We start from the raw sequence: 60,948 nt of genomic DNA on the forward strand, positions 1-60,948 counted from the left end.
GATTGTAGAACATGATGAATTGAATTGTTAAGTGTGCATGCCTCCAGCCAATATAAAGATTGCCTGGCCAAGGTTCAAAAGGCTCAATAAATTACAACAAAAAATGTTTTCCTCCTGCACAAAAACATTCACACGTAATCAGGTAAATCTGGCACGTATTCAATCATACTGCCTCTTTAAGAAATGTTCGTGAAGATGGCAGCCCAGCAGACTGGCGGCGTAAATTAGCAGACTGGCAGAATGGAAGCCTAGAATCGTGAAGTCAGCAGCCCAACAGACTGAAAGCCTAGCAGCGTGAAGTCAGCAGCCCAGGAGCCTGGCAGCGTGAAGCCAGCAACCCAGGCGACAGGCAGCCTAGCAGCGTGAAGTCAGCAGCCTAGAAGAATTGAAGCCTAGCAGCGTGAAGCCAGCAGCCCAGCAGACTAGCAGCGTGAAGTCAGCAGCATAGAACACTGGCAGCCTAGCAGCGTGAAGTCAGCAGATCAGCAGACTGGCAGCCTAGAAGCTTGAAGTTAGCAACCCAACAGCCTATCTTCGTGACGTTTGCAGCCCAGCGGCCGAGCAGCGTGAAGTGAGCAGTCCAGCAGCCTGACAGCGTGAAGTCAACAGACGAGCAGCTCGGCAGATTAGCTAGGCCGCCAGGCCGCTAACTTCACGTCACTGGGCCGCTAGGCCGCTGAAATGCTCGATCGACTTTTTGTAAAAAGTTGAAAAACGCTTCAGAGTGATAATTTGTGCATAAAAACAGTAAATACATCATTGTTTGGGAAGAACAGGCATGTTTAATGCTTTGAATTAACTGATTGATTTATCGACGTTTTTGAATAAAAAATGTTGATAATCGCTTCAATGTGTTAATTTGTGCATAAAGCAGTAATATGTCATTGTTTTAGGAGAAAATGCATGTATACATGTTTTGAAATAGGATTCAATTTTAGGCCGCTAGGCCGCCAGGCCGCTAATTTCACGCCGCTAGGCCGCTGAAGTACTTAATCGACTTTTTATGAAAAAAGTTAAAAACGCTTCAGAGTGATAATTTGTGCATAAAACAGTTCATTTATAATTGTTTTAGAATAAAACGTATAGAAAAATGTTCTGAATAGAAAACAATTTAAGGCCGCTGTGTAACTGTATGAATAAAAATCGTTGATGTATCATTGTTTTAAATAAACGCATTAACAATTGCTTGGAAACAGAGAAAAAAGTAGGCCGCCAGGCCGCCAGGCCGCTATGTTGCAAACTTCACGCCGCTAGGCCGCTAGGCCGCTAACTACACGCCGCTAGGCCGCTAGGCCGCTAGGCCGCTAGGCCGCTAACTTCACGCCTCTGGGCCGCTAGGCCGCTAGGCCGCTAACTTCACGTACATACAATATTGTACGTGTAAAGCTTGTCATTGTTTGGAAGGATATTCATTATGTATTAATATTGGAATTCCCGAAGTTTCGTATCTATTGTTAGTTTGAGCGCCTGTGTGTACACATTTTTCCATTGTATAGAGTTTAGATCAAATTAAGATTCCCAATTTTCTTCTCGAGTTCTTTTTTCAGGTTTAAGTTGTATAATAAGATGCTTGTAGACTATTTTACTAATTTTTGTATATTCCTAGATGTTATCTACAAAGTAAGTTGGTGTGTTATATGATATGCCTTCATTTTTCAACCGGATTTTCGAATCATCAGGAATACTGCTGATTAAAGCATGATATGTCAAAAAATCATGTGTGCCAAGATCGTATAGTCTCGATAAGTTGTTAAAGTCATAAAAAGATTTTTTCTGAAGTCGTACAAATGTTCGATATATTTTACACCCCTATTATGCCATTCTTTGTAAGAAAAAATGATTTATTATTAGGGAGTTTTATTTTGCTGTTGTTCCATATAATTTCTTTTGCTACGATCGCAGTATCCGTCTTATATGTAAACGATGCCTATGATTGTATAACTTCTAGTAGAAAAACATATTTTAATTGAAGATTGTGAATGCTTTTCGGGTCCAAACAACTTTTAAAAATTAGATCTTCTCCAAACTGTTTGGTCATTTGCATATATAATTTAACCTATATAGATTGTTTGTTTAACATAATTCTTTTTACCCAGCTTGCTTTAATTGCTTTGACAAAAATAGAGCATTTTTAAACCACCATTTTCATATTCTTGATTTTTTTTTATTTCAAGTCAACCTTCGAGAAACGAATTACGAGTAAATAATATTCAGTGTTATGATAACAAATTATTTATAATAATAATAATAATACTGATAATAATTAATAGTGATAATAATGATAATAATAAAACAAATAAAACAATTAAAATTAAAATTGTTCGTTTCTCCTTAGCCCAACCATTTTTTGAGGGGTTAGTTGGATATACTGTTTTCATCTTTCCGTAATGGAATACAAAAACACCACTCCCGGAGTATTAAGAAAAACTTCCAATTTTGTGAGTCGGACTCGCAAGTCCAAACAAATTGTCTATTATTTTAGGCTATGTCATGCTTATATCATGCTTATCAAGGTATTATTCACAAAAGTAAACCAAAACCACTTTCTAGTATAAGTCTTACCTGTATATATCAGACAGAAAGTCACCGACGATTTAAGAACACTCACTTTATACGTGCCTATAGCCGTACATGATTTATGAGTAATGCAAGGCCTGGGCGATCGTCGAATATATTATACCACTCGAAAAGGCTCTGAATATTCATACATTTCTAAAAATGTAAATCAGTGCTATAAGACGGGCGTTTAGATTTTTCTAATGGATGATACTTATCGATATAATGAACAATTAAAAAACTGAGTCGCAATTATCCATGAATGTTGTAATGTTGTATTTACAGGCTAGTGACCAGAAAAAAATGGTCGGATACCTGACAGCTTAAAAAGTCATTTCTACTACGTAGTTGTTGAATTATTGAAATTGCTAAAATAAAGTCGATTTTTAAATCATTTTAAAATCATGGAATATATCATGTTTTTACTTAATTCATATTCATACATTGCAGAAGCATGCAAATGAAAGATTACTATAAAGCATATCATACTATTGCATATACATTTCTATCAACACAATAGCAAGCCCCACCTACGAGTAGTTCATCATGGAACGCACAAAAATTAGATCTGGGGCAGTATTTACTATGTTTTTTATCCTTATCCTTAGATATACCTCAATGATTCCATTCAGTCGATTGGCCAGTTATTGAAACAGTCCAATCAAAACACTCAGATTATACTTAAATATTTAAGCTTGATTTAAGTTGGTTATTAAATGCAGCTCAAGGTTCGGAACGTTGAAACGGTCGACCGATTTACGGCATCTTATTGTTACTATTCAGCCGTCATATTTATCATCAAGCATTTGTTTTCTATATATTCAATATATTGAAAAAAGGCCTGCTGATTTACTGCAGTAGATGTCAATTAAAGTATTGTGCGAATTAAAATTATTTCCAACACATAAAAACATTGTTTTATAAAACAAAAATGTGTCGCAAACAACGATGACTGTACATAATTTTCAAACATATTTTGATTTTTTGAAAATGCGAACAAGTGTTGTACTTCCTGATTTCTCAGAATAACTTCGTACTAAGCAGTATTATTCAGTTTCAGTTTCAGTTCATGTTATATCAGCAAATACATGTCTTAGGCCAAACACAAACATTATAATATATACACCGATGGCCACACAAAAGAAACATTAAACATCTGATGAGTATATACAAATAAACAAAACAAGTCAACAAATAAAGTAATACATTGCATCAAATCAAAAAGCAACGACAGCGAGATCATCAGTACGTTTTGTCTAAGCATAAAATACAGATTTTGAAATTTCTTATATTCCGACTGTTACTACTAGGCATGCTGGATACAAATTTGTTAATAGACTCAAGCGCGCAGCGTTCTGTAGGCAGAGAACTCAGCTGCGTACTTATCGTCTGAAGTTGTCACTGACGAAGTCAGGTAAAATGCCCTTACAAAGCAGTGGAATGGTGTTAATTCATTCAAGTTTCATGCGAGGTAAATAATATGTGAGTCACATACAACTTATTTACACACATCACCCATATTCGTAATGTCAACTTGACATTAACTTTTGCTTTTCCGGCTCATTGGATCAAGCTCAGGGCGGTAACAGCCTCTCTGGTTCGTGTCAAACAGTTGGTTGAGATATTCTACAAGTAAAGATAGTGTGTGTTGTGGATCTTTTGTACACGAAGTGGGGATTCGAAGGAAAAGGAGTTCGGGGTATCGCCAATCAAAGACTGCAGCATTCTAGTACACCTGGTTACAAGTTGCCAGGCGTTAAGATTAAACAAAAGTCCGCTTCATCAAGATTGCAGATGGTAATGAGAAGGAACGACTTCTTAGCTCCATTGTCTGACGGCCATGACACTTTTGTTACTAAATCCAGACAGATACTGAAATGCATTAAGGAAACCATTATCATTTGTCGAAACCGGACACTAGCATTGAGAGGTCACGGAGAAGATGGTGGAAACTTCGTTAAGTTGTTTCAGTACATAAAAGAGGATAGTAGGCTTCTACGTGACCACTTGTGAAAACGGAAACCACAAATATGTACACGACCCCTGAAATTCAGAATGAGCTTATACAAATATGTGAAGAAATTATTGTTGAAGATATTTTATGAGAGTGCAAAAAAACCTGTGTTTTGGACTCATTGCAGAGGAGGCTACGGCTAACAGGAGATGCCCTCACAGATAATTTTCGGTAGAATCTGACTGTGATTGTGATACAAAACATGAGAGGACAGGGTTATGATGGCGCGGCGAATATGAGAATGAAGTACCGTGGTGTGCAGGCCCGAGTAAATCAGATAGTCCAAGATGCGGACTATACTTCCTGCAAGGCAAATAGCCTTAACCTCTGTATTGTTCACGCCTGCAAAGTACCACTAGTTCGGTATGTTATGGATACAATACAGATGATAGCATTTGCATTTAACTATTTAGCAGAAGAACCGACAGCTTTCCATGACGCAATAAATAACGTCAAACTTGCGAGAGGAGATATTGAGACACGGTGGGCATCTCGTGCAGACACTTTTTACACATTCAAGCCTGTTTCATAACTGCGTGCTTAGCACTGTAAACCTTTGCAGGGAGACCGAAACGCGAAAGCAAGGTCTTGCCTAGCATCCATCAACAAATTGACATTTTACTAACTCTAGTGACCACCGAGAACGTCTTGTCAGCCTTGATTAACTTATCTTCCCTATTTCAAACGGAGGGATGTGATTTTCTCGTCGCTGTAGAGGAATCAAGGTTGTGAAACCATGATCAACGAAGAATCAAATGATCCAGCAGTATGGGACGCCCTCTTTAAAAGTGCCATAAACATTGCACAACGCAATGCATTCAGCCATCTTTTCAAAGAGTTCCGGCCATTCATTAATAACCTGTCTACAGAACTGGATGATCGCCTTCTTAACGCTGAAACATAAAACTCGGCGCAATAGCTGCTGCCGAGGAGCCTAAACCAATTGTCGGAGGCGCTGCTCGACTCTGTCTTTGATTCATACAGCCGGGATCTCCAGCTTATGAAGATGATGTTTCACAGAGAGGTTCAAAGATGGAAAACGAGGTATAAATACTCTAGTCACGCTTGTCAACATTTAACGAAAGATCAGTCCGCATTTTACTGAAATCAATCAAAACGTGTGTACTGTTAAATATATATTGTAGCAGTGTTGCAATAAAGCTGTAAGCGTCCTTTTTATTCTTAGTATTTTTTCCTAACCTTTACCTCTATATTACGTAATAGGCTGGTCATAATAGTACTTACAGCTAAGTGTTCATAGGAAAATAATTTACACAGATAATACTTAAATATTTACAAAACCATCGTATTTTATCATTTAATCTTTACAACAAGACGCCGACTGTTTAAACCTTTTTTAAATATTGATGATGTATATAAAGTTATATTTGCCACAATACGAGGGACACTACACTTCCAGATGGGTCAATGTTGATGACGCACAATAGCCATCCGATTTGTCTGACACAAATGAAGACCGCTGAACCGGACCAATTTCCAGCCATTTACAAGGTGTTGTGCGTTCTCGTCAGCATGCCTGTTTCCATATCAACTGCTGAGCGATCCTTCAGTGTCAGTGAGGAGAGTTAAAATCTACCAACGAAGCACAATGACCACCAGTTGATTTTCGGATCTAGGTGTACTGACGTTTTATACAGAAGCAACTTGACAGTGAACATGTGTTTGATTATTTTGCAAGACCCAAACAAAAACAGGAAACTAGCGCTTGCGTTCGAGTGACTGTCAGTTTGTTCATCGATAACAATACTAATTGTATCCGTTGCGATAAGTACCGAGTCTGTAGTGATAACATATTGAATAATGATGTTATACATACGCGTGGTTTAAAATTTTATCAAAGGCGTCCACAAACAGTTGCGTGTATAGCTGTATGTTGACATTTCGCGTATTAAAGCATTGTGGTAGCTGTCATTCATCTTGATTTTTATGGTATCAATTTTATCGGATGATCAACTTCATTCATTCTTTTTTTCAATTAAACCTTTTTTAAACAAATACGCGTTGACAAATTTTGATACGTTTAAGGGCATGAATGCTCCCAGAAGTCACTACAGAAAATCTGGAAAACAAAGTTTCCGGGGGAATATTTGCGTTCACATTACAAACCTCCTTTCTGTGCCCCTGATAGTGTTAAGATCGATTCAGGTTATATTTTGTTCTCAGGTCAGTAGATAAAAGGCAAATGCACAAAAAGGTTGTACATTGAATCAACCGTATTAGTATTACACATTTTACATTTTCTGTTCTCTATAAATATAAACGTTTTTATTCGCGATTCGTGATTTCTGCATGATTTTGGAATGTCATTTTAAGCTGAAGAAAAAAAATGAACTTCTATGTCTTCGTAACCCTAACCTAATAACCTAAACCTAGCCCTAGGTGGGTTGTTTTACTCTCACATTCTGATGGTGAATATAAAGTGGCTACAGGCTGGTAAGTGGCTGCCAACCAGTCTTCCAGTTTCTATTTCTTATGAATGTCACTAGATCTAAATATTTTACAATGCAATTGGATAATATTTTTTAACAATGGTTTCAATATATTTTTTAAAATATAAACTCGTTTTTAAACTTAACGTAGTATTCTCAATTTTTAAGTAAATTAATCATGTCAAACCATTGTTGAACATACTCATCACGTATTCTTCCGTTTAAGCAAGGGGGAACAGTTCGTTTCATTGTTTAAATTTTACGAAATATTACTAAAACCTAATCTATCCAACAGACCTTTAACCGCTTTCGCCCATTTCTGTTTAACATTTACGTTTACGAGGGAATATCTAAAGGTTATGAAAAGTAATTACTTTTTGCTTACGTTTCATATTTTACCAGTTCTCGTGTACACTTTAAGTAAACAATTTTACCTCGGCCGATTTGAGGTAAAAGTGAACTCAAATCGAATCAGAAATCAATTAGAGAATTCCGCGGATCGGAAATTTGGTTCTGAAAGAGATGCTTAATTGTTTGTGTTTTACAATATTTTGATGATTTAAAATATGTAAAGACACCTAACTTGAATGTTTTCTGAAATTTTGTATCAATTACTACCATAACAATTAATCAGATTAAGATAAATTGATGTTTTTGAATTTGGAATGATAATTTTGAATCTCTCATGAGTATGTGCAATACACATATTTTAATATGCTTATACACATTAACTTTTTATATTGGTAGGCTTTATCGTCTATAAATAGCCTTTGACGTGCATGCTTGAGGATTTGCGTTCAGGGAAAGGAAATGGGAATAACGTTCACAATAGGGTATAAGGAAGTTTTCAGAATGAGCAAATACTTATGTATTTCAGTGCTTTATTCATTATAAAGGAGGTAAACAATCTAAAATTGAAATCGTAATACATAATTTTCAACGTATGCGTTCCTACTTTAAACTGTTGCATTCAAGCGCAAGGTTCGCATACAGTAGCAAATATGAACACAAAACTAGTTATACACAAACTATTTCAAATGTTTAACTATGCTATACAGCCAAAAATACTAGATTGTTCCATATAACGAAGCAACCTAGGCATTAGTAAGATCAATAATAAAAGCACAATGATAATAAGAAGACTTTCCATCGCTTCTTGCGCGTCGGTCTTGGAGAAGAATCTTCATCTGGACAAGGTGATAAAATCCGGGAAAGGCCTGGGAGCCTTCTATTTGACGCATTGGGAATCCGTTCCTTGGAATTTCATCACTAAACTACGGTCACCAGAGTACAGGACAGCGGAATTTACTCTTTGGTCGTATCTCGATTTATTGGTGGCAGGTGTCTTTGCTGCTGTCTGTCGGTCAGTGTCGTATGCAGATTTCATTCACTGTCGAAGCGTCGAGCTATACGTCGACCGTCGACGATGAGTCTAAATAAGAGAAGTGTGCCAAGCCAATATTTAAATGAAAAACAACTAAAATTTCATTTTACTCACCATTCCAAGGCGGAACCTAACAATCATTGATAAACACCCTTTGTTTTATATATTATATAAGTAGTGTATTTGTGGAGTGTTTTGTGGTTGTTCCATGCTTCTGGTTTGTGATAGTTTGTTTTTCTGTCAAATGCTATTGGCGTTGACCCTGTTTCATTAAACATGGTTTATGTTAAAAGGTCGACTACTGGACTAGTGTCTGATGTTTTACTTATAAATTTATATACGTATGAAAAGTCACATAGATACTGTACTTTTAATATGTACAACAATGACTACTATAAGGTTAAGGTAATGGCCATTTTAAAGTCAGAGTATGAAAAATACCCAACAATTTTACCCATATTATTTTCTTATTATTTACTCTATTTAGTTGTCAAGAAGTTGCGATTTGAAAAAAAGTTTTTTGCTTCAATTAAAATTATATTTCCGTTAGAGTTTTTAGATCTTTTTGAAAAGCCAATGTTTCATACAATTAAAAGATATTAAAGGTATCCACACCGTTGTTATTGCTGAATGAGTCTTATGGAGAATTGTGATGGTACCGCTTCAATATCAAGATCAAGGTCAATACAAAACGGTAAACAACAGGTTTTTTTGTTATTTTGCTTACAGAAGGGTCTGTAGAGACTGGCAATTTAAGAAATATCTATATATTTCTACATTCAGTTACTTTTAAATGAAATGTCTTTATGAAAACAACTTAGTGTTCTCGAAATGAATGCTACCAAAGGCGCTCGCCAAAAAAGTGCTTTTTCCAAGAAGATTGAAGGCAATTTTACCGCTGTGGACAAATTAATTTCATGTGACATTATGTGCATACATATTGAAAAAATACCCATTGGTACGGACTCACCCCAAGTCTATAGGCAGGATAATTTTTACCCCTGATATTTCATGTATAAGCACAACAATTGATTTTGGGGTATCCATTATAATTTTGCATGACATTCAGTAAACAAAAAAGAAGGGAAATTGTTATCAGTTCAACTTTTTCTAATCTGTAAAACCTTTTTATTAATTTTCGGAAGACTGTTTCTACAAAGGACTGAACTGTTTGAAATATCATGTCATTTTTATTTGAATTATTTGTTTTCAAGATAAGCTATTTGGTCTTTCTTGGAGACTCATATGCTATCAAAATTGAATGCTAACTTTAAACTCGTTTGATTATAAAAGCTATCGCACTCCTATTTCAGCTGATACTGTAGAAGTTATCAACTTCAAACACATTCATGATTCTTTTTTTAGAAATACATAAACGTGAATTCGTGCCCTTTATTTACTTATTTTCTGACGGTATGCCATTTCTGTTTTTGAAGGACAAATATCTTGACTTTTCTTTAATTACTGCAACATAATAGAGCTTAGTGAATAAGAGTTGTATTCAATACAAATATTGATATTTTACGTTAGTAATTTAAGCTTCATTCATGTTCTTTTCACTACAGAAAATATTTGCATTTCATTATTCATTGCTCTGAATAACAATAAGAACGCGTCCAACGAATACTCCAGGTGCAAATGTACCCATGCGGCATTAAAGGGGTTAGACACTAGATGCTCCAAAAATCGGCAAATACAGTATTTTACTCAAAACGCCTAGTACTGTCAATGCGAGCTGGTAGGAGGCCGATAATTATCATTTGACATGATAAAAATTAATAACGCAACAATCATGTTGTCTCGTCTATGCTTCGCCGTTTTAAAAATAGCGCAAAATGTTTTTCCGGTTTAAATCATATTTATTTATAAGTACGGATAAATATACCGACGCTAATTTAAATTTACTGGGATTTACATGGTAGATAATCCCCGTCAATTTCGAATCGGAAAAAATGCACAAAAACTAAGACGGATGCATCTGTCGTAAGCAATGTGATAAATCAGTAAGATCAAGTAAGATTCAATGCGTTGAATACACCGATGTCAATTTTTTGTCAGTTTTTGATAATTTTCTCTGTTCAAACTAATTTGAATGTCAAAATACAAATATGACCTAATTTAATAGCGCTATTACATATGTCTTCATTTTATTTGAAAAAGTCTTAATATTAATAAAATCACTTAACGTTTTTAATTATATTTCATCTCTTTTGTAACATAAAAATTCAAGCTAACCATACAATTTCCCTACATTAGCGCAACCCTTAAGCTTTACATTGACGTTATATTTAGGCCTGGGGAGGGCTGTTTATAATGTTGTAATAACTTGTAGTCCAACCCATTTGTTATTTTTATTCACGACATTTTGACAACATGAAGCATATCCAGAGCCGACAAAGCACAAATAGCTAATTCACCCTTCATCGAGTCTCTCCGAAAACTGACGGGAGCCATTGTCTACTGGAAGCTGAGCCAATGAGACCTTAGACACTCCGGTCATTGGTATTGACAGAACGATCAGACCCAAATATCATGAAAATACTAAGGCTGTGGGGTACAGAAAGGGGGTAGCAAATAAAGGGGCGGGCAAAATAGATTGAATCGAAAACGATCAAGTTATGCAAAATATGCAAAAGAAGAGTTTCTAGAATGGATTTAGGGGGTGGCTGACGATAGGGCGACACCCACGAAGGGACCTCTTGTCACCTTACCATCGGGTAGATGCTCATCAATCACAGTTAATATTAAGTGCGGTTCAACCCGCAGAATATGCTTGGAGTAATGCGGTTCAACCCGCAGATTATGACTGCATAAAATAATCAATCGCTGTAAATATTACTTCAACCTATATTAAAGTACTGAAATTAAAGTACAGACACTATACGGCCTGTTTAGTACCAGAGCATTCACGGCATAAGCACTGTCACAAACGTTTGACAATATCTATCCATATTCTTAAGCATGTGATTATAGGGAACACGTTAATTTATCTTCATGTATATATTTAAGTGTGTATATATATTGAATATTGTGAGCCATGCTAAATAACCTATTGGCAAGCGAATAATGGCTACGCTGAGGTGAATAGGTACGGTTCTTTGGTAAACTTCAATTAGGGTTATAATGAAATATCGTTAGAGTTAAAAACTACCTTAACTAGTAAACTACGCTCTGGCTATTATAATCTAACTCATTTATTAATGCGTCGCAAGATAAATTGCTGATGGCACAAATGATTATATAAAATTCAGTAAACAAATAAATGTTTAATGCGATAATTTCAACGAACGCATTCAAATAAGACTGCGAAATATTTCCCTCCTTTAGAAAATTGGCGTCCTCGACAATACATATTATGACTGGACAAAAAGTATTAGCAAAACCAAGTCCACAAAAGCTGTCTACAATAAATTATTCTTAAACCAATTAATATCGAATAGGATAGAAACTCTATCGCTAAACTATGACAAAAACAGTGCTATTACTTTGATATAAAGTCTTCTTGATGTTTTTGTTCTGAGTAATATCCCAAAATATGACATTATATAAATATTGCATGGCTTCCAGTTTGACAGTACAATATTTACCCGAATGTTGACAATATGTACTGTCACAATGGAAGCCATGCAATATTTATTTTATTATACCAAACACAGTTACATTTAAATACATATATAAGATTTTTACCATAACACAACTTTCAAGTTTAATCAATTCATTCTGTAATTATTGTTTGTTTACATTAGCTGTCATTTTTTTGGAAATGTCGTTTAAAAATAAGGCAAAAAAAACGGTTTTAACCAGATTCACAATACATTTTAATACATGTCAGCAATTTTCATAGTTCCACAGGCAATGATTTTTCCAATTTTTACACTGAAAACTATCAGTGTTTGCAATACAGTGTCAAATTAAGCTCTATGCCACCTGTTTTTTCTCTTTCATTCAACTTTAATAAAATAGTGATACTTGAACACAAGCACTCTTTTCTGTATTCACATCCGGATCTTGGTCAACGAGGGGCAGATAACTGTGGTCTTGAGCCTATTGAAGCAACATTTTTTCAGAAACATACTTCAAAACTCCTATAGTTCAACTTCAGGCTATATGCAGGCTATATGCAACACATACTGAAAGTTTAACAATGATATATTAAATACTAAATGAATGAGACAAGTATTAGCACCTGTGGTATTTTCATAAAAAAAGCAGAAACAGCCATTTCCCTGAAATGGTAAGCCGCCAACCTTTGAAGAGCCATTATTTCCTTATGCATTGGAATAATTTGACCAAGTAAAGTTATCCTTGTAGCTTTCAATAGTGTCTATAGAACAGACCACAAAAAATGGCCTGCCTACTCTTTTAATATTATTTTCTAAGCAAAATAAGGTTTTTCCACTTCATCGGCTTAGTGTTTTATATAAAAAAAGACAAAGAGCCAAACTGAAATGCTTCAACTTGTCAAAATTTTGCTTTTCTGGTCAACTTATATACAAAGGTAACAGAACTGTTCAGTTTAACAAAAGAACAATAGTGATTATGTGTTTATAGACAGTCTAAACACCACTATATGCCAAATTGTATGCTTCTGGGACAAATGGCGCAACAAAGGAAATGGCAAAAAAAACACCAAAACTGAAAGATTCATGACAACTGCTAGTGTTTTCATGTATGAGGTGGCTACATGATGTAGAAAATGCAGAGATAGCATTATTATGCCCATTTTTAAAAAAGAAATACTTTAAGTATCTGTTTTGAAGGCTAGATTTGGCATTTTTAATTACAGCACTTCACCATTGTCTATACGTTGCTTATTTACACCTGATTTGCTATAAATCTCACTCTTTGGAATCATTTACACATAAACAAGTACTACAGAAACATCTTCATTCTTCTAAAATATTGGATTCAGAGCTGCATCTCCTCGATTCAGATTGCAGGAATACCGCCGGGGGGGGGGGGGGGAAGCAGCAGCTAACTGGAGCTTATTGGCACATCATGATCTGCAAGCAAGACACAAAAGCAATGTTTTACACTAATAAAACTATCTGCAACTACTGTTAAAGTTTGTAAAGGCCTGTAAACACTCATTTGAGGCATACACAATCTTTTATGAATCATTAATGTGATAAATATGCAGAAAAGTTCATGAATTCAATGATTTTCAGGACAATTTTATGAAATATATAGTCTTTTGGACATTTTGCAATCAGTTATTAACAACTCAAAGGTTAATGTCACTTTATTGAGTACCCAGATGCATTTTGAAAGCATTAAAACCAGACATGCTTAGAATTTCTTCTTACTTGGAGACGGTATTCCTTTCTCGGCAATCCTTGCCGAGAACCCGGGTATGGAAAACCACACGAGACCACATTTTGACCAGCACTGGTTCTTGTCCTTGAAAATTCCTCTGTGACTACAGCAACCAGGCTGGTTATTAAAATAAGCAATAAATTAGGGTTTTTAAGACATTTATCATGTATTAAGGTTGTTTTTTTTAAATGCATGAAGGGAAAAGGCTCTAATCTTTATGAAAGCGGCTCACTTTTTTATTTCTTTTGCCTTGAGAAACGGCAAGTTTTTAAATGTATAAACTGAATAAATGAATGAATATATATGAATTAATTAATGAATTAATGAAAGGTGGCATTATTTCTTTAAAATAGGGATCTCATTGTGTTGCTGTGATTGTTGAAGTAGATGTTTTCTTGTCCATACGCTGAAAATCATATGCACACTAATGCACCAGTCAATTGTAACCACAGCCCCCTCAGGTCTGGGGGTATACCGGGGAAAGGGGCCGTGTTTTTACTTTCCAGGTGGCCCCGCAGGGCCGGGTGACCGCGGAGATTGGGCCTTATATAGAATCTCTGGGGTGCGGGGGCATTTGGCCGGGGTTTAACCATCAGTTTGTCCCCGCAGGCCGGGATTTTACCCGGGGTTGGCTGGACCAAAAGTCAAAGTCCCGGCTATTCTCCGGACCTGGGGGGGGGGGGGGCGTGGTAACAATTGACTGGTGCATGAAGAAAACATCATGCTGCATCAAATGTGTAGTAAGTTTTGATTAATGGCTTATCGAATTTGCAATTAATGTAATGTTTGCTTAAAAGAGCAAACAAAATGTGCGAATAGATGCACAATACAGACCAAAGACTAATACAAGTCAGCAGTTTCATTAGAAAATAATATTATTTATAATTATCAAAGCCGCACCAGAAATGATTGACAAACAACATGAAAGAAATTCATTAGGAATGGAACAAACAGTATCAATGGTCTTATATGACCAAACTTACTCACTTTATACTTCAGTTTGGATACAATTTTCCATTATGAGATCTTGAAGTGCTAACAAATTTTAGCATGTCGGCATGTTGGCATACACCAAGTACAGCTCGGCCGGGTGGCGGGCGGGCTGTCTGGCTGGTTCATCATCGTTTCCTCCCGGGTCTGTTTAAAATAATAAGAAAGGAAAATAAATAACCGCACACACCTACTCAAACATACAATCATTGACACCCTTATAGCCTATACAACATACTCAATCAACACATTTCTGGCATACCAGTTTAAATTGATGGAATTCAATATCTGTTTGAGAGCTGGCTTTAATTTCAAACAGTAAAAAATATATCAATATGTTTGAAACAGTGAAAGATTGTTTTTATTGTTTATAAATGTCTATAAATCACCACAAAGCATACATGTATATAATAAAAATGTTTTGAATGTTGCTATGCCTATGCTTTACTATATTAGAGCTGGCATTGTAAATGTCTTGTTAATTTTACATGAACAATATTGCTTTTTTAGTAATTCATATAGACTGTGTTTTTAAGAACAAATTGAGAAGAAAATATTTCTCTACCATATTCTATCTCAAGTCAAAACAGCTGTTAGGAAGAGTAAATTGCACACCTACAAGCATGTTAAAAACTTCTGAAAAATATTGCAAAAACCGCCACTGTTTTTGTGCTGAATTGATGACCACGCATTTTCTGATTATATGCAGGAGAAAAAAGGTTTTATTAACATTGCTTGTCGGGAGTGGAAACCCCTCCTGAACCCACCCCATTTACATAATTAATAACTTAACTGTCATTTTTTACTTTGTAGGAAAGACTTTGTCTAAAACTGTCTTGCATGCTTATACATGCCTTCAGCTGAATAATTTTGAAAAGAGGTTAACTTAAAGAAATTCTGTGCGGAAATATGTGCCAGTTTAAGCACGACATGTCAATACATTTCATCTCGCCTAAAGGTATCCTTCTGAAAACCTTTGTAAACAAAATCACCAGTAAGACACTGTAGCTCTAGTGTAATCATGTGTTAATCATGTAATTCTGCCAAAAAGAAACACTGCCTTTTATGCTGAAACCTCCCCTGGGTTCATAATCTATAATACTCACATTATAATGCTTGATGAAACCAGGTCGAACATGCCAAATTTGATGGTTGTCGGGAGGGGAAACCCCTCCAGAACCCTCCCCTATAAAACAAATTATGAATTACTCAACATTTGATTTCATTATTTGTGCTGAAGTGTTTTTTCTGTAATTTCATTCATACATCTTTATCGCTTAAAGTATTCGTGAGTCATCTGCCCCACTCTGCCATGACAATTTTTTTTATTCAATAAACATTTTTTTTATTTTTAAACTGGGTTGAAGTGTGTTTGGGTTAGGATCAGCCGCCGAGTTAGCTCTGAGTAGCTATATAGAGTTCCGGCTGCGGTGTTGTGTTTAATCACCTCACTGGGCATAATTACACTCAGGTTACCCACAATCGTGGCAGCAGTAAAAGAGCAGAAGTGCCTATATGTTGGCCTAAATGGTTAAAGGAAATGTGTCACAGATCTATAAGCACCAAAAAGTTTTTTTCTGTAACTAATCTCAGGACACCGACTAGCTAATCACGCATAAGGAATGAATTCTACCTGGTAATCTTTTTTAATGGAAAAATATGAAATATCTCCTGAACTTAAATAAATTGTAAACTATGTGATACTTCAGTAAGTGAGTTTCAATGCATTGTACACATTGATGACAAATTTATGATATTTTTCGACAATTTTCATTCTTTTCGCTATTTTATCATCTGTGAGACAGCCCCTTTAATGGGCGGACGAGTCTAGTCTGTGTGAGTTGAAACCAGCTGCCCATTTAACTCAGTTGGCAAGAGCGCCGTGCTAGTGTTCCTGCGGTTCTGCGCCCCACACCAGGCTCACTTTTCTTCTCAGGTTTACCATAAGCATGCACAATGGTTTTTAATGGAAAAGGAATGTGTTTTTTTAGATTTAGTGTCACCACTTAAGTTTTAACATTTTTATTCAATACTTTAATTTTACAATACAATAAACGAAGTACACAATCGCACAGTTAACAGTTAGTTTGGCATGTATACGAGTAGTCATGGTAGTGATGAGTCATAAATTATGACCTGAAGGTCATATCTGGATACCGATTGCATCAACTTAGCTTGTTCATTATCCGTAAAAACCAACGTTATGTCATTATGGTGTCCAAACAGCAACGTATGAACGATTGAATTTCCAATAACAAGTATAATACTTAGTACAACTCACCGTGAAAGCAACGTTAAATCCGTGTTATTGCATCATGATGAAAGTTTCAATATAATTGACACATTGAAGGAAGACGTCACGCGCACCTGCAATGTGCCTATATGCAAATCATTGTTTACATCAGCTGTCGTAAAATGCGCATAAATACATCTAACTTAATTATTTAGATATCCAGTTTAAACGGTATTTTTTAAGATGTGGTGTAAAAAAACACAAATGTTATGACAAACCTGTTCGTTTTGTATTATTATTGCAGAGTTATGAAATATAATTTCCGGTCAAAAGAAGTACTCCTTAGACGTGTATTCATACTATGTGTTCTCCACTCCATTTATGGAAGTGCCGAAGGTGGATTGTACATGTACCTCGGGTATTTCCGTATTGATTTTCATTGGTTAACGGAGGTCAAACCCCGCCCTAAACATGTACAATTTGCTTGCCGGCATGCACGCGCTTTATATGAACAATGAATGACGAGCTTTTCTGGTTCTCATTTTCACGGTTCAGTGGTGCCCAAATTTTTTAATGCCTTTTACTCCGGCAAAAAAGAAGTAGTCCTTTGTATACACGTACAAACCGTAAGAGGGCTTGTACCGACAAACGCTTCGCGTTTGTCTTCAAGCCCGTATTAACTATGGGACGATAGATAAAGACTACTATGTAGTTTACGATGTTTATTCGACGCTAGCTAACTACAGACTGCTGATAAGCCTGGCCACTGGCAGGTAGCCGATATCATATTACAACAATAACTAAAAAAGAAAAAAAAAGATATGGGGAAAAATGTAGGGTGTTTTTCATGACTTTAAAATAGCCGTTACCTTGACCTTATTGTAGTCAATTCTGTACGTATTTAAAGTACCATATCCGTGTGAATATTTGAATATTTATACTTATCTAAGTGTATAAGAAAAACTAACAAACTCAACTGACAACACACTGTATATATATATATATATATATATATATATATATATATATATATATATATATATATATATATATATATATATATATAACTAGGTGTGTTTATCAAGGATTGATAGGTTCCGCCTCGGAACGGTCAGTAAAATGTAAATTTACTGGGAGGGGTAACTAATTTGTGAGGACAGCCTCATTCTTATCACAAAAATCCCGAATAAAGTAAAAACATAAAAGGTACATTTTATCAAAGTATACATTAACTTGAGGGAACTTTGGAATAAAACAAATAATAATAAAAACTAATAGGTAAGCACCTAAGTGATATGGTATCCCAACTCTATCTGCAGAGGAAGGAGTATAACTAATGCAACCTAATGGCAACAAATTCAAAGATATAATGCAGTTATTGTTTGAAACTAAGGCTCGTGATCCGTTTTGATGGATTATATTGTGCACCTCAAAGATGGAACGAAGCCGATCAAGATGTCCACTTTGGCTCTCTTTTCTCACTGATTCTAAGAAGATCATTGTTCGAGATAATGTTCATCATCGACCACGCCGAGGCTGACAGAATCAGTTTTATTATGTATGCACTATGAAGGAAGAAAACACGATCCTGGGTTGTATTCTGGTCTTTGATAGACTCCGATGTGGATTTTCTGGTTCATTCCTATCAGCGATGTATCCGCTTTAATACTCCTCCTGATAAAGCAGGTTTAGTCCCTTTTGTCACAATTTCTCTGATGTAATTAGTTTCGATTGGTTGTATGTCACTAGAACGGCCAAAAAGAGGCTTTCAGGATATAATTGGCATTGATCTATTTTGCACACGCTATCAGACTAGGTTGCTTCGTTGTATGGAACATTATAGTATAGATCGCATTTTCAGAAAATTAAAATATGTTTTGTAGTGTCTGAAAATGATGTACAGTCATCGTTGTTTGCGACACATTGTTTTTTTTTCTAAAAAATATGCTTTTGAGTGTTTGAAATCTTACTTCTATTCGCATTATATTTTAATTTACATCTACTTCCGTCTACTTCCGTAAATCAGCAGACAACGTTTCAATATATTAAATATATACTAATAGTTATCAACACATGATGACGAATATGACGGCCGAATAGTAACAATTAGATGCCGTAAATCGGTCGACTGTTTCAACGTTGCTCACCTTAAGCTGCATTAATAACCAACTTAATCTAGCTTAAAATTATGAGTATAATCTGAGAGTTTTGATTGGACTGTTAAATAACTCTCCAATGGAATGATTGGAATCACTGAGGCATATCTAAGGATAAGGATACAAAGAATAGTGAATACTCCCCTAGATCAGAGTCAGTGGCGGATCCATGGTCTTGTGATAACACATTTGACTGGCAATCCAGGGATCGCAGGTTTGGTTCCCCGCCGCGCCACTAAACATACTTATCGTCGTCTTCCGGGGAGTCGTTAAATGCGGTCCCGTGTGACATTGTTTAACACTGGTGCACGTTAAAGAACCAGGGTAGATCTATTTGACTGTTCACTATGCTCCAAAAACCTAATGTGACTAAGAATGCTATCGAAGCATTCGCTGAATGGGCACGGCCCGAGAGCGAGTATAAATAAGCATTCAGATATCCAGCCACAGATGTAGTTTTGTGCGTTCCATGATGACTCGTATTTGAGGTTTCTTTTTATTGTGTGAATAAACATGTTTATGCAATAGAATGATATGCTTTATAATCGTCTGTCCTCTATATGCTTGTGCAATGTATAAACATGAAATAAGTAAAAATATGATCAACAGATATATTGATTAATAAGTAAAAATAGAAATAAAATATATTTTAGCATTTTGAATAATTTAATAAATACGCAATAAATATGACTTTGTATTATATCAGGTTTTCTATCATATTGTGTATCTTATCTTTTCAGTAGTCTGTAAATATGACAATACAACATTCAAGCAAAATAAAGAAACGGTTTATCAATTGCTCATTATATCGATAAGTTTCATTCACTGGACAAATTTTAACGCCTTTCTTATAACTCTGTCTTTACAGTTTCAGAGAATTATTGATCTCCAGAGCCTAATCGTGAGATATAAGATATTCGACGGACGCCCAGGCGTTGAAATTACAGTTTTGTTGGATATAGGCACGTATAAAGTGAGTGTTCATAAATCGTTGGTGACTTTCTGTCTAATACGTACAGGTAAGACTTACACGAAGGAGTGTATTTGTTTTACTTTTGTGAATAATACCTAAATAAAATTGAATACGCCTTAAATAATAGACAATTTGTTTAGCCTTGTCCGTCCGACTCACAAAAATGTACGTTTTTGGCTCTGTGGTTGTGATATTTTTATTTTTCGTATTTCATTACGGAAAGAATTAAGGGAAAATCAAAACACTATCTAACGACCAACTCTTCAAAAAGTGGATTTGGGTAAGGCCAAACGAACATTTATTATTTAAATTGTTTTATTTGTTTTTATATTATAATCATTATTTTGTTAACTATTATTATAATTATTATTATAATAATTATAATTATTATTATTATTATAATTATTATTAATATTATTATTATTATTATTATTATTATTTTTTATGAATAAAAGGATCACCTCTTAGTGATTCCAAAAAGAAAAAAGAAATATTAAATAAAAAAATAAAAATAGTAGTAGTAGTAGTAGTAGTAGTAGTAGTAGTAGTAGTAGTAGTAGTAGTAGTAGTAGTAGTAGTAGTAGTAGTAGTAGTAGTATTTTATTATTATTATTATTATTATTATTATTATTATTATTATTATTATTAACTGGTCATTCTTTGTGAAGAGTTGAAAGGAATTAATACAATCTTGCCCAAAACAGTTATTTTATTTTCTTATTTTTCAAAGGTGGGTAAGGTGTTAAAGGGGCTGTACTCAGTATGATAATATAGCGGAAAAAAAATGTCGAAAACTGACATAAACTTGGCATCGATGTGTACAATGCATTGAAACTTACTAACTAAAGTACCACATAGTTTACAATTTATTTAAGTTTAGCAGTTATTTCGTATTTTTCCATTAAAAAAGATTACTGGGTATGACTACCAGGTAGAATTCATTCCTTATGCGTGATTGGCTCGTCGGTGTTATCACGTAATATTCCCGAGGTAGCTGTATAGCTTAATTTTGTCGATACGACGCTGGACTTCAATTTTGGCGACACGGGTTCGAACCCGGTCTCCGACACATTTAATTTCAGAGCATAACACATTCTATTAGATAATTGTCCTGAGATTCGTTACTAAAAAAACTTTTTTATTTCATAAAATAAAAAAAAACATATTCTAGGACTGGACGAAAGAAAATCCGTTTTGTAAAAAAGAGAGTTTTATTTAACTCACTAAATTGTAGAATAAATCCTAGATTGTCTCTCATACCTGGACTCATTTTCCCCGAAAAAACTACTAGTAATTAATCAATTGCTTTCACGATTAATTTTACCAATTTACAGTCTAGCATGGTATATCCTTTTTAATGTGTTTACTCTGCTCACACAGATTATATCTATAATTATTTTTTGGTAAAAAAAACTAAAGAGAATTATAATTGTATAGTGCAAGAAATGTAGTTGAGTAATTACTCAATTTAAGTTTACTCAACACTCTTTTGCATATTTATCACGTTGGGCGCCACTTTCAGCGGACCCTCCTGGTACCCCTATTTATCACGTTGGGCGCCACTGTCGCCTGGCCATCCCGGTACCCCTATTTATTACGTTGGTAGCCACTATCGCCGGGACATCCCGGTACCCCTATATATCATGTAAGGCACACCTGTCGCCGGGCCATCCCGGTACCCGTATTATCGCGTTTGGTGCCACTATCGCCGGGCGATCCCACGCCGGTCCATCCCGGTTCCCCTAACTATCACGTTGGGCGCCACTGTTGCCGGTCCATTCCGGTACCCCTATCTATATTGTTTGGTGCCTTTTTCCCCGGCACATACCGGTACCCATACTCATCACGTTGGGCGCCACTATCGCCGGGCCATCCCCGTACCCCTATTTATCGTGTTGGGCGCCACAATCGCCGGGCCATCCCGGTACCCCTATTTATCACGTTAGGCGCCACAATCGCCGGGCAATCCCTGTTCCCCTATTTATCACGTTAGGCGCCACTATCGCCGGGCCATCCCGATACCCCTTTTTATGGCGTTGGGTGCCACAATCGCCGGGCCATCACGGTACCCCTATTTATCGCGTTGGGCGCCACTATCGCCGGGGCATCCCGGTACCCCTATTTATAGCGTTGGGCGCCACAATCGCCGAGCCATCCCGGTACCCATATTTATAGCGTTGGGCGCCGCAATAGCCGGGCCATCCCGGTACCCATATTTATAGCGTTGGGCGCCGCAATCGCCGGGCCATCCCGAAACCCATATTGATCACGTTGGGCGCCACTATCGCCGGGCCATCCCGGTACCCATATTTATCACGTTGGGCGCCACTATCGCCGGGGCATCCCGGTACCCATATTTATAGCGTTGGGCGCCACAATCGCCGGGCAATCCCGGTAGCCCTATCTATCACGCTTGGCGCCACTTTAGCCGGGCCATCCCAGTATCCATATTTATCACGTTGGGTGCCACTATCGCCGGGCCATCATGGTACCCCTATTTAGGGTGGTAGAGCTCGGGCAGAACAACAATAAACTCTTGCAATCGTGCCGATCATATATGTTGATAACGATCAGAAAAAAGGGCAATTATACTGAAGGTCTTTGTGATAGCAATTTACAGAACAGGCTTGTTGAAGTTACCAGTAAAATTACAATTGTCAATACAGGTGTAGATATTAATTAATGTGTGCATGATCTTTCCGTTTGTATTGAGTCGGTTATTTGGCCATTGTTTGGTAAACAAAGCCATGAAAGCCAAGTTGGCGATGTACGGTTATTCATTGAAACGTTCAAATGTATTGTATCAGATAGTTTAAAACAAGATTGGTATCATAACATTAACGAATCTTCTAGATGCCAGCACTATGAATACTTTAAAACTCTACTCGATGTTGAATACACTCTTAATGCAAATTTTACGTTCTATTTACGCAAAAGCTTTTCAAAATTCAGATGTTCTAGTCACAAATTTGGTATAGAGACTGGTAGACATCTAGGAATTGTACGTGAAGATAGACTGTGTGCCTTTTGTTTCGATAAAGACATAGATGTAGTTGAAGATGAGTACCATGTTTTCTTTGAATGCAAGAACTGTGATATAATACGATGTTTTTACTTAGATAGTATTACAACTGCAATCTCTTCAATGAAAGTATTTTATAGCAAACTTTCATGCAAAAATTATAACACTTTGTTAAACACATGCCATTTCATTCATGCAATTATGAACACTAACTAACTGTTGAAAGGTTTCTATAATATTGTTATTACCAGTCTAAACTTTCCAAGCTCATCAAATTGTTCTTATAGGAATGTTAGAAAGGCACGGGTTCGTTTTTAGTCTTTATTGCACCGTTTCAGATATCATAAACATTTATATCCAGATAGTTATAGTAACGTTATCCGTATAATATAAGCAAGACCACGTTCTGAAAATAGAAAAGAGTAACAATACTTATTACAATACATATATATAACTGTTCTTGTAATATAAACATAAGGTACATAGTAAACAAAGAATATATGCGTTACTTAAATATGATATTACACCACATACGTCAAGTAATTGTCTAGTGGCGTTAAAATGACATAACACATACAATGACATACAATGTACATATACAATAAACAAACATGTACAAAACTGTTCACATCAATCACCTTCCAAATCTGAGGGACTGAACTCCTCACTCTCAATCACACATCTCTCAGGTGAATGCAGTTCATGCTGGTAATAGCTGAAAACCCAAAGCCATGAATGCAATATTAAATGTAAAGAACAGTTAGCAGATTATGCTACAGTAAAACTGCGATCGCTTATCTAAATTACGCATCTATCAGTTATCAACCAGTCTTTATTTTCCTATAGCTGATAAATTTAATCCAACCATTAACATGTTAGTCTTACATCTCCAATCTTCAAAATTGTGTCATCGCAATCAAATTTGCATGCCAACAGTTCATTTCACCCATGAATTAACCAAGATTTTGATAAAAACATGTATCAATCAAACATAAAATTGGTTCAATAGCTCTAGTAATCTCATTTTAATCTACATTATCAGAGACTCTACCACCTTCTGTTCCACAATCAAATCCAAGTTTCTCAATGCTCGTGACTGTGCTAGAATTTCAAGAGCTTCAATCCTTGAATCAGGTTGTCTCTGAACCATCTGGTTCATCTGGTAATCTCTGTACCTATCTGGTGGTCTTCTCTGTCTCTTTGACCTCCTTATTACTGGCTCCTCTGCAATTTCTTCTCTCTCATCAACTTCATCTATTTGACCTTCTTGACTTTGATCTAAAGTGTCTCTTGTAGCATTTCTGTCTACTACTACCTGTTCTATTACATCTTTTCTTCTAGTGATATCATCAGTTTCTTCTCTTTCTTCATCTGTACGGTCTGTACTCCTGCTAGTGTCCTCAGTGTTCCTGTTTCCAACTGTAGTTTCTGCTGCGTTATCTTCAACCACCTTTGGTAGTGTCTCCTCATTCGTCTGAGAGGGCTGTTCCCTTTCATTATCAACATTAGCTCTTTGCTCATCTCTATGCTCTAAATGTTGGTCAACAATATCATCTCTATCTCTTCTATCCTCTATTTCAATTCCTCTTGTACCGGTACCTGTTTTAAGTTCACTTGTTCCTCAGGGATTGTAGGCGTCCCCACTTCGGTGTGTCATGTCTACACACTCATATCCCTCTTAACTTTCACTATCTGTTTCATCTGCGACGTCGCTTTTTTCTTATCTTTATCTTCTGATTTATCCTTAGCATCTTCTGCTTCAGTTCTACCTTCTGTAGAGGTCTGGTTTCCCTGTACTTCTACTACTTTCTCACCTTGATCTTCTTGTTCCACTTCATCATCAGTGTCATCCTGGCAATTTACCGGGTGTAAATGATATATGTGGAGTGTCATTATTATCCCTGACCTTCTATTCTTGACCTTGAACACTGGTATTTCACTTCTCGGTTGACTTACTACTTCATACACTTCCTCTTCAAATTTATCATCTATTTTGTGTTTTCCTTCAAACGCCAGCTTCCTAACCAAGACTCTGTCTCCTACTTCTATCCTAGCAGCCTTGACCTTCTTGTCATATCCCGTGTATATCGAACACTCTATCTGTAGATTTGGTTTCCGTCCAAACATGAGCTCATAAGGTGTTATCTTCGTCGTTTCATGAGGAGTACAATTATAAGCAAACACCAATGGTGTTACGTATTTCTTCCAGTCCTGCTTTTGTTTTGGCTCTAATGTCCCTAACATATCAAGGAGAGTCCTATTCATCCTTTCTGTCTGCCCGTTTCCCATCGGATGATATGGGGTTGTTCTTGACTTCTTCATGTTTGTTAATTGGCATAACTCTTGTATATCTCAGACTCTTAATTCGCGCCTTGAACGGAATGCAAGATGGATGGTACACCGTAATATACTATGTTAAAAGTTGTTAAAAAGGGCTTCTGTGGTTGTTTTAGCTGTTTGGTTTCTTGTAGGTATTGCTTGTGCGAATTTGGTGAAATGGTCAGTTATTACTAAAATGTTCGAAATGTTGCCTTTGCATGGTTCCAGAATCAAATAGTCAATAATCAATACTCTCTCAAGTGGATATGTTGACGTCATGTTGACTAATGGCGCTCTGGTGTTGGTCGGGGTCTTTCTCCGAAGACATCTGTTGCAACTGTTCATCCAGCTACCAACATCTTGTGCCATTCCCGGCCAATAGAACCTCTCCTTTAGTAGTGACATCGTCCTGTCCTTGCCGGGATGTCCTACATCTGTATGCACTCCTTGCAATATTTCTTCCCTATAACATGGTGGTACTATCAGTTGGTCATAACGTCCATCTCCTTCACCTATACGTTTGTACGTCACACCCCTCTTCATCATCAGATTCTTATAATGTCTTCTCATTACTATATCGTCTCTTCCACATATTCTCTTGGGTATAGTCGCTCTTCTCCATTTCTCAATCATTGGATTCTGTCTCTGGCTTCTTCTTACTTCTCTCAATTCCTTCAGCGCTAGCGTCTGTCCTGGTTCTTCTAAAGTCTCTACTAAGTTGATGTTCATAGTTGGTATAGTCTGCATCGTTATCGTCTCGTATGTGCTATTACATATGGCCTTTACTGTATCGTCATCTAGTGTCTTCTCTTCATTGTCCCTTTCTGGATATCTACTTAAGCTGTCAGCATCTGCGTTCTTCAATCCTGCCCTATAATGTATGTTAAAGTTGTAATTCTCTAACTCTGTTGCCCATCTGTGGCCTGTTGCATCTAGTTTGGCTGTCGTGAGAATATACATGTACGTCAGAGGATTATTGTCCCTGTATACTTCAAACTTGTCATTTTCAAATAATCTGAAAACTTCTCTGTGATTGCCCATTTTAATGCCAAATGTTCAAGTTGATGCGCTGGGTAGTTGCGTTCGCTTTTGGATAATGATATGCTGGCAAAGGCTATCACGCGCTTCTGTTCATCCTGTGTCTGGTATAGTACTGCTCCCAGTGCTCTAGTATTTGCATCAGTGTGTATTTCGAATGGTTTGGTAAAATCCGGATATGCTAAGATTGGTGGGCTAGATAGTAGTTTCTTAAGGTCTTCAAATATATTCTGTTCTTTCTCTGTCCATATCCAGTCTTTGGTTGGCTTCTTGTGTTTTCCCTTCTTTGTCGGCGTTCCAGGAAGTAAGTCCGATAATGGTCTTGTGACCTTTGAAAAGTTCTTTATGAACCTGCGGTAATATCCCGCGCACGCTTAGAAGGACTTAAGCTCGTTCCTGTTTTTAGGAGTCGGCCAGTTCTTCACCTTTTCAATCTTTGCTGGATCGGTTTTAACCCCTTCTCTACTCACTACATGGCCTAGAAAATGGACTTTTTGTTGTATAAAGAAACATTTTTCAGGTGATAACTTTAAATTACATTCATGGAGTCTTGTTAATACTTGGTTGATTCTGTCTAGATGTTCTTCGAAGGAATTGGAGAAAATAATGAGATCATCAAGGTAAATGACGCAGATGTTCATATTTAATGGTCCTAAACATTCCTCCATCAGTCTCTGGTAGGTAGCAGGTGAATTTGATAAACCAAATGGCATTTTCACGTATTCAAAGAATCCAAGTGGTCCTACTGTGAATGCTGTCCTTTCTTTGTGGGTATCATCAACTTCGACTTGATGATATCCTGCCTTCAAATCGATTGTTGTAAAAAAACTTGCTTCCGTGTAGTACATCAAATACTTCTTCAATACGGGTAGCGCATAAGCATCTTTTATACTTCTGTTGTTCAACTGTCGACAGTCCACATACATTCTCAGTTTTCCATTCTTTTTCCTAACTAAAACTACGTTTGAGGCCCAAGTTGATCTAGGCTTTCCAATAATTCCGGCTGAAAGTAACTGTTCAAGGTGGTTTCTAACTTCGTCAATCATTTGTGGTGGTATTCTGCGATGTGGTTGTTTGAAGGGTGCTTGATAATCAGGTAGAAGGTCGATCCGGTGTTTTATCATGTCGCAATGTCCAATGTCTGTATCGGATGTTGAAAATATGGCCTTATGTTTTGTTTTATTAAATCATCTATCTTGCTTCTCTCATCTGTTGTCAACTTGTTGTCTTCATCTACATTGACTTGATTCAACACATCTGTCTTCATGTCTTCTTTAATTCTGTTGAATACCTCTTACAGGTTGTAGTTCACGGAGAATAGCTTTTGGATTGATAACTACTGTATTGGTGGTAAGGTTTGATAAGTTTACAGTGATATTCTTATTTTTCCCCGTATTAATATGTAACTACTCCTGGTGTAATGTCAACATAACAAGGTAAAGTACTCTCTGTGGTTTCTTTCACAACCTCTGAACCTGGTAATCCATTTTGTACTTTCAAATCTATCTCCACATAACCTTCATATGGTAATGTATTCCCATCAGCACACTCTATTCTTAAAATCTGATCAAGAGGTTTTATTTCAGTATATCCAATGTTCTGTTCATAAAATGATTTCGCCATAACACTTACACAACTTCCAGTGTCCAATAAGGCATTTGCCTCAACATTGTCTAAAATAACCTTCACCTCATTTGTTTCACCAACCAACTCATGCTCTTTCCTTTCATTTTATCTGAGTGGGTCATGGGGGCACTCATGTATCTAGTGTTGGGGCAAAGTCTTACTATATGTCCCTTTTGTTGACAATTATAGCATGTAGGCATGAAATTATTAATAGCTATATGTCTTCTTGGTTTGTAGTTATATATTTTGTTTTAATAGTGGCCCCTATATCTCCTGTGTTTTCTACTTGGTTTATACCACCTTGTAGGCTCTTCCCCCGATTGCTCATTTTCTAAAGTTTTAATTCTTTCTTGTAAATTAAACAGCTTACTTTGCAGATCATTCAGAGATTCATCATCTTTATCACTTTCAATATCCACACCAGCTCCACAATAAACTTCTTGTTCCTTTCTCTGAACATCTTCAGCCACCTCCTGCTGAAAATCTTGCTCTATCCTCCTAAGTTCAAAGATAAAATCATCATACACCTTTACAGTATCAAACTTATATCTTGCCCGGTATCTGATTTCTCTCCTCAATCTACTGTACAATACATTCTGAAATATTTCTGTATCAGAAGACTTCAAACCTTCTAACTCCACTGCTTTTGTAAACAAAACCTCAACCCTCCTTGAGTAACTGTTTATACTTTCATCAGTATCTTGACTTAATGAGTAGAACTGTCTTAAAATGTCTTCCCTTGACTCTACACTTCCAAAACTACAATCAACTGTGTTTAGAATCTGCCCCAAAGTAGCTCCCGTTCCAAGCCTTCTTGCAGCATCGTGTGCAGATCCCTTTAGAGCCTTTAAAACACCTAATTTTACCACATCTTCACTAAATTCATTACTATTTAACAATATCTCCACCTCAAATTTAAATGTGTCCCATCACACTTTATCTTGTTCACTATTCCCATATTTTTTTGAAATTCGTGGACAAAGATAAGATTCATATTCCCACTCAAATTCACTATCGTTTGAATCTTCGGCCATAGTTCCAATTACTTTCAACAGCACAACACCATGTCTATACAAGTCTATCTCTTAAAGACTAGGTGTAAATCACAAACCAAAATGTTCTGATATCAATGTCCTCATTTTTCCGATCACTTCAATTCATAATCACTATCTTCGAATCACAAACATATTACACAAATACTTTCTGAAAACTAATCACTAGTATTCATATAATTCCACAAAATTATATGTCCCGTGTAACACAAATCCACTATTCAATATTTCTCATTACTTTGTGCAATCACATATAGTATATCACATCACTTGCTTAAAGGTAATACACAATTGTACAATGTCTGCGACAAAACAACTTGTCTCTTCAAAGTTCAAATTATCACCCAAATTACATGTATTGAGAAATTAATTCAGCATGTAAAACATCATCTGTACCTAAGTCATCTCTTACTCATTCAATCATTATCTATGCACCAGACTTTATCATCAATAAGTTACCAAATAACTCAAAATGTTAATCACTTTGTAGCAATAAAGGGTTTCTCTTAATTTCTACATCAAAATATGTCATCGGGCATTCAGATAAGATCTAAAACATCAATTAATGTATGAGCATTTAATAAATGAAACACATGGGTAATGTTGTATTATTGCACAACAGTTCTAAGTGTCAATAATTCACAATAGAATAATTGCAAATTGTCTAAGTACAAACAATTAGTCGCAAAACTATCAATCCAAATTATTTTCTATTGCAAATGTCTCTTTTCACTGCACACGGCTCAAATTCAAGGTATCTTTTCACTAGGCACTGCACACACATAAATTAGTCACCCAAAATCAATAATCAATATTCAGCTGTTATGATCACTCCTCATGTACACAATTATCAACTGCATAAAATGACACAACTCTAAGTTTCAAATTCCTTAAGTTACCTTATGTTAATTAAATACAAATATCAACCATTTCAAAAATACAAATATTAAACATTTCAAAATACAAAATAAGTGTGGGGTATAATAAATATCTGACAAGTTAAATTTATTTGAAATAATGACAATGTTTTATTTTAAATACTGACAATTCAAAGTTCAAACTAAGTCAAATTAGTTTCGGTAAAGAAATTAATTTTTAACTGTATCTTATGCAATAGGCGAACTAATCAGATTATATCTAGCTTTACTTAGCTAATCTTTACCTTGAAATCCCATCTGTTCTTAACTAAGAATACAGAGATTGTTCACAACAATTTCATTATTCTCAGCTCTTTTCCAGAGTCATTCTAAGTTTAATTAATTCGATGCATAAATCAATCAAATTATTTTCCAATAAGTACTAAACTTCTAAGTCAAACAAATATAGTAAGTAGCTCTATTTATCTAAATAATCTAAGCTAATTCTTTTCTACAAGTACATTTATCCAAACAAATCACTACTAACTGTACATGTGTATTTATTTCAGAATCTCTTCATAGTAAATTCATTACCTGTTGAATGAAGTACATGGATCATGACTTTTCCAAATAAGGTTACACTACTACTTAATAATCACCTGACACGTCACATGACCTTAAGCTTCTAATTTAAGAACCAATGAAAGTCAGCTTTTACTAATTAGTATGTAAACGTCACTAAAGTGGGGGTAAAACGGAATAGCTAACACAGCTGTCAAAAAGCAGTACTTCAAATCTCACAACTATTACCTAGTTTATTCAATGACAACGGACCAAAAATCACAAATGATCTCTCCAAAACTCGTCTTAATACAAGACAAATACAAATGAGGCTTGAAAATTAAAATGTCTGGGGTAATCTTGCCAAATATAATTCAATACACAACTAGATCAATATGAGGGCAAAATGTAGACCATGTGTTGGAATGCAAATGTAAACAAACTCAGCTGATTGAAAATAAATATCAGAGTGGTTTCAATGTAGCGGAAAATAGTCAGAATATAGTGTTAAATGTTAAACAGTGCTAAAAATAACTTAGTTACTTAGTAAGTTAATGTCCTTTACCAGTATTAAAGTACATGCAAAGTGAAAATACTCTTACTTTCAGTTTCACACTACAATATCTCACCAAAAATGTACATCGTGATCAATATTATCTTTTTAATCAAAAACTGCAGTTATCTTTTTTAAAATAAAACTATAAAATCAGGAAATAACAAAAATAAATAGAGAAATACTGAAATAATTGCAATTTCTGAAAAATTTACAATGCAATATTTATTTTACTCACGTAATCTTGAAAACCTTGATCTTTACTGCCACTAGGCACAAATATATAAGTCCTAATTCACAAATAAAGTTCACTGCTACAAAGTTTCTGTCTTTGATGATTGAAGAATGCGTCTCCTGGTGATCACGATACACGCCATGTCTCCCTGCGGCCTGAAATCCGTCCCAACATTTCAAAGAAAGTTCTCAAACGATGGCACATCCTCACGTAAAACCTGGACCACGAAACAACCCGATATGGTGGTAGCGAAAGTCCAAACGATCCAATCCAATCCATATGGGTTAACGTTCAGATCCATCTACTTTGGTTATGGTAGTTGATTACTGCTACAAATCTATATCAGTCCAATAATCCAAATTACACACTTGTCTTACACTAGATGTTTAATATGGTGCATATATTACAATATTTCCACTGTCTTCCATTCTTTTAATACAAATCTCTGTTTTCAAAGTGTCTCCTGTATTCATTTAATGTTGATGGTCTAAAAGGCACTAAACACGTTGGGCGCCAATATTACCAGTCTAAACTTTCCAAGCTCATCAAATTGTTCTTATAGGAATGTTAGAAAGGCACGGGTTCGTTTTTTATCTTTATTGCACCGTTTCAGATATCATAAACATTTATATCCAGATAGTTCTAGTAACGTAATCCGTATAATATAAGCAAGACCACGTTCTGAAAATAGAAAAGAGTAACAATACTTATTACAATACATATATATAACTGTTCTTGTAATAAAAACATAAGGTACATAGTAAACAAAGAATATATGCGTTACATTAATAAACAAACATGTACAAAACAGTTTACATCAATCACCTACCAAATCTGAGGGACTGAACTCCTCACTCTCAATCACACATCTCTCAGATGAATGCAATTCATGCTGGTAATAACTGAAAACCCAAAACCATGAATGCAATATTAAATGTAAAGAACAATTAGCAGATTATGTTATATTGAAACCAATCATTATTCAGCCTGACAAATCTACCAAATGCATGATTACATGTCCAACACATTGCAAACACAAATAGAAAAGTTAAAAGATGAAATGCAACCAATACTGATCATAATAGTTTTCCTTTACTTCGACCAGATCAAACTAAAAGCTTCCACAACTTCTCAAACGTTTTCAACAATGGAAGGAAAATCTTTGCAACAATGATAATTTCAGTCACCTGACCAATTTCAAAAAAATCACTCAACCATATAACATACCATGGTCTAAGGGAAACAATAACCAATAACTTGTAAAAATGTAAAATCAATCTGCATGAATTGTCTCCATTAAACTCTCAGAATTTCAACTGGGCTACATTGTTAATATTGTTATATAGTCATGGAAATGACAATTGTGTTTTTGAATGACAGTGATGTTCTGTATAATGGGCCGGTGGCCGTAAATTACTTAATAAACTTGACTTGACTTGACTTGATAACAGTCACAATACAAAAGACACATCACAGAATGGTCCACCGATATCGAAGAATTGTCAATTTCTTGAAAATATGTGCCAGGAAAACAGAAACACTTTTTTATAATAAATAAAACAGTTTCATGAAAGAAAACATCTGACATCAATAGACAGACAATGATTGAGGCACGAGGCATATATAAGAAAAGTGTCAGATCATTTAACTATGAAAAAATCAATTTAAAAACTGAAAATTATTAAATACAATATCAAACTAGAAGCGCCGCAATGCGACGAAACCAGGTTTTTGTTATGGGCAATCAGAAATTATAGCCAATTAATTTGTTGTATGAGCAAGTTCAATCTGCAGCTTCATATAAGCTATATTCACACTAAGATTCATCACTATCCATCAATTCTAACTAAGTTGTTGGGCAGAAAAACATTTTTCTATTTTTAGGAACAGTGACCTTGATCCCACCTCCCAAGCTAGCTCTTCACATAAGCTACCTTCGCTCTAAGTTTCATCAATATCAATCAATCCTTACTAAAGTTATTGGGCAGAAACCATTTTTCTATTTTTAGTAACAGTGACCTTGACCCCACCCCCTCAAAAGAAATTCCAAGCTTGCTCTTCACATAAGCTACTAGTACCTACACACAAAATTTCGTCAATATCTATCAATCCTAACTAAAGTTATTGTGCAGAAACCATTTTTCTATTTTTAGTGACAGTGACCTTGACCTTAGCTTCACCCCCCTCAAAAGCAATCCCAAGCTAGCTCTGTACATAAGCTACCTACACACCAAGTTTTATCAATATCTATCAATGCTAACTAAAGTTATTGGGCGGACACCATTTTTAAATTTATAGTAACAGTGACCTTGACCTTAGCCCCACCCCACTCAAAAGCAATCCCAAGCTAGCTCTTCACATGCTACCTGCACACCAAGTTTCATCAATATCTGTCAATCCTAACTAAAGTTATTGGGCAGAAATCATTTTTCTATTTTTAGTAACAGTGACCTTGACCTTAGCCCCTCCCCACTCAAAAGCAATTTCCAGCTAGATCTTCATATAAGCTACCTACACACTAAGTTTCATCAATATCTATCAATGCTAACTAATGTTATTGGGCAGAAACCATTTTTCTATTTTTAGTAACAGGGGACCTTGACCTTAGCCCCACCCCCCCTCAAAAGCAATCCCAAGCTAGCTCTGTACATAAGCTACCTACACACCAAGTTTCATCAATATCGGTCAATGCTAACTAAAGTTATTGGGCAGAAACCATTTTTCTATTTTAAGTAACAGTGACCTTGACCATTTTTCTATTTTAAGTAATAGTGACCTTGACCTTAGCCCCTCCCCACTCAAAGCAATCCCCAGCTAGCTCTTCACATAAGCAACTTACACACCAAGTTTCATCAATATCAATCAATGCTCACTAAAGTTATTGGGCAGAAACCATTTTTCTATTTTAGTAACAGTGACCTTGACCCCACCCCACTCAAAAGAAATTCCAAGCTTGCTCTTCACATAAGCTACTAGTACCTGCACACAAAATTTCGTCAATATCTATCAATCCTAACTAAAGTTATTGGGCGGAAACCATTTTTCTATTTTTAGTAACAGTGACCTTGAACTTAGCCCCACCCCCCTCAAAAGCAATCCCAAGCTAGCTCTGTACATAAGCTACCTACACACCAAGTTTCATCAATATCGGTCAATGCTAACTAAAGTTATTGGGCAGAAACCATTTTTCTATTTTAAGTAACAGTGACCTTGACCATTTTTCTATTTTAAGTAATAGTGACCTTGAACTTAGCCCCTCCCCACTCAAAAGCAATCCCCAGCTAGCTCTTCACATAAGCAACTTACACACCAAGTTTCATCAATATCAATCAATGCTAACTAAAGTTATTGGGCAGAAACCATTTTTCTATTTTTAGTAACAGTGACCTTGACCCCACCCCCCTCAAAAGAAATTCCAAGCTTGCTCTTCACATAAGCTACTAGTACCTGCACACAAAATTTCGTCAATATCTATCAATCCTAACTAAAGTTATTGGGCAGAAACCATTTTTCTATTTTTAGTAACAGTGACCTTGAACTTAGCTCCACCCCCCTCAAAAGCAATCCCAAGCTAGCTCTGTACATAAGCTACCTACACACCAAGTTTTATCAATATCTATCAATGCTAACTAAAGTTATTGGGCGGACACCATTTTTCTATTTTTAGTAACAGTGACCTTGACTTTAGCCCCAACCCACTCAAAAGCAATCCCAAGCTAGCTCTGTACATAAGCTACCTACACACCAAGTTTCATCAATATCGGTCAATGCTAACTAAAGTTATTGGGCAGAAACCATTTTTCTATTTTAAGTAACAGTGACCTTGACCATTTTTCTATTTTAAGTAATAGTGACCTTGACCTTAGCCCCTCCCCACTCAAAGCAATCCCCAGCTAGCTCTTCACATAAGCAACTTACACACCAAGTTTCATCAATATCAATCAATGCTCACTAAAGTTATTGGGCAGAAACCATTTTTCTATTTTAGTAACAGTGACCTTGACCCCACCCCACTCAAAAGAAATTCCAAGCTTGCTCTTCACATAAGCTACTAGTACCTGCACACAAAATTTCGTCAATATCTATCAATCCTAACTAAAGTTATTGGGCAGAAACCATTTTTCTATTTTTAGAAACAGTGACCTTGAACTTAGCTCCACCCCCCTCAAAAGCAATCCCAAGCTAGCTCTGTACATAAGCTACCTACACACCAAGTTTCATCAATATCGGTCAATGCTAACTAAAGTTATTGGGCAGAAACCATTTTTCTATTTTAAGTAACAGTGACCTTGACCATTTTTCTATTTTAAGTAATAGTGACCTTGACCTTAGCCCCTCCCCACTCAAAGCAATCCCCAGCTAGCTCTTCACATAAGCAACTTACACACCAAGTTTCATCAATATCAATCAATGCTCACTAAAGTTATTGGGCAGAAACCATTTTTCTATTTTAGTAACAGTGACCTTGACCCAACCCCACTCAAAAGAAATTCCAAGCTTGCTCTTCACATAAGCTACTAGTACCTGCACACAAAATTTCGTCAATATCTATCAATCCTAACTAAAGTTATTGGGCAGAAACCATTTTTCTATTTTTAGAAACAGTGACCTTGAACTTAGCTCCACCCCCCTCAAAAGCAATCCCAAGCTAGCTCTGTACATAAGCTACCTACACACCAAGTTTCATCAATATCGGTCAATGCTAACTAAAGTTATTGGGCAGAAACCATTTTTCTATTTTAAGTAACAGTGACCTTGACCATTTTTCTATTTTAAGTAATAGTGACCTTGAACTTAGCCCCTCCCCACTCAAAAGCAATCCCAAGCTAGCTCTTCACATAAGCTACCTACACACCAAGTTTCATCAATATCAATCAATGCTAACTAAAGTTATTGGGCAGAAACCATTTTTCTATTTTTAGTAACAGTGACCTTGACCCCACCCCCTCAAAAGAAATTCCAAGCTTGCTCTTCACATAAGCTACTAGTACCTGCACACAAAATTTCGTCAATATCTATCAATCCTAACTAAAGTTATTGGGCAGAAACCATTTTTCTATTTTTAGTAACAGTGACCTTGAACTTAGCTCCACCCCCCTCAAAAGCAATCCCAAGCTAGCTCTGTACATAAGCTACCTACACACCAAGTTTTATCAATATCTATCAATGCTAACTAAAGTTATTGGGCGGACACCATTTTTAAATTTATAGTAACAGTGACATTGACTTTAGCCCCAACCCACTCAAAAGCAATCCCAAGCTAGCTCTTCACATGCTACCTACACACCAAGATTCATCATTATCTGTCAATGCTAACTAAAGTTATTGGGCAGAAACCATTTTTCTATTTTAAGTAACAGTGACCTTGACCTTAGCCCCTCCCCCTCAATAGCAATCCCAAGCTAGCTCTTCACATAAGCTACCTACACACCAACTTTCGTCAATATCTATTAATCCTAACTAAAGTTATTGGGCAGAAACCATTTTTCTATTTTTAGTAACAGGCGACCTTGACCTTAGCCATACCCCCCTCAAAAGCAATCCCAAGCTAGCTCTTCACATAAGCTACCTACCCACCAAGTTTCATCAATATCTGTCAATGCTAACTAAAGTTAGTGGGCAGAAACCATTTTTCTATTTTAAGTAACAGTGACCTTTACCATTTTTCTATTTCAAGTAATAGTGACCTTGACTTTAGACCCTCCCCACTCAAAAGCAATCTCAAACTAGCTCTTCACATAAGCAACTTACACACCAAGTTTCGTCAATATATATCAATGCTAACTAAAGTTATTGGGCAGAAACCATTTTTCTATTTTTAGTAACAGTGACCTTGACCTTAACCCCACCCCTCTCAAAAGCAATCCAAAGCTAGCTCTTCCCATAAGCTACCTACACACCAAGTTTCATCAATATCTATCAATGCTAACTAAAGTTATTGAACAGAAACCAATGTTTGACGCCCGCCGGCCCGTCCGCCCGCCCAACGACAACCTCATTCTAATAACCCGGTTTTCGTTGAAAACCTGGTTAAAAATGCTGAACTATACTGGAAGTTGTTAAAGAATAGTACAAATGCTAAACAGCCTCGAAATATTTCATTAGATTCTCTACTATTATTTTAAGGCAATAAATAATCAAGAAGATTTTTTCAACCCGATGAGGATATTTTGAAATTTAATGAAACAATCCTAAATAATGAAATGGAAATAATGTTTAATGTTTAACTAGATTTGCCTTTTAGTATAGAAGATATAAATGATCTGAATATTGGCCGCAGTTCAAGACCAGATAAAATCATAAACGAATTTATTGTTTATGGTAAAGATGTATACTGCTGATCCTTTTTAATAAAATTATTAAGTTTAGATAATTTCTAGACAAATGGAGTGAACGGTATATTATTCCCATCTACAATAAAAGTTCTTTAGAGGATTAGAAGTATAACCGTACTAAGTGTTGGGGATAAAAATACTAAATGTATGAATGAACGCTTTAATAAATGGACGGAAAGTAACTACATTCATGTTCAAGCTCAAGCTAGGTTTCGTGCCAAAATGAGCACAATAACATTTCCGTATTAAATGACTTAATAAGCCATGTGTTTAAGCACTAAGTGTTGGGGATAATAAAATACAAAATGTATGAATGAACGCTTTAATAAATAGACGGAAAGTAACTATATTCATGTTTAAGCTCAACCTAGGTTTCGTGCCAAAATGAGCACAATCAACAACATTTTCATATTAAATGACTTAATAAGCCATGTGTAAGAAGCAGTTATTGTGTTTATTTGTTGACTTTTCTAAAGCGTTCGATTATTAAGCTATGGAGAACATATGGTACAAGTTGTAAAATTAGGAAAGGTATTTAAGATCATAAAAAGCATGTATTTGAAAGATTAATCTAGATTAAAACTATTGAATGAAGAAGAATTCGAAAGTTTGTAAGGCGTTAGGCATGGCGAAATTATCAGTCCTTTGTTGTTTTCATTTTACCTTAATGATTGAGAAATGATTTTTTATAAAGAGAGCATAAGGCATACTTTGATAAGATTTACCTTTTACGTTTTTACTTTATTCAGGATTGTCGAAATATGATTAAGGTTTGCGCACGTAACCTGGTTTAAACCCCCAGTAAATTTACACTTTACTGACTGTTCCAAGGCTGTACCTAAAAATCCATGATAAATATACCTATTTTTTTATATAGCATATATGCACTTTGTGGTTTGTGGGGTTTTGTGCTGTTGTTCCATGTTTCTTGTTTGTGTTTTTTTGTGTCTGTGATCTATGTCTTTGGCGTTTATCGTGTGCCATTAAACGGGGTTTATGTTAAAAGTTTTGACTACTGAGATTGTTTTTGTAGTTTTGCACATGCATATTCATTGCAAAAATATGTTTATGTTACTGTATGCAGATGCTATAGTTAATTTTGCTCAAACTAGCGAATATATGCAACACAATTTAAATACTTTAAATGAATATTGTTCAAAGTGGACGTTAACTGTCAACTAAGATAAAACTAAAAAAGTTATATTCAGAAAAGGGGTTAGATTACCTGACAATTTACAGTTTTACTATGGCGATTCTGAATGGAGATTGTCTCAAGATACTGTTATCTTGGAGTGGTTCTTGGGTAGAATGCCAAAAAACCCTTTCTGGTTAAGCTCAATAAGCACTTTTCAAGTTAAAGAGGTTTTGGTTTAAATTTTCTTATTCATAAGTAAAAATGTTCTAAATGTATTTGATAAGCTAGTTAAACCCATACTGTTTTATAGCTGTGAAGCTTGGGGTTTCTCGCAAGCAAGCATCATTGAAAGAATGCATACACAGTTTTGTAAAAGTGTCTTGTGTGTTAAAGTTTCTTCTCAGAATAACGTTGTATATGGTGAGTAAGGTAGACTTGATGTATAAGTTATGTTTAATGTTTTACTTCGTTTTAAAAAGGAATCCTAGAACTATTGTTTGGATATCTATGTTAAGGACTATGCTATGTAATTTCGGTTTTCATGAGGTATGGCTTGCACAAGGGGCTGGCAATGTATTTTTTGTCAATATTTTCAAACGATGTGTCAAGGAAACTATGGTATGGTAGAATAGAAAATCCACATTAGCATCCTTCTACAAGGTCTTCACAAGTTTTGAATTAAGTGATTATCTTAGGGACTATACACCAGTTTTTTTCTGTAAAGAATCTCAGGACAATTATATAATAAAATGTTTTACTCTTTGATATCATAATTGTAAAAAAAAAAAAAAATGTAAAAAATAAAATCGAGTCGGCGACCGGGTTCGAACCGGTGACGCCAAAATTGCAGTTCAGTGTTTAATCCACTGTGCTAAGAAGGTTAACCCTAAATCGTTGGACTATTTAAGCTATATACCTAACTTGGCAATATCACGTGGTAACATCGACTAGCCAATCATGCATAAGAATGAATTCTACTAGGTATACATACCTAGTAATCTTTTTTAATGGAAAAATACGAAACTATGTGAACTCCAGTTATCTGGTTTCAATGCATTGTACACATCAATACCAAGTTTATGTCAGTTTTCGACGATTTTCTTTTTTGCACTATTTCATCATACGGTGTATAGCCCATTTAAGCATGTGAACATTAAAAATATCGCATAGTTTTGACAAGATTGTTAATATCATCACATAGATTAAATATTGAAACCGGTAGATGGACTAATATACCAAGAAAAGAAAGCGTATGTAATTATTGTAACAAATAAGAGGACAAGTATCACTTCCCTTTTGAATGAAAGTTATTTGAAGAAATTATAAAAAAGAACTCAAGAAATATTATACTTCAAGACCAAATATGTTTAAGTGTATTGATATGTGAAGTCAAATAATGTTAATTTAATTTAAAACATAGCTGTCTATGTATATAAAGCTTTTAAAGTAAGACGGTTGACAACAAAATTGTAGTTAGTTTTATCAGTAAGCATTTCCTTACCAGGACAGACGGACTCTGGCTACTGACTGGCAGCACTGAAATAAAACAAAAACCCATTAAGTATCTTGGCCATTTAAGATGCAATTGAAATTACAATTATCTTATTATGTGAAATTGTCAACACATATTTACTCATTCATAAATAGTTATACAACTCTTAATTGCAATCTCAATCCGGTTGTTATAAGATAATAGAGTATCGGACTGTAGTCTTTATTTTATTTACCTGAGAGTTTCATAAGATTTAACTGAGTTATTACTTCTCAACGCATGTATATACGGTAACTTAATATATTTTATTATTCAAATATCTAGTTTGCTTTTTGTTAACTATGTATCCCTTTGTTTCGTTTATCCACGTATTTGTTAAAGATACACTCTTACTGCCAATTAAGATTTACCAAAACTAAAACAATTGTTTTGATATACCGAAATGAATGAAGAAATGTCGGAAGCACTGGTTCTTATTAAGGATACCGTGTGTAATTTGAAAGAAAGGTGCAGAAAACACGGTATTTTACCTTATGAGACGATAGAATATCACAGTAAATATGTTAGCACTCACCAATCATTTAATATATGTGCGTTTTCTGCTATTAAATACACGGTTACAATCTTGTTATCAGTTATTAATAGTTTCCATAAATGCATTAATTGGAAAGTAGTTAAGGGTTTATCACTCAAAATTTATGTTTGCTATACATGTGTATGTATTGACTTTGAATAAGAGTGTCACTTTGAATACCAGGATGTAAACAATAGCCTGTGACCGAAAGAAAAAGTAGGCTAATGAAGCATTAGGTTAACATTCACTCTTTATTTTTATATGTTAACAAGTTACTTATGTACTACACTTTATTTAGGCAATTAAGTCATACTGTATCACTAGTCAAATAACCATTTTGTAAATGCAATGTAGATGTAAATGTATGTTCGTCTTTGTGTCATAATCATTGAATTATGTTTAAATGTTTGATCAAGGGTCATTTTACCTATTTTAAACACATCGTTCGAATATACTTTACTATTTGTTGAACACAAAGGATACGCCAGAGATTGCGTTGTTTGATAAAGGATTTTTGTGTTGAAGGAAAATGTTTCAAATGTGAATGTATTATATTTACATGATGCTACAATAATTGACATGATGTCCACTAAGTATAAATTATTCCATTGTCTGTTTTCATTTTCACGCCATGCTTTTATCATGCTATTCAATCTTGTGGAACGTGTGAAAATGACATTTTGAATAGAAACTTTGCACGACAGCCACACTGCCCTACAAGTAATAAAAAACGTTTGAGCGCAGATATATGTTATAGTATGAGTGTGGTTTTCAGTCTTCTAATGATTGAAGTCCGAAAGCGGGCACAGCCCGTCACCGACTGAATTGTTTAAAGGATCAAAAATAAATGTTAACTTTCTTAGTGTTAAGCGCGAAATACACGTAGACTAGCATACGCGCATGCGCGAGTTTCTAATTAACACACTTAATAAAACAATGTTTAAAATGAAATTTGGCGGCTGAAATCTGCTAATGGAATTTTGAGATCCGGCAATATAAAACTTTAGCGTTCGTGCTAATTCCTCCGCCAATAAGATCGCTGGAGAGATGAATCACTTAAAAGAGCTCCAAAAAGTAGATTATAGCTGCCAAAATCATTTCTTTTACCATAGATATCATCTTTCTCTCGCTTTCTTCGACTTGATCTTTAAAAAAACAATCAATAATCATTGTTGAAAGCTTTACAGAATTAAATAGTGTTTGCTTTTCTTGCTTTTGATACTTACTTTGACAAAAATATGTACTTTTCGTTTACCATTAGTCTGTGTACGATTTCATTTTCAAATGGATGTAATTAATAGAATTATTCATGTAAAAGGCTGTTACATAAATTTGAAAAGTAACCAAAGCATTTTCTCTTTTTTACAACAATAAATTCTAAAGAATGTTTTAATAAGCCTTTTTCTTTGTCTTTCATTATTTGAGAGTGTATTGTCCATTTGGATAATTTTCATTTCCATGTCCGTCATTTGCTGATTAAAGCTAGTGAAAGTCAACAGTTACTTAAAGATATTGAATTACTCTATGAGTAAAACATTTCCCAAAAAGTATTGGCATACAAAACACAGTAATTTAACTGTCAATTACCAGAACGGGAATAATTGCAAATAATATGTAACAAGGGGTCGTTACAATGAAAGAGGGAACTCTCTTAGGGTTTATCTATACGTTTATTTCCGGCCTCTATAACATCTAAGCCCTGAAATACATCATACAATCATTTAGTCTATATAAAATAATACAAGATATCGAGTGGCCGATACTGGAATAAATGAAACATTGATAACGAATAACAATACAATCACATTAGAAACAATACACATATAAAACACATACAAAGTACATACCATTCACAGGTACAAGTTCACAACAGAACCTACCGAGTGTGGATCGAACTCGTGCAAAAGGCTCACACCGCTATCACTCGTCTCTGTGCTGCTACTGTTACTGTACTGCAAAGTTTATAATGGTGAAATAGACAGGGCTCGTGACTCTATAAAAACATGCTATTGCCGCAGAAATATCCCGCCATAATGAAATATACAGGTACAGCCATGTACATGAAATATAATTCAAAAAGACGTTAACAAACAAGGCATTGCCCATTTGCAACATATCACAAATGCAAATATGAATAGGTACAAAACTAACCTCAAAATCCACAAGTACCTGACAAATTTAAAATAATACTTTGGTTTCATGGTGTCCTCTTCTTCCAAAACTTATGTAAAAGTGCAGAATGTCACATGACCAATTATAGGATTAAAACCACGAAAATGCGGGAAATGATTTCACGCCTGACTTAATATAAACACATATCATAAAGCTAATGGTCAAAGGGAGACAATTGATAATTCTTGCCAAACCATAAGTTTACAACTACCAAAAGTTAAAATGCATGAAAATAATGAAGTTTCAATCCGGTTACAAATAAATATTACGAAAAACAATTACAATTGCGATATAAAAGTCAAGACTATGGTTTGGAAGGAATTAAGCCAATGATTTAGCCGAGTTCGTCTGTTTGTCACGTCCTGATGTTTCATGTTATATGACGCAGTATGATTGACTACGTGCCAGATTTACCTGATTACGTGTGAATGTTTTTGTGCGGGAGGAAAACGTTTTTGTTTTTGTTTTTAATATATTGCGCCTGTTGGACCTTCGTGGGCCAGGCAGTCTTTATTGGCTGGAGGCATTGACAATTTACAATTCAATTCATCATGTTCTACAATGACTATGAAGTTTTAAAGTTCAAAGATAATTGTATCGGGAATCCAAGGCAAGGGTGTCTATCTATCAAATAATCTGTATTTTTGTTGTATTTTTATTTTCAGGAAAATGGCTGAAAACGAAGATCAAACTGATTCTGCAGCGCACGGGGATGTGAAATCAAAAAAACACTTTTTTGAAAGTATGTCCTCCGGCAAGGTATTCTGTGTTTGTTGTTTTGTAATGCTGTTTGACTTTCGTTTGAGCGTCTAATTTTCCTTTATACATTGCCAACGTTAAATGGTTGCGTGTCTGGTCCATGTAGTTTTTATTATATTATTAGAGTAGACTACGTACCTACTATATTTAAATGCTTAACATTAGTTCCATCTCAAACGATTTATTTTCTGCTGCCAATACTGTTTATATTATAATTGTATAATATATATTATAATTTTTGTTAATCTTTTAACAGTCAAACAAACTGCCAACACGGAGTTCGCAGAAAAAGACCAAAGCATCACCAAAAACAGGTGAGATTTAATAATCCAACCCCGGTTAAGTATATCCAAATATAACACGATGCTGGAAATCCTATTTAAAACACACGGGCAAACATAAACAATTACGAGTATGACAAAAACATGAACTACATTTTAACTATGGTTAGTTTAACTGAGATGAGTGAAAAATAATCTACCATGTCCGCTCGTAACATCCTCGGTAAGCCTCGTTAAAATATTATTTCCACAACCTCGGGTTTGGATGAAACGCTCTTACACGAGCGGCCATTGAAAACACTTATTTTCTTAATCGAAAAGAAGGAAAAACGTGTTGAATAAGATCATTTTAGAAACCTGATATGAACATTTTTTGAAGAAATCAGATTTTGTTCTGAACCATGAAACAAAACCATGATAGAACGACATACTATGTATTTAGTGTCTCCGTTCATGTATCCACTAATGGAATATCACGACGATTTCTGAGTCTTTTGTCAAACGAATGTTTTGTTATTACCGTATTTACTTTAGTGGATAAGCAAGCTGTTATTTATGTTGCTTCGAATCATACAACTCCTAGGGTCTTCCATTTCTTATAACCATTGACCTGAATACCTGTTTACAACATGTAAGAAATATTTTAATATTTCAAAGATAACGATATTACAAATATGTAGAGGATAAATGTTTGTTTCAGTGTTTGTATTCTTACTTACTTGGGGCCAACGACAGTCAAAGACTTTTACACCTGTCCTTACCTTATTTCTCTGTAGATCCATTTTGTTAAAAAAAAGACATTTGTTTTGTAAAGCAGGTTTCTGTTTCAGAAACAGGCCAGAGTCATCTTGCCGGAAATCAAAGGTAAACATTTTGCTCATGTTATTTACGCCATAGTTGTATATATCTACGAGAGTGCCTTACGCTTCATCTTGTGATTGCCAGGCAATAACGGTTGCACTTTTTTTGTTGCATTTAAAGTCAATACGTGATTTCTTCAAAAGGCTCAGCTATAATGTCAATACAACATTAACGGCGCAATGTACACGACATTGCTCTGTTGTAGCCTCATAATACATGTACCTGTATACAAAAGCATTTTTGTAATCCTGTAGGCAAGCGTCAGACTGGTCTGCTCTTGGTGCATGTCCAAGGCACTGAGTCATATTGCTTTAAGAATATTTCTAGGTTCAAGTTTCCGCCCCGAATGTTTGGTTATTATGAAACGGGAAAACGTATCAAAGACCTAAAATTGGAGAATACAAGCAAGTTTTCATTTTTTAATTCCGAAACGCAACTACTACCTTATTGATATGGGCTGGGGATCCCTTATTGTCCATATTTTACAATCTCCTTCGGAGCGTTAACAATGTAATTTGACTTTTTGTATAGCACGATGCTATCAGTACCCCTAAGAAAAGAAGAAAGTGGTCGATTCTCCAGTTTAAACATACCAAAAGCACATGCTGTACCATTGGTATATGCATTATAAGACCTGTTTAAGGTTATTTTACTGAAATAAAGAAGGTTAAATTGGCGTTTTGCAGTCCAACAGTTGTTGCTAAGGAGAACCGAGAACAAGGCGAATTTAAATGAAACTACTCAGCATATGTTTTGAAATTCAAATAGTTACATTCTTATAGTATACTAAATATTGAAAGTTTGATGTTCATATTGTATCAACCGCAGCAGCTGTTCACGACGTTACACTTATATTGAATATTTTTTGATATTATTGATAACAATAGCTTTAATACTTTAACAATAACTTCTACTACAGTAAGTTGCAGAACATTTAACTATTTTTAATCATGTTTCAAGTTTTATTTTTAAAAAAAAACAGAAGGTCAAAGACCCATGAGGCATAAAGTGCACAATGGTGACAAATACAAATAATAAGTGCGTGTGCGGTAACATATTAACTAATACATTTTATACAAAATTAGATTAAGAGCATGCATACATTTATAAAGCAACTGTTCGAGTAAATTTTCTTTTACTTTTCCGAGTTTATAAAACATTATCCCTTTCAATCTAAGTGCGAAATCATGATCGATAATCAAATATAATTATAAGGATTAATCGATTTTCGTCGATGGCCATGCTGTATGAACGCCCATCCTGCGTTCATACAAACTGAACACACAAACAATGCGATCAGTCCTTAATAAGGTTTATCCAATGTTTAGCATGAAGAATATTTAAATTTGTTCTCGAGAAAAATAAAACAATTTGAAAACAGAGTCAGTGTGATTTGGACTGTTCATTTGTAAATGCATCACTGTAAAAACCCCATATAACGATTTTTCTAATGCTTTATATACTTTTATAATTCAAAGGAAATTACAGGGTACGATAACTTAACATTTTTCGACCCTGCGTAAGGTGCCGTATAAAACATAACATTGTACAGAGAAATGCTTACAGACCATATTTAAGTGATTTTCAATAATGTTTTAATTGTGATTTTGGGGTTTGTAGAGATTGGTTGCCGCACGATCTTGAAGTTTTTAAAAAGCCGATGTGTTTAATAAGCACTGAGGGTGAAAACATTCTCAAAATAGAAGAGCAAACTTTGGAACAGTTGGAAAAGATCGATCTTCCGTGCTGCGTGGTGGCCGTTGCAGGGTTGTACAGGACCGGGAAATCGTACTTGATGAATCGACTGGCTAAAGCTCATTCCGGTATGGCAATCTATGCAGACGGAACAAAGAAACTAAACACGTACCAATTTTCAGAATAAATGTTTATTAATAGTTGTTAGTTTTAAAGCTTTAACAGAATCAGTATGTTTTGTCCGGCAAAGTTAGTTTATTCTGCTAGTTTATTGATTTAACGGAGGAAATAAGGAATACTGTATCAGGTCATTGAGGCAAATGCAATTACATCAACAAATGCAAGACGATCATATTCACCATGATAAATGCATTGATTCCATTGTATATCAGTGTAGAAATATGAGCACACACACTAATGGAACTTATTCACATTCACCTTTCAACAGGTTTTGAACTGGGAGATACAATTGAATCAAAAACGAAGGGAATTTGGGTATGGTGCAAAATGCATCCGGAGAAAAAGCAAACTGTCCTTATTCTACTCGATACAGAGGGACTTGGAGATGTAGATAAGGTCAGTTATCTACTATTTTTAGCCTTAAATTTTGCGTTTAGTAATGTTAAAAATTTCTCACACATTTCTGACATATATTAAATAATAATATTTTCATTTACTAGGGTGATCCCAAACATGACAACAGAATCTTTACCCTGGCAGCGCTCCTGTCCAGTACCTTGGTGTACAACATGAAAGGGGCATTTGATCAGGACGCTGTCAATAAGCTGACGTATCCTTACAAATTGATATCAGAAATATTGCCAAAAAACGTATCAGTTAAGCTATGTTTGTTTGAAATGTAACCCTCAAGGTGTGTCCTTTGACAGTCTTAACAATCTAATCGAGAACTTGCATGATATTGAAATGTCCTTTGTTAGTTACGTGTACTTGAACATCGTTACTCTTAGCATATTTGTTATTGTGTTGAAATATGTTTGTCAACGGGTTTTCATTAAACGTGGTTTTATTTTTATATTTTCCTGAACACTAATAGATTTGTTTCCGAAATAGCGAACAACATTCAAATTGGAGGCAGAAAACATGTTGACGATATCGAAATGAAGCTTTTTCTTCCAACATTTGTACTGGTATTGAGAGATTTTGCTTTAAGACTCGAGAAACAAGGCAAAAAACTCACCCAAGATGAATATCTTGAAGATTGTTTAAAGAGCAATCCTACGAAAGGCGATTCATTTAACAAACCCCGAGAAGCAATTCGGACATATTTTCCTCAAAGAAAATGCTGTACACTTCCTGCTCCTGGAGACTCGGAAGTCGTTGAAAAACTTGAAAAACTTACATTTGACAAACTTTCGAAGCCGTTTCAACAAAGGACTGTTGAATTTGTTTCATATGTGTACAACGAAGACCATAAAAAGCTTGGAATAGGCAAACCAGTCAATGGGTCTAGTATGCTAATTAAATTCATCACCTAAACCTTTTTCGTACAAGAACTTCTGAAACTGTATAATTGCATAACATGCGTTTCCGAGTTTTTACCGGGCCTAGAATTTTCTGTCTAGTCCATCCCGGGCAAGACGACTCACGTGTATGTACGAGCCATTTCCGAATAATAGTTTCATGGCAAATGATACTTAATTAAAAATAAAACGATTTAAAAAGGCAAAGCTAGAACAATGTACATCAACAAAATATCAATACAAATTTAAATGAAAACGGCAAAACAGCGACGTCAATCAGGAACTATTTGACGTTCACTTCAAATAACTGAGCGTCATAACGTTGGCGTCAATAAACAACTTTTTGTGGAATATCTGAAAATTACTTTCACCGTCAACATTGCAGTTAAATTTAATTTTCGGTATGCAAGAAAAAGTATAGATCACATGTATACAGGGCGTATGATACAATCCGACCCTCGGTCACGCTTCGTGGCTGGTAACTCGGAAAGCCTCGTTTCCGGCTTCCGCACGTGACCTCGGGTCGGATTTTTCCTTCTGCCCGCATACATGTACAAAAATACTCTGTTCCCTAACATATATTTCGTATTATTTATCAATGATTGTTTCTATAAATTGACACTTATTGTAGTGTTTGCCGATCTGACCCGAAAGTACATTGAGACGATAAGAAATGGAGGAGTTCCTGATGTTGACGACACATTTCGAATGGTTGCAAAGAAGGAAAATGAAAAAGTAAGTAGACAGGCATTGGAAAAGTTTAACAAACTGATGGAGTCCATTCCAATGCCAGAACCTCAAGAAGAATTTGAAAAACGTTTGCTGGAGGCACAACTCAAATCACTGGAATATTTACGCAACAACGCTGTTCATGATGAGAATAATGGAACGGAGGAAATCGCAAAGGTTTGTAACCGTTGGCTCTTATGTTTGCAATGGGAATTAAAAAATTAAAATGCAAATAATTTAATTACAATTATTCGGCCAAATCTATAACTCGCAATACATTATGGCTTTCATTGATATTTAATTCAAGAGGTCTTGTTCATTATGTTTAAATACTTGATCTGGATGTGTGCGATTACGCATTTAATTTTCGATAGTACATGTAAATATGGAAAATTGTTTTTCTCTAACCCCGAACCTGGATTTAATATTATGTTATTTTACTGTAACTCAAAGCTACTGTAAGTTGAACGTGAATTTATCGTATTTATTAACAATTATCCAATTCAACCAAGGCCATGTTTTCAAAAAGGTCATTTTGATTCCATTTATTTTAACTCTCTGGATATGCTTTCAAGGTAAGACAGAATGCACGGAAGTTATCTGGTTTGCAATTCAATGTTAGTCGTCCATATACATAAAATAAACTAGAATAACATGGATATACGTGTACGCTTACATCTAAGTATTATTTCACTTTATTTTTAGAAATATAAAGGACTGTACGGAATAGTTTAAATGCCAATAGCCGCGGTTCGTATTGTTCAACTATGTTTCTCTATGTACGTTCCGTATCATGATTTTAATGTAACCGGTTATTCGATATGTATAAAGCGGCACGTATACTGTGTCGCTATAGAGTGTCCGCATGCAGAGCGAGAGGTCGTGGGTTCAAACCCCGACAGGTGCACATAGCGATTTGTGCAATATGTAACATTTGGCGCCCAACAAGGGACCCGAGTTGCACAATAACTACTAGGTCATTGCGAATTGACCTTTGTTTCCGAAATTCGACGACGAATTTCAAAATGGAGGGGGATTGTGTTATCGGGTATTCGATATGTATATAGTGGCACTTTTACTGTCTCGCTATAGAGCTAGCTTTTATAGCGACGTGGTGAGTGTCCGCATGCAGAACGAGAGGTGCACATAGTAATTTGTGCAGTCTGTTACATTAATTATGCATTTTCTCGATAAAATATGTACCTTTCTTTAAAATAACATGTACGAACCTGGAACAAGTTTTGCGTCCAGTCAATTACCAATGTTTTGACCTTAAAAACGCATTTTGGTGGAAAATTGACAAGAGTGTCAGCAAAATACTAAATATAACGTTACATAATACACACTCGAGGACATCGCATTGATAAGTGCCTATGCATACTTAATTATAAATTTTGAAAAAGAACCACTGAGAAAATGGAAAGAAAGTATTTGACTTTAAAATGACGATTTAAATACCTATCTTCCACCCCAGTTCATCATAAAGTATAGTATAATCCTATCGTTGATTTAAATATCGCGTCTACCCAAAATACATATTTCCGTATTTGCAAGGCATATTTTATACATCAGCGAGTGCAATATTGTCATTGTTTCTACATATTTAAACTATACAATTTAAAATGTGAATCGATTGATAATAAAACGAGTAAGGAATACACACCATTTGAATACCTTAGCACAAGACATTCAAAATATTTTTTATAGGATCTAAGACATTTGTATTTGATTCGTTCGTCTATTGTTGTATTTCCTCTAGGAAAAAATGGACTTAGTTTTCATCAAGCTAAGATCAAAGAATAAACAATCAGTGGAAGAAAAATGCGCAGTCACACTTACTGAGTTGAAGTCCATGAAGCAATTCCAAAAACAACTTGAAGCACAGAAGTATGAGGTTCCGGGGGGCTATATCAACTATAAGACAGATGTTGAACGCATTAAGCAAGACTACATGGCAGCCTTAAAGGAGTTTAACACCGGAGAGGTACATGTTCTCTTACTGCATTTTTCATTAGGTGAATGCAATTCACAAATATATCGGACACATTCGTTTTATTCTATTATATCAAATGGTACAGGTATTGGTAATTGACAGTTAAATTACTTTGAAATGTATTCCAACACTTTTTAGGCAATACTACGTTTTACAGAAAGGGAAACTGATTTTTTTTTCATTTCAAAGGTACTGATGACTTTTACAAGCTTTTATCAGCAAATGACAGACACGGAAATGAAAATCATGCAAATGGACAACAAACTGTCAGAAGATGAAAGAAAAAGTAAGAAACGCTTATTTACTCACTACTGAGGATTTAATGTTGTAAAATTGACAATATTCAATAGTTTTTGCCTTTGTATTTCTTCAAATTCGCATAATACTTTCACATGGTTATTTCCATCTATTTGAAAAACAAATTGTTCACGCACGAATAGTAAATGAAATGTCCGGACATACGTGTGTCGAATAGGTCAAATATACGGGCCAATGTAGTTATCCAAAGCAAAAAAGCAATCACTGTATAATTATGTTACATTTTCAACGATGCTAATTAATAATTGTTTTGTTTTTTGAAGAACAAACTGAAGAAAGCGAGAGAAAGATGCAGTCTATGGTTGAAAAAATTAAAGAAGAGAACAAGCTATCCCTCGAAAACCTTAAAAAAGAAAAGGACGAACAACTCGAGAAAATACAAAAGGAACGTTTTGAGAAGTTTGAGAAAGAGACAGCGGAACTGAAGAGCAAAATAGAAAGTTTCCAAATATCTGAAGAGGAGCGAAAACGGTTAGCACAACTTGAAAGAGACCAAACTGAGAAAAAGAACATGTCCTTTTGGGGGAGAGTCAAATGCGTTTTTACAGGATATTAATTGCTTACAGGAAAATCTCGAAGTTTAACATTTTCTTAACAAACCTGGATTTTTTCTAGAATCTACATCCATGTAAATTAAAAACAAAAACATTATAGTTCTATTAATTGCCAAAATCATGAGATAAAATACGTTATTTTGGAACTGATCGACACGATAACAATGCCGCAAATGTTTTATACCACTTTGCCTACTTTAAGAGTATATGTGCATTATCAATCGTTTTAACTGTAAGTGATTTGGGTTACAGTTTGTTTCCAGCAATATTTGATCAACCGTGGGAAGACCGTGATGTTGACGGTTTCAAGTGACTTAAGACATCTACTGATTAAAAGAAAACGTTGATAAATCCGAACCAGGAAGCACAATTTATGTAGATTTTTATTTGTTTCAAGATATACGTGGATCTTCTTTCGTCGGTGTATAGATTAAGGGAAATTTACGGTTTGTCATTATAAATCTTTGGCCATCTGGTTATGAAATATAGCCATTTTCTTGAGGATATCGTATTGATAGGTGCCTTTGCACACTTAATTATAAATTCTGAAAAAGAACCACTGAGAAAAGGAAAGAAGTGTTCTATTTATAATAAAATATAATGATACTGATATTATATCTAATACAACTTGATTACTGCTGTAATGATAGTGTATCATAATTCAAATTTAGTGTAGTGTTCTCACATAAGCTTTAAGTGCTAATGGTGGGCGTTTGTGAAAGTCCATTGCTCATCGTTCGTCGACCGTCGCACATCGCGAATGATCAACGATTTCTTTAAATGACTTCACTTCTGAAATGTGTCGCCAATTTCTGGCACACTTGGCTTGAAGCTTTCCTGCATTTACCTCTGTCAGGTTTGATCGAATGGTTCCTGTTCAAAGTACATCATAGTCAACGAGCAGTTCTTAGACATTAAGTATTTGATATAAAACACAAGCTAGGGTTAAGTAGGCAAATTCTGTTAAATTCAGGCAGCTGGGATCAGCACCGGACCCGCACCGGGAATAATTACTGTCATAGAGAAACATTTGTCTGAAATCAGCACAGATGTTATTTTATTTTCCATTTGTACTAGCTAGCTAGTTTGTTCAAGGTATACCTATGTGGTCCGGATTACCACCTCCCGGCTCAACAGTTCAGTCTGATACCAGATAGAACAGCACTTTTATATTTAATATGTATGCTAGCATCATATATGGGTCTTCTACCAAAATTAATGAATTTGTTTCTCTGTGGTCAGGATTAGCCACGTTCAATTGTTCTGGATTATATATATATATATACGTTGCAAAAATCTGAGAATCCTTTATGTTTGAACACAGGTTTAAAAGCGCCTTACATAACCAAAGTTTGAATAACAGTTAGTTAGTGTTTGGTATATTGCATTAGGTTGCTTTAGCTGTAGGTCGACTACCAGTTTTGTAGTCATATCCTTTAGGTCAGAAATCATCGCTCTTATCTGAATTTGTACAGTATAATACAAATAATAACTTAATGTGGCACAAATTTGAACCAGTTTTTATTTAGATGGTTCTAACCACGGTTTGTCTCTTAGGTAGCCGATCAAGGTCGCTCTGAATCATCTTCTAAAAATGTAGAACGTAACATTTTGTTCATGTCGTACTTTGTACATTTGAAAAAAAATGCATGATGCGTATTAAATCCATATATAACTTGTTATTTACCATTTGAATTTCCAATGTCAAGCTCTTCAACCTGTAAATTGGTTTTGTTGTTTTGTTTTGTTATAGTATTATATGACCTTCGACCTTTGTATTGGTTTCTATTGTTTAGTTTGAACAATAGTATTTTATGGTCTTGAAACCTGTGTATTGGTTCTTATTATTTTGTTCTGTAAGGGTATTCTATGGTATTGAAACGTGTGTATTGGATCTTATAGTTTTTTTCTTTAAGGGTTTCTATGGTCTTGAAACCTGTGTATTGGTCCTTTTTGTTTTGTTCTGTAAGGGTATTCTATGGTCTTGAAACGTGTGTATTGGTTCTTATTGGTTTGTTCTGTAATGGTATTCTATGGTCTTGAAACGTGTGTATTGGTTCTTATTGGTTTGTTCTGTAAGGGTTTTCAATGGTCTTGAAACGTGTGTAATGGTTCTTATTGTTTTGTTCTGTAAGGGTTTTCTATCGTCTTGAAACCTGTGTTTTGGTTCTTATTGTTTTGTTATGTAAGTGTTTTATATGGTCTTGAAACCTGTGTATTGGTTCTTATTGTTTTGTTATGTAAGTGTTTTATATGGTCTTGAAACCTGTGTTTTGGTTCTTATTGTTTTGTTATGTAAGTGTTTTATATGGTCTTGAAACCTGTGTATTGGTTCTTATTGTTTTGTTATGTAAGTGTTTTATATGGTCTTGAAACCTGTGTTTTGGTTCTTATTGTTTTGTTATGTAAGTGTTTTATATGGTCTTGAAACCTGTGTATTGGTTCTTATTGTTTTGTTTTGTAATAGTATTATATGGTCTTGAAACCTGTTCATTGTTTCTTATTTTTTGGTTTTATAAAAGTAATACTAGTATAAGGTCTTGATATCTGTGTATTGGTTCCTGTTGTTTTGTTTTGTAATAATATTTTATAAATGTTTTTCATTTTCATATTTGATAATGGGTTTAAACACCAAAGGCTTCACAAGAAATAAGCTTCAAGACTCTCCTGCGCCATCTTTGGTTTCATATCATCATCTACACATCATCTCTACTAAGCTCATTTCGTTAACAACAACGATAGTTATTACATAATATTTTAGTTCCTCTGTTTCATTACTCTCATACTAACTTATTGTAGATGTCCATCAAACTGCATCGTATCTTTGAAAAGTTTTTGCATTAGGTGCTCTGAATTGTATTCCTCCGTCTGCAGATAGAGTTGGAATCTCTAATCATTGAAGTACTTGGGGTTTACTTATTAGTTTATTATTATTTGTTTTATTATTAAGTGTCCTCAAGTTAATGCATAATTTGATAAGATTTATCTTTTACGTTTTTTCTTTATTTAGGATTGTTGCTATAAGAGTGAGGTATGTGCACGTAAACCGGTTCAAATCCCCAGTAAATTTACATTTTACAGACCGTTCCAAGGCGGTACCTAACAATCCTTGATAAACATACTTAGTGTTTTTTATATATAATATATGCACTGTGCTGTTTGTGGAGTTTTGTGCTGTTCTTCCATGTTTCTTGTTTGTGATTTTTTGTTTTTGTGTTCTATGTCATTGGCGTTTACCCAGTGCCAGTAAACAGGGTTTATGTAAAAACTTTTGGCTACTGAGCTTGATTCTGTAGTTTTTCACATGTATGTATTCATGTACATTTACATTTTACTGACCGTTCCAAGGCGTTACCTAACAATCCTTGATTAACATACCTAGTTTTTTATATGGTATATATGCACTGTGCTGTTTGTGGAGTTTGTTGCTGTTGTTCCATGTTTCTTTATTGTGATTTATTTGTTTTTGTGTTCTGTCTTTGGCGTTTACTCTGTGCCATTAAATGGGGTTTATGTTTAAACTTTTGGCTAATGAGCTTGTTTCTGTAGTTTTTCACATAAGTATTCATGTCGAATATTAGAGTTCATTTAATGTTTACCGATGATTTATATGTGAAATAAAAAATCATATTTCAAAGTTTTAAACAGTGAACTACCAATTTGATTTTTTCACTGTTTTTAAAATTTGAGTCAGCTCTCATTTTCAAATCAAACGTCAGAACGCACAGCGATGGGACTCAGTTTCAATTTGGCGCACCTTAAGGAAAAACTTCAAATTAACTGTCATTTTATATCCTTCAAGGAATATAATGATAAGAAGAAATATCTGTGTCATATTGCAATATATTTCACCTAGCTAACACTAAAAGTTAGTAGTTCACGTTAACTCGCTTAATACAGCTTTTGGTGCACGCTCGGTTAAATATATTACAATCTTACACTAATACAAACAATATTCCACTATATAATATCCCATATAAACGAATGTCGAATATCGCATACATTTGTTTTTATACCCATAACTTGATGAATATATGTATATATCATATAACAAGCAGTAGGTAATTACCTAGTTTCTACATCGAGTGTGTTTTAATCTGAATGAAGAGAAATGACATAAGACATGTTTTGGCAATTTAAGCGTTTTGTAGAAGCCTACTTGTAGTGTGTCAGCTGTTTTATTTGTTCATTTGTTATATCCTTCTATTTTCCCCAAACTAATGACGGATGTTCATTGTGATACTCAGTAGTATTCAAACGCTTATTTGTTCTTAGCTAAGCTTGTATGAAATGTGAATAAATGGATTAGCAATACTGGAGCCTTTGTCATCGTTTTACAGTTGAAAATTTAATAAGTTTAAAACCCACAATATTGTTTATTCGAATAAAAATACAATGTATTGTGCTAATGATTAAATCTCTTTGACCTTACTTTATAGCACATTGAGACGTATAGAGGTGTTAGAACATGTTTGCTTTATAATAAAACAACATTAATTAGTATTATGTACCTTGTACTCTCTCTAGTTATGCCGCCTTTCGAAAATAAGGAGCCGATATGTTTGCAAATATTGATAACTTGGTCGGTAGGTCTGTTTTGTCCTTCAGTAAAACAGGTGTTATCCGCACATTAAATTTTTGGGGGTGAGGGTTTGGGGGTGGTAAGTAAAATATCAAGGTCACTGTTGCACAACAACCTGAGAACAGTATAACACAGGAACATAAACCAACACTAGTGGGTTGGTTCCCTATTGTTTTTGCGGTCAGTAGGTCAAAGCTCACGGACACGATCAACAGTGTTGTAAAACACTTTGTAAACAAAAAAGAAGTGTTGAGAAGATCGTGGTTGTTGGACCTTGATTTTTAAGTGGTAGGTTGTCCTTGATCAGCAGCTGACTTCATTGACTTTTGGGGTCAAAAGGTTAAAGGTCAAGACCAAGGCCAATTTTGCCGGCCCATTAACAACATTTGCTCATGAAATAAAACCAATACCAGTTTGGCAGTAAATATTGGCCAGGAGTAGATCTAAGACATAGTTGCTTTGTTTTGAAAGATATGTATTATGTATTAGTTTGTGTTGTTGCTGTGTATATCCAACATGATTATAAAACAGGCATATTTTCCACTGAATTATAATAGCAATGGCAATATAGGGATCCAAATATAACAAACACAAACAAATTAAACAGAAATATCGTGAACATATTTACTGTTGAACATGTAAATCTTGTATCACAACAGATATCTTGAAAAATATCTCGATAAGTGTCCGAAAAGTTTTCTTCTTCTGGTGTTTTGCTCGTGAAAAGTTAATGACCCATTTTAGGTTTAAGGTTTGCCGATCGAACCCCAGGTAATTTGACAATGGTTTGATGTGGGATAATGAAACTCGACCAGAAGGTTGCCCTTTAACAGTTAATAATCCTTATCGTTTAGGGGTTAGCCGGTCTAAAGTCGAGGTTACAGTCAATGATTCTTAAAAACCACTTCGTCATTACAATAATATTAAATGGTTTATCCGAGGAACACAAACTCACCAAATGCCATTGACAAGCAAAGGACTCTTATTGAATTTAAGGTCAAAATGCCTAAGGTCAATGTCTCTTTCAATATTATTTGGAAAACATGTCCACAAAATAACTAGAGAACGGTTTGACATGTTGTATAAACATAATTAGAAAAAGCGTATTACATGATGTATATTCAAATAACAGTGAACTATTAAATATTTTAACGGTTTGACTGCGTTTTGAGGGGCGAATATCCATAAAAGTAAAATTTCATAAAATGAAATATACAAACCTGTCAAAATCTTGAGCAATCATTCTCTTGGGTTGCTCACCACATGACCGTTTTACTTTCTTAGATTTAATGTTTTCTCAGTTGTCTTCTCTCGTGGAATACGAAACGGATTTATTGAATATTAGAATCACTCATCGGGTGGGCGGCGTTAACAAAATGGTACGATCTTTGGCAAACGTAGTCACAATGTTCGAAGGAAGATTTGTCAATCGAGGTCGATTTCCAACTCCTTAAATATGGCCATCGGACCAAACTGGTTGCTCTGGCTCCAAGATTAACATTTCAATGGTTAAAACATTATTGACTGAAGCGGTCTTACTGGTAATCAAGCACATTTGGGAAACTATGTTATTACATTATATAAAATGTTTGATCGATAGGAACTAATCTTGATTAAGAATCTAACTCGATATATCTTATAGCGATGTCGTTGTTTGTCGAACTCGAGATATTCTGCAACCAAATTTGGTAAACTTGAATCAGAATTATGCAAGTTGTTGAGCGGACTAAATGTTTTATCAAACTCTAGGACCACCAACTTTGTAAAGTTGTTGGTAATAAATAAGTTATTTAATTTCTTATCTTGCACATAATTCTCTTAACTTTTGGATTAACGAATAATGTGCTGCATGTTGTTACCAATTTTGAAATTAAAGTGTGTATACGTGTATATTTAGATACGTCATAGACTGTGGATTGCATAAATAAGACAGACGAGCCATAATTTACAGATGTATATAATATACAGAAGGTATTATGATAGAATGCTTTTCTAATGCTGTGTATGTGTAAACAGTCACGTTCAAGATCATGCAGCATATTAATACACCGAACGAGACGTGATACAGCTCATATCGTAATTTTCTATTTTTATATGCATTCCCTTGTTAATTCTATGTTTTACTGCTGGGCTTTTCCCTGTACTTTTATTGTAGTATTAATATACTGCTCGGAGTATTGTTTGTTGAACTAACAAGAATTACTTCGCTTCGCTTTTTTCGGGATTTTTAGAGGAACGCTTTATAAAAACATATGCATAATGTTTACACAACATAATAATCAGGCATGCAAGAAAAATATAAATTTTGTGTTTCCTGTGCGTATAAAAACGATCGACCCACGGGCACGCTATGTATCGGGTAACTCGGCATATCTCGTTTATACGCGTGCCCTCGGGTCGGATATTTGAACATGAAAATACATGAAATACACTTAATAAACATAAATCTAGACCAAAAGTATTTGTTAAGGAATGAGATCAGGTTAGGCTACATTATCAGGTGAGTTTCTACAATAAAATTCAATGGGAATTTGCATAATTATCTTAATTAGTGTTTAACAACCATTCTCACAGATACACCTTTGACAACGTGAAGTATTGATGTTATTTCTATTTGGAACACAGTCTAAATTTTCAGCCAATGAAATTGCAGATTGGCAATCATTAAGTATAAGGCTTTATCATTTAGAATTGCAACTTTCGCGGCTGTTTAGGGGTCCGCCTACTGCCGGTCATCTGATACACACTTTCTGCGTCAGATTTTGAGCCAATGAGGTAGTATTCTATACAGATAAATAAAAAAAAATCTTTTTTTCTCATTTGAAGAAGATATTGAACAGAGCATTACATGCATATACATAAACATAATTATAAGTCAGATTGAATATGTACATATATACATGGAAAATGGTTGTATGGCTTAACAAAATGTGAAAAGACAATAGAAATTAAACTTCAATGTATATAACTTAATGAATACTTGTATGTTCAAGCATTTATGACGTAACAATACAATATAGAATGAAGGAAAATGATGGATGGATGGATGGATGGATGGATGGATGGATGGATGGATGGGATGGGATGGGATGGATGGATGGATTTATTTCAGTAAGGAATGCACATACATGGATATTTAAAATAAACAACATGTTTAGTAAATAACTATATACATAATATGATATTTTCAATAGCCATGACAGGCACACCGAACCAAGGATGACACAGAAAAGAGAAAACTCTTATTTCCATTGTGGTCCAAAGTACAATATAAAGTCAAATAATGCATGATTCTATATACAAAACAATGGAAACAATATAAACATGCAAAGTAAATGAACTTGTGGTTTTAAATTTAAGGGATAAATACACCTATGCTCGCAAGGTACGCGAAGATAACTACTCAATTATCAAAACTAAGATATAAATGAGTAATTGCTCAAGGTGTTTGGTTTATTTGTTTATAATTGCAGGGTTTTGGAATCTAGAGACGAAAGCAAAATTCTAAATTCCAAACTGCATCAGGAGATACAAACGTAAACGATTTAAATAATATGAAAATACAAATGTGAAAAGATTTTTTATTTATATATGAGTAAAAATAATTTGAAGTTCTTTGTATTACTTTACTTCTTTTGAGTTATTATTGCTCGTATATATTATCAAGATTTCTGTATGTTGAATCAATAGTGTGGCAGACTTAAACTAAATGTTCAGATAAGTAGTCAATAAAAATAGCAGTTATTGAGCATTTAAAGAAGCAATAACAACAACAACGAGACGAAATGCAATATAATGATGAGTATTTCATTCTTAGCAATTAGCCAAATCCCAACTAGTCAATTTATAATCTGACATTTCTGCTGAAATGTTCAATATATTGAGGCACTGTTCTCTCACACCTAGAGTCATGAACTTTCTAAAATAAAACCGCACCATTAAGGTCAAAGACATGTTCCCACAGTGTTTGCCTCGCATGATAGATCTTATAACAGTAGCGTAATTGAGCCGAAAACGGTTAGACTAATTAGACAATGATATGGATGTCATACTATAATTTTAATATATAATTAAGTTATCGTATTCTGATTTAGTTAGCATAAAAGTGTTCAGTACCAATTATATGTTGATTAATTGGAAAAAAATAGACACAGGTTTGGCTATCACATTTTTTATAATAATTAATTATATTGTTTTGCCTTCCTTTTTGTAAATGAACACGTAATGTCAACTGCCTTTCTTGAGAGAAGCACGTTAAACAAATCACGTCTACTTGCTTTATTAAACATATTTGAAAACGTTCTGTCGACTTTCTGTGGATGAACACGTTGAACACACTTACAGTTTTAACTTATGCTGCCATTAATAATGTGTACGAGGGCTTATTCAGTGTGATATTAAGTAGGTCTCAATGCATAATCCGTTTTAAATGCATTTTTGGACTTTATAAAACACAATTTTTGACAAACACGTGCAGACCCGGGCCCATAGTGCCGACGGAGAGCATGTACATTTTTTTTCAGATGTATATGCTGTACTTAATTTATAACTCAAAATATGCCCAACATACTATATGAAGTAACTTGGCAATCCAAACACAGGTTAGAGGAGCCGGGCACAGGAATATTACTCAATGTTGGGTCTGAAATTAT

At 35.0% G+C, this 60,948-nt stretch overlaps 2 protein-coding genes and 1 long non-coding RNA gene across 7 annotated transcripts in view; 1 reads left to right on the forward strand and 2 right to left on the reverse strand.

The window, feature by feature from the left end:
- The window catches only part of LOC128211145 (guanylate-binding protein 3-like), a 13,037-nt gene extending 10,376 nt beyond the window's left edge, over positions 1-2,661 (reverse strand). For 3 of the 4 annotated variants that reach the window (XR_008257219.1, XM_052915587.1, XM_052915589.1), the window contains exon 1: positions 2,563-2,661. The gene's annotated coding sequence lies outside the window, so the exon portion shown is untranslated. Of the gene's footprint in view, positions 377-2,562 lie in introns of all 4 variants that reach the window. The other variant, XM_052915588.1, reaches the window with a different exon arrangement.
- A 17,367-nt stretch (positions 2,662-20,028) lies between these two features.
- LOC128211110 (guanylate-binding protein 3-like) lies at positions 20,029-55,998 on the forward strand. 2 transcript variants are annotated; one of them, XM_052915529.1, is made up of 12 exons: positions 20,029-20,118; positions 43,709-43,802; positions 44,059-44,116; positions 44,914-44,947; positions 46,565-46,767; positions 47,088-47,215; positions 47,320-47,429; positions 47,694-48,109; positions 48,752-49,026; positions 50,609-50,833; positions 51,032-51,128; positions 51,424-55,998. In XM_052915529.1, the coding sequence occupies exons 2-12, from the start codon at positions 43,713-43,715 to the stop codon at positions 51,714-51,716; spliced, it is 1,929 nt and encodes a 642-aa protein (XP_052771489.1). In that variant the 5' UTR covers positions 20,029-20,118; positions 43,709-43,712; the 3' UTR covers positions 51,717-55,998. The 2 variants fall into 2 exon arrangements, with proteins under 2 accessions (XP_052771489.1, XP_052771490.1); XM_052915530.1 differs by lacking the exon at positions 20,029-20,118 and having other exon boundaries at positions 43,764-43,785.
- LOC128211111 (uncharacterized) lies at positions 32,179-40,971 on the reverse strand. The gene is made up of 3 exons (XR_008257215.1): positions 40,872-40,971; positions 40,307-40,341; positions 32,179-32,237 (listed from the first exon to the last, which is right to left on the reverse strand). It is a non-coding gene; the product is annotated as an uncharacterized LOC128211111 (long non-coding RNA).
- Positions 55,999-60,948: the final 4,950 nt, after the last annotated feature.

This window comes from Mya arenaria, chromosome 12 (assembly GCF_026914265.1).
Source record: "Mya arenaria isolate MELC-2E11 chromosome 12, ASM2691426v1".
Taxonomy (NCBI): domain Eukaryota; kingdom Metazoa; phylum Mollusca; class Bivalvia; order Myida; family Myidae; genus Mya; species Mya arenaria.

Coding starts and splice junctions, on each gene's coding strand:
- LOC128211110 (XM_052915529.1), top strand. CDS start 43,713: ATGGCTGAAAACGAAGATCAAACTGATTCTGCAGCGCACGGGGATGTG. Junction 43,803..44,058: donor AAAGTATGTCCTCCGGCAAG/GTATTCTGTGTT, acceptor ATCTTTTAACAG/TCAAACAAACTGCCAACACG. Junction 44,948..46,564: donor CATCTTGCCGGAAATCAAAG/GTAAACATTTTG, acceptor TGGGGTTTGTAG/AGATTGGTTGCCGCACGATC.